This window comes from Panthera pardus, unplaced genomic scaffold, assembly GCF_024362965.1.
Source record: "Panthera pardus isolate Hobbes unplaced genomic scaffold, ASM2436296v1 HiC_scaffold_21, whole genome shotgun sequence".
Classification (NCBI taxonomy): Eukaryota; Metazoa; Chordata; class Mammalia; order Carnivora; family Felidae; genus Panthera; species Panthera pardus.
The window spans coordinates 22087445-22159533 of NW_026526777.1; positions in this window are offsets into that span (position 1 = coordinate 22087445).

The window sequence follows — 72089 nt, forward strand, 5'->3', positions numbered from 1 at the left end:
CCATGTAATTTCTTCGTACCTTTTGATTGCATTTGGTGTTTTTCTCACTTTTGGCTGTATCACCCATAACGTTGTTATTATTTTTTGGATATAATTTACATTTAAAAATGCATGATTTTATATTGCCAAACATACAGAATTATATCATACATGTACATTATACATATACATTCCTCAGCCCAATCAGCATATAGAACATGTTCACCAATGTACATTTTTATCATGACCTTTTTAATTAATGACCTTTTTCCCTGTTTTCTATCACAATGCATTAGTTTTGCATTTTCTACAAAGTCATCTAAATGATATCTTATGTTGTGTGCTCCTTTGCATCTGACTTACTTTACTCACTGTAATGTTTTTGGGATTCATTCATGTTCTTTTGTGCATCATCACTTTGTTCCTTGTATTGATAAGTAGTATTCCATTTTATGAAGACGGCAAAATTTGTTTATTCGTTCTCCTGCTGATAGAAGGTAAGCTCTAACCAGTTTTTGGCAATTAGGGATAAAGCTGTTTTTAGTATACTAATACAAGTTTTTTGTGGATATATATTTGAATTTCTTTGGGGCAAATACTTGGAAGCAATTGCTCAGTCATAGGGTATATATATGTTTAACTTTAGAATAAACTGTCAAATGATCTCACAAAATAGTTGTATCACTTTACACTCCCTCCAACAAGGTTCAGATGTCTAGTTGTTTCGTAGTTTCACCAACACTTAGTTTTGTCAGTCTTTGAATGTTTATCCATTAGAGTGACAACGGTGATATTTCCTGATAGTTTTAATTGGCAGTTTCTAATGATATGTTGAACATGTTGTGCCTAGGAATTTGTGTATCTTTCTAAGTGTTCATTCCAGTATTTTGGTCCATTTTTAATCAGATTGTCTACTTTATTATTGGATTGTAGGAATCATATATTTTAGATAGAAGTCCTTTGTCAGATATAGATATTTAAGCCCATTTATTCAAGTTTTAGCTTTGCACTTTCATTTTTTTCTTCCCCCAAGAATTAATGAAATTTTATTTGTTATTATTTGTTTTATTCAGATGGAATTGACAAAACTCTGTATAAATTTAAGGTGTACCACATAATGACTTGACATGCATATCTTATAAGAGATATGATTGGTTAACATTCATCTCTTCCTATAGTTACAAATATTTTTCATTTTCTTAATAATTTTTGGTGAGATGTCTTAAATTTTGAGTAAATAAATAATTTTGCAGAGCTAGACTTGTTCAGAGTGGAAAAGTTAGTTAGTAACCTAAGCTTCTTTGTGTAATTTTATAGTTTTAGCTTTTATGCTTAGATTTATGATATATCAGAATTAATTTTTGAGTATTCTGTAAGTCAGAGGTCAATTTTTTTTCTTCATTCAGTTGGTCCAGTAAAATCTGTTGAAATAAATATGTTTTGCCTATTAAATTGCCTTGATGTTTTTATCATAAATTAATGGGCAAGATTATATTATTATATTTTTTCTGATAAGATTATGTGTCTATTTATGGATCTTATTCTGTTTTATTGATCTGCTTATCTATATTATACCATCACCACACTGTCCTGTTTCATATAGGTTTACAGCAATTCTTGAAATCAAGCATGTGATCTTCAAAGCAACCATATAATTTTAATTTTTATTCTTTTACTATTACACCTACAGTTTTTTTAAAAGTTGAAATAACCTTACATTTATGGAAGAAACACCATTTTTTCATGATTTATGATACATTACTTTTTATATATGGCTGCATTTGATTTGCCAAAAGTCAATGAAAAATATTCACGTCTATACTCACGAAGGATGTGTGTGTGCGCATGCACGTGTGCATGCATGTATGTGGTGTCTTTGTCAGGTTTTGGCACAGACTTATGTTAGCCCTATAAGATGTTTTAGGAAATCTTCCCCTACAATTTTCTGAAAGAGTTCCATTAAGATTACAACTATTTCTTTATTACATGTTTGATAGAATTAATCAGTGAAACCATATGGGTCTGATGTTTTCTCTGTTAAAGTTGTGGTTATAAATGCAGTTTCTTTTACAGAAATAAGTCCATTTATGTATTCGTTTCTTTTTATTTTTAAGTTTCTTTATTATCATTTTAACAATGGTGGGATTTTTCATTAAAGTATGTTCTCTTATTCCTGAATTGTTTACTGTGATTATTTCCTCTTTTCCTCATCAGAGTTGCTATGTATTTATGAATCCAAAATTCAAGTTTTCTCTTCATTGATTTTTTTTTTTTTTTGGCTGTTGTTGATTTCCGATCAATATTATTTCCTTCCTTCTACTGACTTAAGGCTTAATTTGATCATCTCTTCTGACCTTTTTAATTTGATGTTTAGATTATTGAAATTATGTTTTTCTTTTCTGATATAGTCATTCTAAGGAAAAAAATCCCTTGAAGTGAAACATTAACTGCATCCCATATAGTTTTACATTGCAATATCATTATTATTTAGTTCAAAATATGTTCTAATTTCTCTTGTGATTTCTCCCTTGATCTATGGCTTACTTAGAAATGCTTATGTATTTTCAAATATTTGGGAATTTCAAGGTATCTGTTTATGATGTATCATTCTGTTAGTTGAGAAGTTATAGTAATACTTGGGAATTTATGTAATACTTTATTGCCCAGCATATAGTCTTTCCTATTGAATATTCTCTATGCCCTTAAAAATATTTAATGTTATGCAGTTTAGGAGTATAGAGTTTTATATATGTCAGTTCAATCAAATTGGTTCATGGTGTTCAAATTTCCCATGTTCTTAATAGTTTTTTCCTGTGCATTGTCTCACTCACTTGGGGGGAAGGTATTAAATTTTCTAAATATATTCATGATTTTATTTCACCCTTTTGTTCTGTTTTTACTTTATCTGTCTTGAACCTCTGCTTATTAGATTCATGTAAAGTTAAAATTTCTATGTCTTCAGGGTGCTTGGGTGGCTCAGTTGGTTAAGCATCAACTCTTGGTTTCAGGTCAGGTCATGATCTCACTGTTCTTGGGATTGAGCCCCACATCAGGCTCCATGCTGACAATGCAGAGCCTGCTTTGGATTCTCTCTCTCTCTGCCCCTCCCCTGCTCACACTATCTAAAAATAAACAAACTTTGGGGTGCCAGGGTGGCTCATTCGGTTGAGCGTCCGACTTTGGCTCAGGTCATGATCTTGCAGTTCGTGAGTTCAAGCCCTGCATTGGGCTCTGTGCTGACAGCTCAGAGCCTGGAGCCTGCTTCAGATTCTGTGTCTCCCTCCCTCTGCCCTTCCCTGCTCAAGCTCTGTTTCTCTCTGTCTCTCAAAAATGAATAAACGTTAAAAAAATTTTTTTAAATAAACTTTATACACACACACACACACACACACACACATATATAAGATTTTTGTGTCTTCATGGATTGATCTTTTATCATTATAAAAATCTGTCTCATGTCTCTAATTCTTCTTATATAGATTTTTTACAACAATTAATCCACTTTTCTTTCTTATGTTTAGTGTTTTCATTCTATATATTATTGTAAATTTTGTTTTATTTAATGTTTACATATGTACAGTGCATATTTTCTAATTGGTTTATTGTTGTATCTTGCTTTTCTATCCAGTCTGACAATCTTTGTTTTTTAATTGCGATGTTTAGTTCATTTACATTTAGTGTAATTATAGATATTTTGGGGTTTACATCTAGCATCTTGCTATTTGTTTCTTGTATTTCTTATTATTTTTGTTTTTATTTACTTTTCTCCTGTCTTATTTTGTTTTAATCAAAGTTATATTTTTTAGTGTTCAAATTCATATGCTGTGGACTTTGTAGACTCACAGCTGTCTTATTATTTTAGTGGTTGTTGTTAGGAACTGCAGTATATATACACTCTTAAGTTATACTCTTCCAGAAATAGATTAAACAAACAAAACAAACACCTACCACTGATATTACAATAAAAACTTGAAAATTTTATCAGAATAAGATATGTAATTGGGTTATATAATCACAGTAGGGTTTTTTTTATGATGAAAAAATAGCTTTAATCATATTCTCAAGAAATATGAAACCTGATTAAAATTTAAAAAAAATATAGGGCACATGGGCGGCTCAGTTGCTTAAGTATCCAACTCTGGTTTAGGTCATGTGATCTCATGGTTGATGGGTTCAAGCTCTGTGTTGAGCTCTGTGCTGACAGCCTGGAGCCTGGAACCTACTTTGGATTCTCTGTCTCCCTCTCTCTCTGCCCTCTCCCACTCCTGCCCACTCATTATTTTATGATATTAGAGAATAGCCAATAGTCGATTCCAGAAAGAAGAAAAACTCATTAGGGTAAGCACTACATTTTATGCTACTTTTCCATGCAGGAAATTTGCTAGTTTTTCAATGATAAAGTTTGTATACATAATGACCTAAGCTATGTGGCAGGCCTCCTAGACTGGAGAATAAAAAGTAGAGTTTGGAGCTTCCAGGGAAGCCAGGATTGGAAGAACCTATTATAAAGAAAGCAGTTAGTAAATTAGAAATTATTGAAATTTAAAAAAAAATTTTAATCAAATTCACTATTAAAAAAAGAAGCAAATCACAGTTTATGGCTAAATTTGTAATACATATATCTGAAAAAAAGGTTTAATATTAAGAATATATGATTTACTCCCACAAATAAGAAAAAGGAAGAGAATCAAATAGGAAAGTAATAGAGTGCATATCTCCTTACAAAAGATAATGCCAAATGTTCAGTGATGACTAGGAGAGATCTTTCAGGATGCTACAAATATCCAATATCATATGTTACTCTTGAGTAATCAGTATATACTTAAAAAATTACTAATCAATACAACCATGATTTGTGTCATTTTCTAAAGTTTTGTTAAATTTCAATAGAAATGCTATGAAAACATGAAGTATTTTCCAATTGCTTTGTCAGTGGAATGATCCTCATAACACAACCTTCAATTTTTTTTTTTTTTGTCTGCACAATCAGGTAATAATCTGTTGAATTGAATTTTTCTGTAGCATGATTCTGTTTTCTCTTTGATAACATTTGTGGACTCATTGCCTTTTCAGACTTCCATTGGTTCCAATTAACCATAACTATTTACTTTTTATTGTTTAAATTTTGAATATCAGCCATTAGTAGACTTCTCCCAGTTCTGACACATTTATTATTTATCATTAATTAACTCATAGCTAGATACTACTAAAACTGTTTTCACTTTATATCAACAAAAACAAAAATTTTCCTAGATATATCTTACGTTTTACTGCCACAAACATGAAAGTAAGTACTGTCCACACGTTTAGAAGAGAATAGTGAGAAAGGGCACACATTAATACTTGTGTATGCATACTGGTATAGTAGGCAAATATATGGGGAGTGCTGCCACTTTAGTCATGAAGCATAAAATTACATTTGGTTCTTAAAATGCCCTGAGTTCAGATAGATTTTCCAGTCTTTTCTGAGCTCATTGTCTTTTCTTGTTATAATGTATTATTTTAATTTTCCCTGTCTGATTCAGCAACATATCATCTTCAGTCATACAAACAATGTGTTTAATTTTGGTTATAGCCAAAAATTAATTTTATTTATTTCTTCCTTTGAGGAGTACTTTTGAAGAATCCTCTAACTCTAATTCCATAGTATAGAGATCCAAGTGAATTTCCAAGTGACTTTCAAAAAGTAAATGTTCAAAAAAACGAATTCCATTCTGCCTTTATGGAACAACAGAAAATTCACAGACATAAAATTTCTACTTTTGTAGATACATTTCCATACAGTTTGGAAGATAGCAGTGGAAGGGGGAAAAAAAGAAAGAGAAGATTGTGATATTCTGTGGACATGATGTATTTAATTATTTATTTTCTTTGGAGGAACTATAATTATTTAAAGATCTTTGAAAAAAAGAGACCTATAGCTATGTAGTTTACTAATAATCATACTATTATCCCTAAAAAAGGCAAGCATTCTCTACAGTATTATGGTTGATTTCTATGAAACTTTCAGATTAACAGATAATTTCTTCATTTATTTTCTTTCAATAATTCTGAAAGTCATCTTCCACGTAAGTAAAATCAATAGCACTTATCTAACTTTCTATTTACATTGCCTTAAAAATGCAGGAAATTTAGTTAATTGAGGATTACCCTTAAGATCATGAGCAACATTAAATCAATGCATTAACATTTTAATATTCATCTATTTTGCAAAGTCTTTAAATTTACTTTGGGTAGATTTTTAAATATGGAATTTTTATTGATTAAACATACTTTGAATACTTCCATAAGGGAGAGCTGATTCAAGAAGAAAAGTTACTTCTGATACTAAATTCCTGAATGCAGTTTTTAAAAATCAAATTTATTTGTAGAAATCATAGGATTTCAAGTCTTAGTTCGTTTTCGCAGTTGTTGCATAGACTGCTACTTGCCTACCCAATATGGTTTTTTGTTTTCTTAAAACAAAACAGATCTCATTCTGAACAGTTATGAACCTATGTAAAAAGCAAACTTTCGCAGCATCCTTTACAACTAGGAATGATCAATGGAGAAGCAAGTGGATGTTGTGCCTTAGAGCATCCTTAAATGGACTGGCTCACCTCAAATTTAGTTCAAATTTTCTATCTCCTTTTTTATCTGCATTCTACTTCTATAAATATATTAGTACATGATTTTATTTGTGTATTTTTAAAAGCACTGTCACGAACAAAATAAAGATGTTTGTTGCCATTGTTGTTGGAAATGTTGCATTATAGAATAAGAGAGTTCTTAGAAATAAAAGAAGAAATCTGTAATTATTTGCATTTAATTGGTTTTTCTATATCCAAATCAAGAAAAAAAAAATCAATTAGCAGAAGAAAACTCATTGAATTAAAAAAGAAATCTGAGTATATTGAAAGATTTACCTCTACAAACAATAATTAATTGAAAATATGTGATGGAAAATCCCATCCATAAAACTTATTTTTTTTAATTATGTGGGTTAGATCTTAATAAGAAACACACACACACAACACTACACTTGCCTCTATTGCATTACAACTATGTTTTAGCAACTGTGCTGAAGATACCAAATGTAGAGACAAGTGGCTCAATTGATTTGAAGGGCATGGTGGGAAATCACAGGGAGACCAGATGTCACCAGAGGCTGTGCCATCCTTATGAAAAGATCACAACAGCTCCGTTGGGGAATGAAGGACAAATTGCTTAGTGGCCTAAATCTACTTCTCCCTTGACCCCAAATTGTTTCTTACCTTGCAATGAAAATAAATAACAATACTAAATGGCCAGAGTTAAGATGTTCAGACTGTTTTGTGAATACTAGCATTTGAAGATTTCCAGAGAGTTTTGGAACAAGGAACCAGCACATAAGAAATATGAGGAAATTAAGTTGTTATAGTTTGATAAAAATTTTTATATTCTATTTCCTTAAAAAATTAACATATACTTCTAGATTCAATTTGTCCTTACCAAAAAATCTCACCTGATAAGTCACAAGACATTTATTTTCTATATGTTATATACCTGCTGATTCTGACTTTTATAATAGGAGTTGTCACATACATTTTGCTTTAGTTATTTATAAATATTTACATACCATCACAGGATAGTAAAGTGTTCAGAACTGTAAACAATGCCCTCACAGAATCTAGGTTAGTGCCTTATACATAGTAAGTATTCATTATATTATGATGGAGAATACTGTTTATTTATTTTGCAAAATTTAAACAAAAGTCATATTATCACCATTATCAGTAGCAGTGATACCTTTCTATCAAAATATGTTGTTAATCTTCTGTGATTCTAACTGGTTATGCAAAGTTTTGCAAAAACAGACTCATGAAAAAGGTAGAAAAGGTAGAAACTATTTGGGGAACTGTTTTTCTTTTATTAAATGATCTTCTTGAAAATGTGATTTGAAAATATAGATTATGGTTTTTTGACGAATGCATCAAATATTTAAAATAAGATGCTCATACGTGTAATATTTCCCAAATCATTTATGAACAATCAGGGAAAATTTTATGTAAAACTGTCCACTGTATTAAGTACTTATAATCTGAAAAATAAATGGAAGAATCTTATAAGAAGAAGGTAGATTTATTTGTCTAGAAAGAATTTTTATATCCAGAAGGGAAGATAAAGGAATCAGAGCCTTTCTTGGATAAAGGTGTTTTCGTCGTGTCTTTTGCTCTAGAGATGTTAGGCTGTATACCTGGCCTTCTGATAATTTTTCTGAGAGTGGATGGAAATCACAAGCAGCAGCCATTTCTAAAGAAATGAGAGACATGGTTCTGTGCTGATAGCTCAGAGCCTGGAGCCTGCTCTGGATTCTGTGTCTTTGTCTCTATCTGATCCTCACTCACTCAACTCTATCTGTCTCTCTCAAAAATAAGTGAACATTAAAAAAAATTTAAAAATAAAGAAATGAGAGACATGAACATATTGCCCTCCCTTGAAAAGATTCAAGGTGGGGAAGAATATAAAACTCGTCTAAATTCTTAGGAGTTAGGAGGAATCTGTAACTGCCTTCATGACCTTAGAAATCTTGGCAAACTATTTTGTCTCATTTCACACATGGGAAATTTGAGATCCAATTAGAGTACCTTATCAAAGTTTAATATTGATAGGGGGCAGGCAGAGTCATGATTGATATAAACCTCAGTTCTCTGATTGCCAATTCGGAGTACTTTGTGTTAAATGAAGTCCAGGGAATACTACTTCCACTGTTAATCAGAATTACACATGCTGAAAAAATATCACTCTCTTAAGTAGTTTACATAGCGTATTTCATTGGATTTTCAAAATAACCTTTGACTTGTATACTGATAGGCCATTATATAAATGATAAAGTTTCACTGAAAGAAATTTTAATTAAAAAATTCCAAGGTCACAGAAGTATCAAGTGAAAAAGTTGAGTTGCAGTCACAGAAAAAGTAAATAACTTATTTATTAAGAGTTTAAAATTTAAGTGTATTTGAATTTAGAAATGTAAATATTACTTATTTAATTTCCAAATTTCTATTACCTATATAAATAATGAAAGAGGTTCTAAAAATTCGCTATTTTGGGACAGTACTGCATTGCACACATAACTTTATCAGTCATGTGAGGGCTGCAGGAATGGAAAGTTGTACTGAGTTAATTCTGTGGGAATACCATTTCTAAATTTAAACATTCTGTAGCTGACTGATTATAAGCAAGCAAGCCACAGAATGACATGGTCTCCCTCATCAAAAGAACCCAACAAGCTTCTGGCGTATGGAAACATTTCTGCACTACAAGAAATAAAATATGCATTTCAAAATGCTAGTAATAAAATATACACTATAGGAAAAGGGCCCTTCCATCACTTTTTACAGTTACATTCTGATATAATGTATATACTCTGCAGGCAATCAGTTCAAGTTCAAATCTAGATGCACCATTCATGATCTGTGTGGTCTGAAGATTTCTATATAGTGTGGTTGTAAGGTTCAAATTAGATAGTATCTGTAAGGCAATTAGCTCATTGCCTGATAGCCAGTATTCAAAAGGGTTTAATTTCCATCTTTCTTTTTCTCCTCAAAGTCATTAAAATATTCCTCACGTATGTATATGGAAAGCCCATGCTGAAGAATATAAAGTCACTGTTTCTAGTTAATTTTCCTCTTTCTTTTTCTCCTCAAAGCCATTAAAAAATTTCCTCATGAATGTATATAGGAAAGCCCATGCTAAGGAATATAAAGTCACTGTTTCTACTTTATTCCGCTATTTATGAGCAGTATTAACAACACAAAAAATATAACCAACAGTCATACCTATCGGATTGGTACACATGTGAAAGATATTTGACAATATCTCTTTGGTGGGTTATGAGGAAAGAGGCACCTTCACAGAGTGTTGATGGGATGAAACTGGTAGACCTCTGTGGAGGGCAATGTGACACTTTCTAAAACATCTTAGAAATATGTATGTTCTTGGACTCAGTGATTCTATTTTAGATCTAACAAGAATTGATATAAAGCTTGCATGTCTATGAGGTAACATATACACATTTATTCAATGCAGCAGTAGTTGAGTAGCATTTTGGAAATAACCAAAATCATACTCCGTAATAAAGAACAGTTGCCTTGAAACTTTGATTCTGGAGAGCTTGGGAAGAGGCAGAGTTGGAGGACCTTGAACTCACCCCGTCCCACATTTACAACTAGGTATCATCCACATCCAACTCGTAAAGCAGAGAGTGATCCAAATCCTGGCAGAATGAACTCCACAACTAAATATATTGAAGAAGCAGTATCTGAAAGGTTAGGAAGGTCTGAAAGATGGAGGAGAGCTGCCCACAGGAGGGAGGGAGCTGTGCATGGAGAAGACAAGAAATAGGGACCCTCACACCAGGGAGTTTACACAGGTAAGACCAATTCCTATAACATTTGGCTTTAAAAACCAGAGGGGCTGAATTCCATGTGTTTGTAAAACCATCAGGCTTGGAGCCTGGAGCTTTAAAAATCAACGGACTCAGCACTATGCCAGCCAGGCAAACAAGTTGATAGCTGGGTCACTGTTCTTAAAAAGACAGCAGCCTGCACAGAGAGGCAACATAAAAATGGCAATTTACACAACACAAAGGCAAATGGGAGACATATCTGTTCATATGGATCTGAGCATATATTGGGGGACTTCTCCAAACATATGGAAGCAGACAGGTGCCATTTCCCTCCCCTGCATAAACACAGAGCCACCTGCAGGAGGTGGTGTTGCACAGACACTTGCTACCTAACCTGCTATCAGTACACCATGCCCAAGAGTTCTTCCGAGGACTTGCCCCAAATCTGTTAGCCTGGCCTTGGTCTCAGGGCAAATTTTGTTAAAGCCACGTGCTTGCCCAACCTAGCCACTGGGTATAAGTGCTGGAGAACAGGAGACACTTCACTGCAGGGCCCCCAGGAGATCTTCATAAAGTCACTACCTTCAAGAGCAGAAGACATAGCTGAATTTCTTAACAGACAGAAGAGACACAGACAAAATGAGAAGACAGAGAAATGTATTCCATATGAAAGATTAGGACAAAGTCACAGCTAGAGATCTAAGCAAAACATATATACGTAACATATCTGATAGAGAATTTAAAACAATAATCAAAAGGGTGCTCAACGGACTTGGGAAAAGAATGACGTAAGATCCTTGACACAGAGGTAAGGAATAGGAGCATAGATAAAGCTCTCAGTAAATGAGAACCATGCTTGATGGAATGAACAGCAAGATGGAAGAAGCAGAAAAATGAATTAGTGACTTCAAAAACAGAATAATGAAAAGTAATCAAGCTGAACAAAAGCAAGAAAAAATAATTGTGCAAAATGAGAATAGATTTAGGGAACTCAGTGACGTTATCCAATGTAATAACATTTATATTATGGGAGTCCCAGAAGAAGAGAAAAAAGGGCAGAAAATTATTTGAAGAAATAATACCTGAAAACTGCTAATTTGGGGAAGGAAACAGATATCCAGATCTAGGAAGTACAGAGAACACCCATCAAATCAACAAAAGCCGACCCATGCCAAGACAAATTGTAAGTAAATTGGCAAAATATAGTGATAAAAAAATTAAAGAAGTAAGACAAAAGTAGTCAGCAACTTACAAGGGAACATCCCTAAGGTGAGCAGGAGTTTTTTCAACAGAAACTTTGCAAGCCGGAAGGGAGTGGCATGATGTATTCAAAGTGTTGGATGAGGAAAGTATGCAACAAAGAACAGTCTATCCAGCAAGGCTATCATTCAGAAGAAGGAGAGAGAAAGAGTTCCCAGACAAAAACTAAAGGAATTCATGAGCACAAAACCAGGCTGCAAGAAATAATAAAGGGGACTCTGACTGAAATGGAGAGACCAAAAGTGGCAGTATAAAGGTAGTAAACACAAAAGCAGTAAAAATGAATATTTCTGCAAAAAATCAACTCACACAAAAATGATTTAAAATAAACTATATAAAATGTGGGGAGGAGAAGAGAAAAGAATGGTTTCAAAGTTGAACGACCATCAACTTAATTTAGACTGCTGTATGCAGTAGAGGTTATATGTAAACCTAGTGATAACCATGTATCAAATACGCAAAGATGCACTAATAAATGTGCACTAAGAAATATACAAAGAATAAAGAGAAATCCAAACATATAACTAAATAAAATCAGCAAATCATAAGAGACAAGAAAGGATCAAAGAAAATTTTCATCAACAACCACAAAATAAGTAATAAAATGGCAATAAATACATATCAGTCACTAATTACTTTGAATCTAAGTGGACTAAATGCTTCAATCAAAAGGTGTAGGATGACAAAATGGAAAAAAGATTAAATATATGCTGCCTACAAGAGACTCATTTCAGACCTGAAGAAACCTGCAGATTGAAAGTGAGGGGCTGGAGAAATATCTATCATGCAAATAGATGTGCAAAGAAAGCTAGAGTATCAATACTTATATTGGACAAAATAGACATTAAAACAAAAACTGTAACAAGAGAAAAAGGATTTTATATAATGAAGGGTACAATCCAACAAGACATAACAATTGTAAATATTTATGTAACCAACATGGAAGAACCCAAATACATAACAGAGTTAATAACAAACATAAAGGAACTAATCAGTAGTAATACAATAATAGAAGGAGACTTTAACACCCCATTTGCATCAATAGATCATCAAAATAGAAAATCAAGGAAATGGGTTTCAAATGACATACAGATAGATTTAACAAATATATTCAGAAAATTCCATCTAAAGCAGCAGAAAACATTTTTTTTCAAGCACACAGAGAACATTCTTCAGAGTTAATCACATATTAACCCACAAAACAAGCCTCAACAAATTCAAGAAGATAAAGTAATACTTGCATCTTTTCTGACAACACTATGAAACTAGAAGTCAACCACACACACACACACACACACACACACACACACACACACACACAATCTGGAAAGATGACACATACATGAAGGTTAAATAACATGCTTCTAAACAATTAATGAGTCAACCAGGGAATAAAAAAGGAAATAAAAAATACATAGAAACAAATGGAAAAAAAATGGTCCAAAATCTTTGGGATGCAGCAAAAGTGGTTCTAAGAGGGAAATATATAGCAATGCAGGCCTACATCAAAAACAAGAAAAATCTCCAATAAACAACCTAACTTTACACTTAAGGAGCTAGAAAAAGAACAACAAACAAAATCTAAAACCAGAGGAAGGAAGAAAATAACAAAAATTAAAGCAGAAAAAAATGATATAGAAACTGAAAAAAAGAAACAACAATAGAATAAATCAATGAAACCAGGAGCTAGTTTGTTAGAGTATTATAAAATTATAATACTATAGTATAAATTATATATGTATTATAATATGTATATTATAATATATAAATATAAAAAATGTATTACAATAAGTTAGGCAATGTGAAAGGAATGGGTAAATTCCTTGAAACCTATATCTAAGTTAAAACAGAAAGAAATGGAAGATTTGAACAGACTGATAATCAGCAAAGAAATTCAATCAGTAATCAAAACTTCACAACAAACGTCCAAGGACCAGATAGCTACACAGGCAAATTCTACCAAACATTTAAAGAACAGTTAATACCTATTCTCAAACTATTCCAAAACTAAAAGAGGAAGGTGAACTTCCAAATTCATTTTATAAGGCCATTATTATCCTGATACCAAAAACGGACAAAGACACCAATAAAATAGAGAACTACAGGCCAATACCCCTGTTGAACATAGATGTAGAAATGCTCAGTAAAATATTAACAAACTTAGTTCAACAATACATTTAAAAAAGTATACACCATTTATCAATAGGGATTTATTTCTGAGTTGCATGAGTGGCTCAATTTTCATATATCAATCAACATGATATATCACATCAGTAAGAGAAAGGATAAGAACCACATGATCATTTTAATAGACACAGAAAAAACGCTTGACAAAGTTCAGCATCCATTCATCATAAAAACCCTCAACAAGGTCGGTTTAAAGGGAACATACCTTAGCATAATAAAGCCCTTATATAAGAAACCCACAGTTAACTTCATCCCCAGTGGGGAAAACTGAGAGTTTTTCCCTAAATTCAGGAACAAGACAAGGATGTCATCCACTCTCACACTTTTATTCAACATATTACTGGAAGTTCTAGCCATAGCAATCAGACCAAAAAAAAAAAAAAAATGACATCCAAATCGATAAGGAAGAAGAATAGCCTTCACTATTTGAAGATGATATGATACTATATATAGAAAACCTGAAGGATTCCACCAAGACAATTGCTAGAACTGATAAATTCAGTAAAGTTGAAGGATACAAAAGCATTGAACAGAAATTGTTGCATTTCTGTACACCAATAATGAAGCAGCAGAAAATTAAGAAAACACTCGTGCGGTATTTAAAAGACAAAACAAATGAGGAAAGGGGAAGAGAGACAAACGAAGAAACAGTCTGTTAGTTATAGAGTACAAACTGATGGTTACCAGAGGGGAGGATGTAGGGGAATGGGTGAAATAAGTGATAAGGATTAAGGAGTGCTCTTTTCATAATGAATACTGGGTGGTGAAATGAATTATTGAATCACTATATTGCACACCTGAAACTAATAGTGTATGTTAACCAACTGAATTAAAATGAAAACTAATAAAAAGAATAGCTTCTCTCTCCCTGTATACACACACACACACATATATATATGTATATACATATGTATATATATATACATATATATACATATATATATACATATATATACACACACACATACACACACACATTCATACACATACATATATGTCTATATATATACACACATATATATATTTGTATATACATATTTATCGTAAGTAATAAGGGGTATATACACTTAGACCCATACATATAAGTTCTTTGGAACCAGTAAGATATATATATATATGGGGTGCACTAGGGAAAGGACCTGGAAAGCAGGGTGACTGTTTGTCACAAGGGCCCTTGGGGGAGTCATATCAAGAATTTGATTCCAAGAACCAAAGCATGTCCTTCACCACTTCATAATAAATATAAGGCAGAAATTGTATTTTGATAAACCTGAGTAAAAAAAAAAATTAAAAACCAAACAAATCTCCAAAAGTTGTTCATGCCTTTTTTCTCTTGGAATACAGTTATGATTTCTATTGCTTAAAAGAAGATGACTGTTAGCTTAGATTTAGGATATCTGACTGTTGTAAATTCTGCTTTGTACAACTTGTCACAACAATGGAAGGAGGAAATTAAGTATTTAATGAGGACCATTCTGTAACTAAAATTATGCTAAATATTTTTCACCCCTGTATCATTTAATTTTCACAACAATTATATTAGATGATATTTATTTTAATGAAGAGAAAATTGGGGGTGAAAGGATAATCTTTCATTATGACATGCAGAGTATAAAGGATAAAGCAGGGATTTTTCTCTTTTTTTTTTTAAAGTTTGTTTATTTTGTGGAGGAAAGGGGTTGAGAGAAAGAGAGAGGGAGAATCCCAAGTAGACTCCTGGCAGCCAGCAGGAGGCTTGATCCCACAAACCATGAGATCATGATCTGAGCTGAAATCAAGAGTCAGACGCTTAACTCACTGAGCTGCCTAGGCACTCCCAGGGATTCTTTTAAGGCCTTGTTCCCTTCCACTCTTCATGAGATCCTTCAGTATTTTTTCTTAAAAGTTTACTCCAATATAAAAGTGTATAATGTTATTTAGATGTCTTCATTTAAAATATTTATCATATTTTACCAAATAGGTAATTTTAGAGACCTACAATACAATATGTCGTCAACTAACAAGCACTAAAAATTCCAAACATACTTTTGTGGGAGTTGTTAGAAACTTGGAATAGTTTTTCCAGGGGGAATAATATTGTAACTCCTAATTAAGATTTCTGGTCAGCCCATAAGCACTGATAATGTAGCTGGGCAAATACAGTCATAGAACCATAAAGCCTAATGACCCTTTAGATAATTGTTTAGGTAGACAATATTTTTGCATATTCTAGTTGCAGTATCTGGGGACATGTCTTTTTACCTCAAGTGTAGGTTTGGGAGCCCACCTCTCTCCCATCCCCATTATGTTAGGGAACAAAATTCCTGTTTAGCACAGTATTAATGTGATCAGAGATTGAGCTTCCACAGGTAAATGGAAGAGAAGCCAAAGACAAAGGATTTCCTACCGATACTCATAATTTTAGGCATAATGTGTATTTCTAAAAATGTATCTGTCAAAATCTATGATTATAAAAATGTTAATATATTCCAGAGTGTAAGAGCTAAAGATTTCTAATAAAAATATTCCAGAAGCAGTGGTCCCAACCTTCCTTCAGAAAGGGGCAGGATGACTGGTAGGTGAAGTGTTATAAGAAGGGGTCTGCTTGGGGTAATTGAATCTATTTTAGGAGCTTCTATTTTATTATTACCCAGAGGTTGGGTCAAGTAAAGCAATTTTATTATAGGTAACTGAGTTTTGCTATTTTCTACTAAAGGAACATATTGAGGCAATTAAATAGATATATAAAATAGCTGAGAAACAATTCAAAATGAAAAAAAAAATACGCTGAAGACTAGGGAAAACAGCCTTCTTGGTTGCCAAATAGTTTTAAGTGTTATAGAAGAAAGGGCATTGAAAGCATTTCCTTTATAATGAACAGCTGCTAGCTGAAATCAAACTTTGTGTGTACACAGAAAGCATTTGCCATGGTCCTTGTGGGTAGAATAATAGTCAAAATGATTCTAATAATTGAAATGAAGTAGGCTGTACAGTTCCCAACTGCCACAACAAAAACATTTTGGAAAATTGGATCACTCACACAAGCTAAAACATGTAGCAATTTGTTTTTATGGAAATTACATTTATAAGCTTGGTAATAAACTGAAAGCAAGGTCCTAGCCTAGACCTCTCTTCAAGGTTTAACATATCCAAGTAAATTAACCTATTGAAAATTCTTCATTTGTTTAAATTGGTTCACTTAAGAAGTTGTAAAAGGCTTTATTAAAGAACATTCTGTAAGACTTAAGTTATTGGAGAGACTATATAATTCATTACCCTGTGGCCACATTTCCAAATTTAGTTAGTTAAGAAGGGGCAGATCCTACAATCACAATGTAATATGTATAATTAGAGAAAAGGGATATGTTCATACATATATGGAAGTACTAGCTAAGTATTCATCTAGGCAACTAGAATTATGAAATTAATTTTACAATATATGTAGTTTTTATATGATTTCTTATTCTGGATTTGTTGTTAAAAGATATTTCTTTTTTTCCCTTTTTATTCTGACTGATCCTATTACTACTTACTTGAAATCACAACTGAGGTTGTAAATAGTATTAATACTCAAAAATGATCTATTTATTCATAAGACGTAGGGCATTATGCTTGCTTGGCACAGATGATATTGTGATGAATAAGGCAGGTACAGTCCTCACTTCAGGGGCCTGTAGTTTAGTTCTGAAAATGATTGCAATTCTGTTATATAACTGAAAGAAATTTAGAGGGTTCAGGAAGGCCATATCAGGAACACCTACCTAATCAGGACAGTTTTTTTTTAAGTTTATTTATTTTGAGAGAGCACACATGAGCAAGTGGGGGAGAGGCAGAGAGAGAGAGAGAGAGAGAGAGAGAGAGAGAGGGATTGAGAGGGGGAGAAAGAGAATCCCAAGCAGACTTCATGCTCAGCCTGCCATGGGGATTGACCTCTTGTATCCTGAGGTGATTACACCCGAAATCAGCAATCAGTGATTTAACTGACTAAGACACCCAGGCACCCCTTAATACAATTTTTAGTGGTATTGGTCTTTAGGTAGTAAAATTAGCAGTGGCTATAAAAGAATATGAAATTTAAAAGCAAACAGAACAAACTCTTGGACAAGGAGTAAGAAGTCTTGAGTTCTCTTCCTACTCAGTTCATATTTGTGTTAAGATCATTACATTTAATCTCTCTTAGCTTCATTGTCCTATTTCTAGTACATGGGTTGGAATAGACGTCTATTAATTTTCTAGTATAATTTATAATTATCCAATATTAGAATTTTAAGAATCAAAATCTTGTGAAAGGGAGAGGATGGAGGTTCATAGATGTCTTCTTCCATCATGTTGTTCAGTGCTAAACATATTTTGCATAAAAAAAGACTACACTCAGAACAAAACTTACCTAAAATAATAGATCACAACTTTTTTCTAGTCCAACATAAATAAAAGATAGAAAGATTCTCAGAGTAATTGTGACCCACTTTTATTGTGATTCTTCCATTTCACTTCCCTAATCTTTAGAAAGGCGTTTTAGAAGTTGGTTTGAGAGGATATTTATAATTTGAAGAGACATTGTACACAACTCTTCTTCCTTTCTTCTCACTCTGATTTGAGAATTATTCTCTGGAAGTTACATGTGCTGGGTATCTCCTTTGGCCACCCCAAATCCACTCTTACCCATCTTCTCCTGCTTGTTCTCTACCCTGCAAGACTGACCTCTGAGGACAGAATCAACTGGGCTTTCTACCCTCTGTTTCCCTTGGGGCTTTGCCTATAGTCATTGAGAAAGAATCAGAGAACAGGTTGGTAAAGAGGTAGGGCACCATTTCCCCTAGCTTCATTCTTGCTGGGCTGGAGTTTGCCAGTGCCTCAGTCTTTCGTCTACCTGCAGGTTCCCTCAAGTGGCCGCCCTCCTATAGCTACAACCCTCTTTGGGTCTTGTACACATGCAGAGGACAGGTAATGAGAAGACACAAGAAGACGACCATCAGCAAGCTGAGGAAAGAGGCCCATAGCAGATCTCTCTTTCACTGCCCTCAGTTGGAACTAACTCTGCTTATACTTTGATCTGATTTCTGCCTTTCAGCCACTGTGAGAAAATAAATTTATTTTGTTTAAGCCATCCAGTCTGTGGTACTCAGTAAACTAACATAGATTCCTCTTCTCCTTGCCCCTTCAGATCTAGGAATGGTAACTGCTTTCTGTCACTGGTTCCCTTAATCTTGCATATGAATTTGTAATTATTATTCTCTTCATGCTTTCTTCAGTTATTCGTTTACAGTGTGTCATTTCATCCTGCTAGTACCTTGCCTGAAATGTAAAAATGGATTCTGAAACATACTTTATAGCACTTTTTTCCTTAGTCCCATCTTTCAATATCTCTTTTTATTCTCTTTATCTTTCCCACTAAGGAAAAAAAATGGCTTTTAGGAAATTACATAAAGCATATGACCCATAGTAGGCATTGTCATCAACGTAACGAATATTAACCAGTGACACAAATAACAAATAGTATTTCAGAATTCCAGTTAATCAGTGGGGGAAGATATTTTTGGATAATGCATCCTTCCACAACCTCCAGTTCTCTCAGTATTACTCATATATCTTTCTTGAGCCCAGAAGTACAATAAAGTCAACTCAAAAACAAATGAAAACAAATAACACAGGACTATAGAAAACAGATATATATAGGCTATCATCATGCATTAATGGTTAAGAGCAGAGTGTTAAATAAAAATAGTAAATATTCTGTGAGATTCTAACACTAGTTTTGAAGAGACAAAAAGATTTAAGTTGTAATTTAATGGAACTGCCATTTATAAACCCTTGACATGGATTGTCTTTGTTTTGAAATTGAGGAATGGATTCTGAAGCAGGATTATTAGGTTACGTGAAGACAACAAAATAAAATAGACAAATGGTTGAAATGCATTTAAGCAATATGAACAAATTTGCTAGAAGAATAGTTCTTACCTTTTGATCAGACAAAAATAGCCCTTTAACTCCCCAAATAATAAGATGTGGAGTTCTCCAAGGTTTATTTTTGAAAGATATTTATAAAGAAATAAAGGAGGTAAAATTCTATTATCTCTAAGGTCTTTCAGGGAAAAAATAGTGTCTTTTTTAAAAAACTAATCTAACAGCATATTGTTAAAACTGAAGTTGAGATAGGCTAATAAATATATCATGGGGATATTGAACAGCCACAATACACAATATATTCATGTTTGGATGTTCTTGGAGAATGTACGATGACCTAAGATTGCTTGAAGATTAAGTAGAAGGGTACAAAATATCTGAGTGTATTCATAATAAGAAAAAGTTTACTAAACCTTGTTATTTTCTCAGAGAAAAGCTTTGTGATATGTATAACCTACAATTCTCTCTTCGTCTTTTTCTAATTTTAATAAATCACATATTATTCAAAGCAAGAAGTCATAAATTTCTTATAATATTTCTTGGAATGATTTCTCATTCCATTCTACTGCAGAGAATGAATATAGGGTGTGACCTAGTTAAATGTTCAATTTGAGTGAGTAAATGACATTTCACAAAAACTGATTACAAATTGTGAATAAAAGGAAAAATGACCACATAGAAATTGCAATGTCAAACTTGCTACCTAATTTTTAGATTTTGGAAAGTTAAACACATTTTCTGGATGATTTATATATTTAAATTGTTTATTATAGTTAAAATAAAAGCTTGTAATCTGTATGTTAGATTTGATTCCCCACGAAAGTAGACTTCTATGGATATATGTAGTAAATAGGATTTTGCATACTGAAATTAATTTAGTTAAGTTTGAAGGAACATTTGTTAAAACATTGTATCAAACCTTTGCAGTGATATTTACTTAAGGTGGTATGAAGGCCTTCCTTGATTAACTTAAGGTTTTTCTCATTAAAGAGAAAAAAAAACTCTTGGGGAAATAAAAAAAGAATATTCTTTATAATATATTGTTAAACTTACAAAAGTAAGTTAAAAAACCCCAGGTGTTTATTACCTACCACTGTGAAAGCAAAAGATGAAACAGCAGAACAGGGATCAGTATACATCTCCACTCCCATTAGGTGACTGAGCCTTTGGACAGCAGTACCGTAAGGGAAGACTGACTTTGAGACTTGCATTAGTCCAGAGAGTCTCTAAGTGGTCTAAATATTTTACAGGGATGCAGCACACCTATTGCAAATTTTTCTGCATTGGAGAATCTTTCATTTAGACACTCAGTGTTCACACAGAATAAAATCAACATAACATAAGGACAATAGTATGCAGACTATAATATAACCATGTATGAACTATTAAATTAAAAAGGAGAAATGAAAAAAACATTCTAGAATCAAAAGGATATCAAATTTATCTGGAGATATTTTAAAATGAAACAAATCGAACTCATAGAAATATAAAATATTGAAGTGTTGAACATGAAAATATAATGGTGAATTGAAAAGCAGATTAAATAATACGGCTAAAAATAAAATACTTTTATCACAATATGAATCAGAAAGAATTACTCCTCCCAAAAAAAGAAAGAATTACCCAGAATAAAGCTAAAAGAAATGAGATGTAAAATGTGGAAACGGATAAAGAGATATGTAAAAATTTAACAATTTTGACTTGCTGTCTCTTATGAAAATTGAATCAAGAAAAAAAAATCCAAACGGTTCCAATTAAGGGAATTAAATTTGTAAAAAAAATAAAAGATTTCCAGGGTGGGAGTGGGAATAAACTCCAGAATAAGATGATTTCATTAGTACATTCTAACAAACATGTAAGAAATAAATAAAAACCAATATTGCATAAAATCTTTTAGAAGGTAGAAGAAGGAATGTTTTTCAGACTATTTGATTAAGCTAGCATAACTTCTGTAACAAAATTAGACACATATGGTGGAAATTAAAAAATAATACAGATCAATATTCCTTATTCATATAGAATGAACTATCTTCAAAATCTTAGCAAGTAAAATTAAGCAATAGGAGGGGCGCCTAGGTGGTTCAGTTGGTTAAGCGTTTGACTTTGGCTCAGGTCATGATCTCACAGTCTGTGAGTTCGAGCCCTGGGCTGGAGCTGACAGCTCGGATCCTGGAGCCTGCTTCAGATTCTGTGTCTCCCTCTCTCTGACCCTCCTTCTTTCATGCCTTGTCTCTCTCTGTCTCAAAATAAATAATAAACATTAAAAAAAAGAACAAAATATTTTTAAAAAATGCAGCAATAGGAATAAGAATAATACAACTTAATAAAATACTAGACTTTATTAGTGAATTTAGCAAGGACAATGACTAGAAGTCAATTTTAAAATAATGTTATTTCTATATATATAAAAAATCAATATAAATAATTAAAATATACCAGTAAAGTATTATAAACATCATAACTACTTTTTAAAAAATATTATTTCTGAGAGAGAGAGAGAGAGAGAGCACAAGTGGGGTAGGGGCAGAGAGAGAAGGGACTAGAGGATCCGAAGAGGCCTCCACACTGACAGCAGCGATCCCAGGCTCGAATTCATGAACCATGAGATCATGACCTGAGCCAAAGTTAGATCTCAGCCAGCTGAGCCTACCCAGGTGCCCAACATCATAATTACTTTGAAATAAATTTGGTAATGAGGTCCAAGATCTTTATCCAAAATAGTACAAACAACACAGAAAAGAAGCCTAAATAAATGGAGAACTACACCATGATTATTTATTTATTGTAAGACTCAATAATGTTAAGATTTCAGTCTTCTCCAAATTAACCTATAGATTCAATGCTATCTTCCTCCCTAAAAAATCTAGAAAACTTTTTTTTTTTTTGTAGGATTCATTAAATATATTCTAAAATTCCTATGGAAATTCAAGATTTCCTCAATACCCCAAACTTGGAAACAAATAAGATTGTAGAACTTAGTAAAACCTCATATATAGCTGTACCATAAGTCTATACAAAACAAGGTATTATGGCATTTGCATGAAGATAGATAGATAAAATACAGAAATTGACCCACATTTAACATGTTTAAGTAAAAGGCCAATATCATTATTTTATCAGGGATGTGCAAATTAGGGGCATAATTAGATATCACTTCACATCCACTAGAATGGATAGAAGACTAATAATATCAAGTGTTGACAGAAATGTAGAGCTACTGAAACATCTTGCTGTTGAGATTGTAAAGTGGTACAACCACTTTTGAAAATATGTTGACAATGTATTTATTAATTTAAATTTATACTTACCACATATTTCATTATAATATAGGTAAGTATCTCAGAGCAATGAAAATGTACGTCCACAAAAGGACGTCCACACAATGTTTATAACAACTTTATTCATAGCCCAGGAACTAGAAATGAACCACATGTGCATCAACAGGTGAACGTGGAAGCAAATCGTGGTATGTTTGCACAATGGAATACTAATTGGCAATAAATCAAATGAACATCTGATGACACAACAATGGCCGAGTAATGGGCACCAGAACAATGTGTACCTATTGAATTATTTTATTTGTATAAAGTTTTCAAATAGGTAGGCTAATTTCTAGTAATAGCAACATATCAGTGGTTCCTTGGGGCATGGGTTTAGGGGAATTGACTATAAAGGAATAAGAATATTTTATATTGATAGAAATGGTCTATATTTATGAAACTAGTGGTTCCATGTTTGTATCCATTTATCAGAACTCATCAGACTGTCTACTTAAAATGTATGTGTTGTCTTGTATACTAATTAAAACTCAATATTTATTTATTTGATTAAATAAAAACAACCAACAACTAGTAAGGATGGCAAGTCTTTGAGGTGACCTGCTCAAAGGCAGAAGTCTTTACTAGGGTGTACCTATATCCTCAGTATATTTAGCCAAGTTGTAATTTGGGTGCCTTATTGTGTGGTCTATCCCAACAACTTTTGGAAGCCACATGATCTTTCCATTACTGCTTCCTCACATGGGATATTAAGTAGGGGCATTTGGGCTCATGAGGCCCTTGAGACCAAAGAAGAGAGGCTGGGGGCGCCTGGGTGGCTCAGTGGGTTAAGTGTCTGACTTCATTCAGCTCAGGTCATGATCTCACAGTTCATCAGTTTGAGCCCCACATTGGGCTCTGTGCTGACAGCTCAGAGCCTGAAACCTGCTTCAGATTCTGTGTCTCCCTCTCTCTCTGCCCTCCGCTGCTCACTCTCTGTTGTTCTCTCTCTCAAAAATAAACATTAAAAAAAATAGAAAAGAACAAAGAAAAAAGGCTGAATTTTCTGGGTAAACAACTGGAAGGCAACAAAAGACTGGTGGTGATTTGCAGCTCTTCATAAGGCCCTGGCTGAGAGGTTATGGGAAGTCCAGGTCAATCACCACAGCACCTTTCAATGGCCTGACAGGAGTATCCTTTGGTACACCATGCATGTAAATGTCACCTCAGACAAAAAGGAACCAGAAACCTAACGGAAATGGTCAGCTGAGGAATTGTCAGGGAAAACAGGAGTCTGAATTAGTCTCCCTTTTGTGGAGAAACTTCTGTCACCTCTGTCAGAGAAACATAAACAGAGCTCAAAACTCTTGAGAGAGTTTAATGAAAGATAATTCTCTGTGAAACTTAGAAAACATGGATCCTATCAAAATTGGGGACCATGAGTTTTTCTGTTGACAATATGTTGGATGGTAATAAATATTATCAGGAAAAACTGAGAAGGGGAAGGAAATAAAGATGTTCTACAAAGGAAGGAAAAATATAGCAAATTTTCAGTAGCAAAAATTGAAACTAGGCAAAGTGGTAAATAGCTTTAAAATGCTCTGAGAAAGTAGTTGTCAACTAAAATTGTGTATTCAGCAAATATACATTTGGAGAACAAGGAAAATTGTCTCAATAGAGACATTTTCAGTTAAGTAAAAACTGAGACCACCCATATATCTTCACTAAAGGACTATTTTTTTTTTTAGCGCTTATTCGTTTTTGAGAGACACAGAGAGACAGAGTATGAGCCGGGAAGAGGCAGAGAGAGAGGGAGACACAGAATCTGAAGCAGTCTCCAGGCTCTGAGCTGTCAACACAGAGCCCAACGTGGGGCTTGAACTCACAAACTGCCGAGATCATGACCTGAGCCGAAGTCAGCAGTCGGACGCTCAACCTACTGAGACACCCAGGTACCCCTTCACTAAAGGAATTTCTAAAGGAAATTCTTTTTTACTTTTTTACTTTAGTAAAAAAGAAAAAAAAAAAAAGAAGGGAGGGAGGGTGGGAGGAAGAGTGGAAAGGAAGGAAAGAAAGGAAGGGAAGAAGGAAGAGAGGATACCAGAAAATAGATCTGAAATGCTTGAAGGATTTTTTTAGTATAATGTTACATTAGTTTCAGGTATACAATACAGTAATTTAATAATTCTGTATATTATGCTATGCTCCACAACTATAACTACCACCTGTTACCATATGACACAATTATAATGTCATTGACTATATTACCTATGCTGTACCTCTTATTCCCATGACTTATTTACTCCATAACTGGAAGCCTGTGTTTTGCACTCCCTTTTACCCATTTTTTAAAATTAGGAATTGGTAATTGTATGGTTCACATAACATGTTAGTGGTAAAAAATATGTTCATAATGTTTAAATTGAGGGAGTTGAAAAGATCATGATCAGTGGTCAAATTTTGTTCTTAGTGTATTCTAAGATTTTTTTTTTTTCATTTTGGGAGAAGACTGAGATAGTGATTAAATTTTACTTTTGGTAAATTAAGTTTGTAAGGTAAAATTTTAAGGGTAAATTTTAAGAAATAGGAATAGTATATAATTTCCCAAACTAGCAGAGTGAAAGAATGAAAAAAAAAACAACCTAACAAGTAGAATAATTCTATATCCAAAAATATCCATTAGAAAAACAGAAAAAATGTGGTATCAAAAGCAAAAAGTAAGATGGGACACAGAAGTTCATACATATCAGTAAGTAAAGTAAATATACTTAATTTCACATTTTAATAATAGAAAATTTCATATTAGAGTTTTGGACATTCTATATCCTGTTTGTGAGACCAGATAAAAATTCAGATCCAAAAATACAAAGTAAAATGATGGAAAAAGTTATAGTAGACATTTTAAAGAAAATAGTGCTAGGTTAGTTGTAGAAATATCAACAATATGAAGAAATTTATAATTTAAGGCAAAATGCTATGTTAATGATAGAAAAGTGATAAAATGTTCAGTGCTTCAAAAAAATTCAAAATTTGTATTCACATAATAAACATTAAATATATAAACTTACAGTATTGAATTGCATGGAGATATCATATTTCACTACTGAAATAGTAACCTTAATTACATAATTATTTACATGCAATTGTAAATAAATAGATATATAAAATCTCATTCTTTACATTGTTCATCACAGTAGCAGATATCAACCTAATTATTTTGATCGCTGATAAATGTAGTAGATCAAAAATTAAGATACAGTTTTATAAAACATAATAAACATTCATATTTAAATATGTATTTAATACATATGTACATAGTATAAATGTAAGTCCTATTCTTCTGAAATATATATAAAATGGATCATATGTTATTAAGAAAGAATAACTCTCATCAAATTTTATAAAAGTTTATATCATACCACATGCTCTTATTGAAGTTCAAATAAATAAAAAATCCTTTTGTTATTTTATTTTATTATTTTATTTTAATAAATATACTCATCTAAATATAAAAAAATGCTAATAGAAATTACAGGTGAATTATTCATCAACAGTAATGAAGAAAACATATGTCAAACACAGGTGCACCCCAGAGCAAATAATCCGCCAAAGAGTATTTTTACTAATACAAGGGGCAATTGTAGAAAAGAATAAAGACTGAAGGTTACTAATCTCGTCATCCCCACTGAAAATGTACAAAAAGAATAATGTTATATTCAATAAGTAATAAGTCTTGATAATAAGAACAGAAAAATAAAATAATGGTAGAGGAAGTGAAACCCAAAATAAGGAGGAGGAAGAGGAAAAGATGAGTGAAAGAAAGGCAGCCAAGGAGGTAGGAGGGAACCAGAATAAACTGGAAGAGGTAGAGAAGGTGAAAAGGAAGTGGTGGGATTCAGGAGACAGACTGTATGCAGGGTACAGGTTAGGCAAAAAGAGAGAATACAGAAGTGTTACATGGGTACTTTAAAGGATTTATTCGTTTCTATTCATAAATTAGGAAGTAGGTATTATGATTCTTATCTTAATATTATGATACATATATTATTTGGTTATTTAATTACACAGTAATATATATATTAAATGTAGGAAGGCTTCCAGTTCCTGCCACAACAGATCAATGAATATCTCCCATGGTAAACAGATATGAAGTACAACGAAATATATGAAGAAATGTGTTTTAGCCGTTGGGCAATAGGGCTCACAGTACTGGATCAGTGAGAGAAGGAAAACTTCACACTCTGCATATGTTATCTATTCATCTTGTGTTCCTACCTAAATGCACCAGGGGGATAGAGTCCAGAGAACAGTGACCCTACTGAGCAGAAGGAAAAAAAAAGAAAGAGAGAGAGAGAGAAAACTACAGAGGAAGAGCCCAGAAGTCTGCACAGGGCTCTCTTGATTTTTGGTCAACTATTAGGCTCTATATGTGCACAGAGAGACTTTTGTATATCTATTTACAAATACATATGTGTGAATAAAAACGACTTTAAAAAAGAAACACAAAAATATTTATTAAAAAATTTGTACAATATTGAACAAAAATATAATGATACAATTAAAGTATACACAAATATTGAGTTATTGGAGGGAAGCATTCAGTATTTGCAGATATAATTCTTCATATTAATCCATAAACCTAACTCAATATTCATTAAAACTTTAGAGATACTTTTAAAAATTTGACAAAAGGACTCTACATTTCATTCATAAGGGTAAATACATCCAAAAGTCAAGAACATTTTTGGATCAAAATAATGTTGGTGGCATTTGTACTATCACAGTATCAGAATTTATTATAGTTGCCATAATTAAAATGTTGTGGTATTGTACTCATAAATTGGTGAAATGCAGACTAGAAATGGAATCATGCATGTATGAAAATTTAATATTTTAGTAGAGGGGATTTCAATACTGTGATGGAAGAACAGACTATTAAATGGTATTTAAATAATTCATTATGCATTGAAGAGAAGACACCTGTCTTATAATAAAACTCATACTCTACAAATGTAGTGAACTGTTTATAATCCAGAGAAAATAATATGTAATGTGAAAAATTAAAATTATAGTGGAAAATACAAAACATTAAAGTATACAATACTTGACCCTACAATTTCAATCCTACAAATTTATCTTAAAGGAATATATATATATATATATATATATATATATATATATATATATACACATGTATACATGTATATATATGTATATATATATATGTATACATGTGTATATATATGTATATATATGAATATATATGTATATGTACATATGATTTTTTATATATGACACCAAAAACACAAGCAACAAAAGCAAAAATCAAAAAGTGGGACTATATCAAACTAAAAAGCTCTACACAGCAAAAGAAACAATCAACAAAATAAAAAGTCAATCTACGAATGTGAAAAAAAAATTTGCAAACCATGTATCGTTAAGTGGTTAATATCCAAAATGTATAAAGAACTCATACAACTCAGTAACAAAAGAAACAACATAATTAAAAAATGGGCAGAGGATACATAAAAATAAATTCAAAATGGATGAAAGACCTAAATGTGAGACAGGAAACCATCAAAATCCTATAGGAGAAAACAGGCTGCAACCTCTTTGACCTTGGCCACTGCAACTTCTTACTTGACATGTCTCTAAAGGCAAGGGAAATAAAAGCAAAAATGAACGATTGGGACCTCATCAAGATAAAAACCTTTTGCACAACAAAGGAAACAATCAACAAAACTAAAAAGCAACCTGTGGAATGGGAGAAGATATTTGCAAATGATGGATCAGATAAAGAGTTAGTATCCAAAATCTATTAAGAACTTACCAAACTCAACACCCAAAAAAGAATCCAGTGAAGAAATGGGTAGAACACCTGAATAGACACTTTTCCAAAGAAGACATCCAGATGGCAAACATACACATGAAAAGATGCTCAACATCACTCATCATCAGGGAAATACAAACCAAAACCATAATGAGATACCACCTCACACCAGTCAGGGTAGCTAAAATTCACAACTCTGGAAACAACAGATGTTGGTGAGGATGTGGAGAAAGGGGAACTCCACTTGCACTGTTGGTGGGAATGCAAACTGTTGCAGCCACTCTGGAAAACAGGGCGGACTTTCCACAAAAAATTAAAAATGGAACTACCCTATGATACAGCAGTTTCACTATGAGGAATTTATCCAGAGGATACAAAGATGCTGATTCGAAGGGACATATGCACCCTAATATTTATAGCAGTGCTATCAACAATAGCCAAATTATGGAAAGAGCCCAAAAGTCCAACTGATGAATGGTTTAAAAACATGTGGTATGTATATATATATATACATACATATACAATGGAATACTACTCAGTGATGAAAAAGAATGAAATCTTGCCATTTGCAACAACGTGGATGGAACTGGAAGTTATTTTGCTAACTGAAATAAGTCAATCAGAGAAAGATAGATATCACATGATTACACTCATATGTGGAATTTGAGAAACTTGAACGGAAGATCATAGAGAAAGGGAAGGAAACATAAGATAAAAACAGAGAGGGAGGCAAACCATAAGAGACTCTTAAATACAGACTGAGGGTTGATGGCATTAAGGAAGGCACTTGTTGGGATGAGCACCGGGTGTTATATGTAAGTGATGATACACTGGATTCTACTCCTGAAGCCAAGACTGTATGTTAACTAACCTGAGAATAAAAATTTAAAAAAAAATTGAGCAGAGGAATTGAATAGATTTTTTTTTCTAGAGAAGACATTCATATGGCCCACTATCACTGCAATTATTTAATAGTTTACTGTTCAATTTAGCCAATGCAGTTGAGCAAGATTAAGTAACTAGACTTAAAGGAAAAAAAAATAAAGAAGACCTCAAATTTCTTTAGTTGCAAATTAGATGTCTGGATGTCCAGGAAATCAAAGAGTGTGGTAGAATGAATTAATGATCCCTGTATGCTCCCATGTCCTAATCACTGGAATATCTCAGTGACCTTCCTGGCAAAGGGACTTTGCAGATGTGATTAAGAACCTTGAGGTGGGAAGATAATCCTGGGTAATCTAGGTAGGTCTAATATAATCACAAGGCTCCTTATTAGAGGGACATAGGAAATATCAGAGTCAGATAGAAGGTGAGAGGACAGTGGGAGCAGAAGTACCAAGAGGAAGGGATTTGAAGATGCTCCACTGCTGGCTTGAATATAGAGGAATGAGGTTGTGAGCCAAAGAATGCAGGCAGCCTCTGTAAGCCAAAATAGGCAAGGAAACAGATTCTCCTCGAGAGCCTCCAGGAGGAACCGGTCCTGTCAACACCCAGATAGGGCTTCTCTAGTCCAGTAAAACCGATTTCAGACTCTTGACCTTCAGAACTGTAAAGAAAGTGGATTTGTGTTATAGTAAGATACTAAGTTTATGGTAGTTTATTACAGCATCAATAGGAAACTAGTATAAAGGGAATCTATCAAGAAAATACAACAATATAATTTTTTAAGTAACAGGATATGGAACTAATCTCTGAAATAGGTAGTTATCACATATGCAAATTATATTCAGATGGAAGTCATTTTTAAGAATAAAAGCGCTATTTTCCATAATAAAAAAAGAGAAAATACGTAGTAAATACTGTAAAAGCTGTGCAAAACTTCTATCATAAAATCTTTAAAACACTCCTGGAGAGTCCCAAAGTGGACCTGAATGAATCAAAGAGGAGAGGCATCCCTTTATGAGTTAAGGTTGCGTGTATTGGTTCTTTGAAACACATTCTGATGATCTTATTAATTTTCTGTGCTTTCTGTAGTATCCACTTAACTAGTATGGAAATCCATATATCTCTATTAGTGGCAACATAGAATGCCAACCTGGGACTGTCTTTCTGCTCCAATATCTCTTTGCTGCCAGATTCTCCATGTTTTAGCAGTTCAGGACACCTGAATGTCCACATCCATTGACTCAGGAAATTTAATACCAGAAATTATCATAATACCATGATTTGGAGTGGATGTAGGGGTATGAGTGTTATTGTGTTAGTTCTGCTGAAATGATACACCTCAACAAATTATGTAGAGTAGGGGTTTGTTCCCAAGGCTAATAAATCACTACACATAGAATACATTACTTTATGCCTTTTGTTTTCAGGTGTGAACTCTAGTTATTAAGCTCAGGAAAGAGAAATACCACTTTTGCCTTAAACCATTATGAAAGACAGACAGACACACACGCGCGCGCACACACACACACACACACCCCTTAATTACAACTTATCTAAATTTTACATCTGGAAACTGAAGCTTGGATAAGATTATGTAAGTTTTCTAAGGTAAAATATTTAGTGAATGACAGGATTAGAATTTACCTCAGGTCCAACAGGGGCATAAGCTCATGTTGCAACCCCAAACCACAATACTTCCATTTACTATGTTCTTCCCAAACAACATCTATATGAAATATTATTTTTTTCATATACTCCGCTATTATACCTGGGTTTCAAATTCATATTTTCTCCCACTTCCATTGTGGTTTTATTCTTTTTCCATCTACTAGTCTACTTTTGTTATACTCTTACAACCACCTGCTCAAAAAGAGAGCTCAAAAGATCATGTATCAGAAATAGAGATGGAAAAAGATGGAGAGACAAAGAGCCCTCTCAAAAGTTTCAAGATTGGGAAACTTTAATTTTCATGATTTCAAGAGATAAAATGGATGAAAATACCAGACATAACAAAAGAAATATGGAGGTAAATGCAGTATAAGAGAAAAGGTAGTATGAGATTACAGAGCCAAGAGAAGAAAGTTTAGGCAGGGTGAAGGTAGCTGATCGATGCTGTCAAAAGAAGCATTAATGTCAAACAGATGAAGACAAAAATATCTTCATAAGGACAATGTGAGGTATCTTTAGCCAGTAATATTATTTACATTATCTCTATTGATTGTAGAATACCTTCCAAGTCCACTTTCCAACTACCTTCCATATATTTAATGCACTTTTGTCAGTAAGATTTCCTGCAAAATCATTTAAAGTCTTCTCTAGGCTGACCTCACCTTCAATTGTGTTTGTGATGGAGACACTAAAAGGAACATGAAACTGGTTACAGTCTCATTACGGAGTTAAATTATCACCAATGACTGAGTTTTATGATGCCTAATATTCCAAAATATTCATATCATCCTTATGCTCATAATATTTTGTTGGCTATAGATACATCAAATCACAAAGAGCTAATCTGCTAATCTTTATAACTTGGTGAAGAAACGAATGTATTTTGGAAGTTTTACTTCTTAAGATTATGTCGTATCTTCATGGGATTCTACCAGTATTTTGAAGAAGAAATGGAGAGAGACTGACCAATCCACACTCTTTGGGGTATCTGAAGGTCATTATTTTATGGAAAGTGAAAGTACTACATTTTAGGTATTAACTCATGAGTGATATATGCTGACATTAAGGCTGTTGAGGTCTAAGTGATAAGACATGAGTATATGAGCTGCTGAGTTGGTTGAGAGGACAAGATATAAATTCAGGTTCACTAAAACTTGTTAGAGCAGCAAAAGTGCTGGCTTTAGTGAAAAACTCAATGGGATTTCTTTTAGATAAACTGATAAGCTGCTCTTTTTGTTGGTAGTAAGGCATATTCTTATTTGAACCAGATGGCACACTTTCTGCTAAGTATGTTCTAAGGTTTTGCCTAAGTTGCTGACCAAAAGAGGACAAATTGCAGAGAGATTTGAATTAGTAAAAAAAAAAAAAAAAAAAAAAGTAGTTTTGCTGTTGTTGTTTTGTTTAGTAAAAATAAAATGTTAAGATATGGAATGATTTTACTTTAGGGAAAAATGCATTTCTTTTTTTAAACACCTTTATAGAGATATATTTCAGATATAAAATTCACTCATTTAAATTGTATAGTTCAGTCATTTTTGGTATACTCACAAAATTGAGCCACTATCCCCACTAAGTTCAGAATGTTTTAATGACATTGAAAAAAAAAAAAAAAACTGTGTCTGTTAACAATCGTACCCTATTACTGACATTTCTTCCATTCATAGACAGTCACAAATCTACTTTCCTAGCTATAGATTTACTTATTCTCGACATTTCTTGTAAATGGAATCATGTAATATGTGGTCTTTAGTGACCTGCTTTTTCAGTTAGCATGTTTTTAAAGATTCTTCATGTTTTAGTGTATGTCAGCACTTCAATCCTTCCTTCCTTCATAAATTATTGTTTATAGAGATCTGATTGACATATAACATAGTCGTTTCAGATGTATAACATGACAGTTCAGTGTTTGTGTATATTGTAAAATGTTCACAACACTAAGTCTAGTTACCATCCATCATTCCTTTTATTGCTGAATAATATTCCATTGTATGGTATATCAACCGCATTTTGTTTATCCATCAGTTGATGGACATTTGGACTGCATCTACTTTTTGTACTATTATGAATAATGCTTCTATGAACAGTTGTAAAGTTGTATACAAGTTTTTGTTGAACATATGTTTTTATTTCTCTTGGATATATGACTAAGAGTGGACTGGCTGCGTTATGTGGTTACTCTATGTTTAACAATCTGAGTAACTGCCAGACTTTTTCAGTGTGGCTACATGAAAAGAAGGCACTTCTGATAGTTTAAAAATAATTCTGCAGTCTGCAAGATAAGTCAGCCGAGTGTAGTGGAAATTAAATGGAATGGGAAAAATCTGGATCTGGTCCCAGCTCTGCCACTAATTAGTTGTTTGACCTTAAGCAATTCATTTATATTCTGTAAACCCAGGTTTCTTCATTTGTAAAATAAGTGTGTTTCTTCAAACAAGCACAACTCTTGAATGTAATTATAGCTACTTTATTTTTTGTTTTTTATTGTTTCTTTAAATTTGCTCCGAGGCCTAATTTTTTCCTTGGCCCTGAATGAAAAACTTGACCAGGACCTGTGACATCTCTGACTATTATTAGGTATTATAAAGACTTATGGTCACTTTTGGTCACAAAACATGATCTCTATTCAGTAGTCAAATTGTCCATCTTTATATAATAGCCCCAAATCTGAATCTGATGTGAATTAGAGGCTTCTTCCAGTTTCAGTTTAAACAGGGAATGCTGTTGTTACTGATTCCTTATGGGTTGGAGGGTGAAAGGGAGTATTAGGAAACAGGAGCGGGAAAGTCCTTTTTTGCTATGATCTATAGTTCATGATCTGGTTTGGGTCCTTTCTGAACTTGGCAGATGTTTAAAACTACCATTTTGTTCTGGTGATTTGCTGGCAGTCTTTGCCATTCTGTGGCTTATAGATGCTTCACCCTGACCTCTGGCAGAGAGAATCTTCATCTTCACGTGACATTCACCCTGTGCCTGTATCTCTATGTCCCCATTTTTTAAAATAAGAACACCAGTTATATTGGATTAGGACATTCGCTAATGACCTCATTTTAACTTGATTGCCTCTGTGAAGAGTCCCTGTCCCAATAAGAGTACATTCTGAGGTACTAGGGCTTAGGACTCCAACATACATTTTTTAGCAGGACACATTTAAACCCATAATAATTCCCCAATAGATGTCCCCTCCTTGTGATAGGATTATTCTTCTGTGCTGTTTGCCATGTGACTTCATAGTACTTCCCAACAGGCCCTTCATCCTGATGACTTTGGGCTTGGCCAGAATGCTGACTTTGACTATTGGCAGGGGCAGATGTGACCATGTCAAGAGTTCCAAATAGGGGCTATACAGAGCAAGTGTGTTTCATCTCATCCCCTGGAGATCTGTCGGCCATGAGAACAGCACACCCTTCATATTACTTCTCTTCCAATTTAGATTTCTGAACCATAAGACACATGGATAGAAGAACTTCTGAGCTCATATTGTCCATCCAAGCTGCAGCTGTCATGTGACCAGAATGAGAAATATGTTTTGTTCTTATAAGCTATTAAGATTTTAGGGCTATTAGTTGCCACAGAAAAAATGTGATTTGTATAGACCTTTTATTTCTTTTTGGAAATACCTCATCCCTGGGATATCTCACCTGTACTTCACTGATTCAAGTGATGCATCTCTGGGTTGTTGTTGATTCCTTCCTCAGCCCCTGTTCACTGATCATACCACTAGTCTCTATCCTAAGTCTATGTTAGGCAGTCATCTTTGATTGATAGTATTTAAGATCAACCTACACTGCCATCATTCTTTTTCTGGCCCATCTGTGTTATGGAAAATGCACACACATCCTTTGCCAGAACAAACTCTGGAAATGAAAGACATCCAAAACATTCAGTTCTTTTATGACTCACTCACTAGCCAGCCCACTTCTAGCCCTCTGGGTGTTTTAGGCAAGTAAGAGTCAGGCATCAGCCCTGTAGGTGTTTCTAGTCTTTAGGAAATGCCTAGTAAGTGGTCCAAGTTTTTTTGTGTGTGTGTGTGTGTTGTCTAATGAGTCTGTGCAGATATGCATTTATGCAATGCAAATTTCCTTCAAGATAGTTTACTGTGAGCATCATAGATGGCTGGAAGCTCTAGCTATTCCCTCTTTCAGTCAGTAATGATGCTTGTATCAAGGCCCTACTTCCCACTCAGTGACTAAACACAGTGGGGGTACTAGTGCCACTCAAGGGAATTCCTATAATTAGGTTTGCTGGGTAAAAGATGGGACACCAATTAAATTTGAATATCAGATCAATTATTAGTAATTTTTTACTATAGGTATTCATGCAATATTTGGGGAATAAATATACTAAAAAATATTTTTTGTTGGTCTGAAATGTAAGTTTAGCTGTAGGGCGCCTGGGTGGCTCAATCAGTTAAGTGTCTGACTCTTGATTGTGGCTCGGGTCACGGTCCCATGGTTCATGAGTTCGAGCCCAGTGTCTGGCTCTGTGCTGACAGTGTGGAGCCTGCTTTAGATTCTCTCTCTCCCTCTCTGTGCCCGTCCCCACATCACAATAAAAAACAACAACAACAACAACAACAACAAAACTTAGCTGTGTGTTCTGTATATTTATTTTCTAAATCTACTTAGTACGACAGTAGTTGCTTGAGCACACCTCACCATGGTGGCTGAAAATTACTTAAAATGCATGAACTCTTTCTATTCATTGTTTCTTTAACTCTCTCCTTTCATAAGTGTCAGACCTGAATCACAGTTTGAATGTTGCCCTGCCCATTCCTGCCTGTCTCCTTTTATCCTTGACAGACATCTCCCATAAAAGCTCTGGCATGTCTAATTTCATCTTGCACCTCTCAGACGACCTGAACTGACACAGCATTTGATGAAACTTGTATCTTCATCTCTGCTGAAAATTCTGTCCTGTGGATATTGAACTAGATGATTGCTAACATTCTTCCAGCTACATCTTATGTTTCTAAGTTTCTTCTTGGGTAGAGAGATCACAGTGTAAAAAAAAAAAAAAATTTCAACTCTACTGTATGAAAATGAAAGTGAGACTTTAAGTTGTTTAAGGCTGATTTCTTATTCCTCTAGTCTTCCTCTGAAATTCTATAGAAATTAGCTATAGTGGAATGCTGTAAATGGTAGACAAATGAAGTGAAGAATCAGGTCACCTTTCTTCCACATCATAAAAGCTAAAACCTACAGACCATGTTCTAGCTGGTGCTCTCCTGACTGTGAATGCTCAGGTGATAGAACTAAGGTACTGAGTTTCTGTTATGTTGAACAGCTGCAGTCTCTGGGCTTGAACTTCAGCCTGCTGATCAAGCTAGAGGAGGAACTGGCTCCTCTTCAAACATATGACTCAAAAATCCCTTCTGTGCAAGGGGCAGGTTCCTCTCTTGGAATCTACATGCAGTCCTACTGAATACTAGTGCACTGGACATATTGGAAGTGGATGATGGGGGACAGACACACTATTTTTTAAATTTCCATTGATTTTCTCCAGTAAAATATTTTCAGCAGGCTGAAAATGTGTTCTGTCTGGCCATTGTCTTTGTGTTATTGAAACTGGCAGTATGACCTGAGTATTTGTCTTAGCATCTGAAATAGGCTGCTAGAAACAAATCAAGGGACCAGAGTCAAAGTCTACCTCAGGAGTGGGAAAGGTTTACCTTAGTTGGTATGGTATTCTTGAGATGGTGTGAGATTTCTATGGTGGTGTATAGTTCAGGAGATGGGAATCATGAGGAAGGGTCACTAAACCCCATGGGCCATGTGACCTCCATCATCTTTACCTCCTGATAAAGGAAACAACCTCAATGTAGAACAAGTGAGCCAACAGAACTACCACGTGGGCTTCCCTGCCAAATCGTCATCATCATTGCAACAGTAACAACAGTCACTATTATTATTTTATGAAACAATTGGGGTCCATATGCTATTGTCCCCAATCCCACCTAAATACTTTGACCATTTAGTACATAAGATATCAAGAATATTGGGGGAGGATATGAACAATCTGAGGGGTGGGGATGAAGAGACTCCAAAACTATGCCCCTTACATATCAGATTAGGATATTAAAGCATCCTAATGTTGGTTGGTACAATGTTGGTACAATGGAGTGACTTCTAAGGTCTAAGGAGTTGTCTCCTGGGACCCCATTATCAGGCAACACTATTACTGTCTCTCTCAGATCTCTTTTACCAAACAGTGCCTCCAGTTTCTTACTGCTTGAGTGTTGGCTATAAATAGTTCACAGTTCTATTCTTCTGAGAATTGTCCTTGACCAGGGGGAATAAATCACCCAGAAATGCTGGAGAGGTAAATATCTCTTTCAGAGGAAGCTCATGGCCAGTTACTAATAGACACCGGCTATACAGGGTCACCTCCATTGCCTCAAGCAATTCTGTGTTGTTCATAGTGGTTATTCATGCTCCATAATGCCCCATTAGATGAGGCTAAAGTTAGACTTCAACTGAACCTACCTCTTTGACCAGCATCTTTCTCAGTTAGATCTAATTTCCCATTCCTATAGTAGGTTCAGCTGAGAGCAGTCTCTCCATAAATCACTTGCTCAAGAATACTTGCCTCAGGCTTTGCTTCTAGAGAACCTGACCTAAGACGGAGAGGCTTATACTCTCACAGCAGATAAATGATGATATAGTGGAACAAGGCAGGTCAGCTGTTTCTCAATTCATACTGCTATTGGATCTCAGCCCCTCTTATCACCAGGATTGAAGTTGGTATTTCCCCACTCATAAAACTTAAACGTCTCCATTAATTCAAGAGTCAGCATTCCTCTCCAGAAATCTGATGTCTGATAAACTCTGCCAAATTTCTTTGTGCTGCTTCGGAAAGTAATAGGTAATGGGTTAACACATATCTGATACTGCTTCTGGGTCTATGATTTTCCCTTAATAAATACTGAGCCAATAAGTCCAATGAGAGTCATATGTGCACTTGTTTGATCAACAGAAAAATCTCTCCTTTAGCCACCAAGAAAAGGATAAAAACTGGAAGGAAAATAATGTGGAACTTCCAGACACTTTGCTTCTTTAAGAGTAGATGGAAAGCTTTTGTGGAGCTTACATTTATGAATGAAAATTCTTTTTTTGTCATTTTTTTTCATTCTGCATTATCAGTTTGTCACATGCTGCTTAGAAATAATATTCAGTGCTATTACTCTCAGTAAACAAGTGAGAAAATGAAGTGGAATTTAAATCATGATTTCCATCGAGTGGAAAACATGGGCCTAGTTTTAGAAGTATAAGTTCAGAGACAGTAATCGTGACCTATACTTTTAGTTTGAGCTTCACTAATCTGTGGACTTGTGTGTGGTAGAGTTGCTTTAGTAAGCTTTGTCAAAGGACGACTTGTCATGTGTATACCAAATAGAACCTGGCACATCTTAGGTTGTCATTGTGTACTGTTGGTCTATCGGTGGGAAAGGAAAGAAGAGAAAGGAAAATGGAACACATTTTACAGACCCGAGAGTAGAGGTACAAGGTAATCGTCTTGGAATAAGAAAGGGAAAAGCACCTCTACAGTTTGAAGAAAAATCTGAAGCTTAATGTACTTCAAGGTGTATTTCATTGCTATATTTGGTTATTGATGTGTGTGTAATCTCTTCTTATGATGTTAAACTTGTCAGTAAAAGGAAGATGGCCTCTTAACAATATGAACCTCATGGGAGATGCATCTTTTCTCCTTCGAGTATACATTCTTGCTCAACCATTTACTAGTGTGTAGGGAATTGACTACATTTCTTTGTGTCAGAAGTTGCCTCATCTGTAATATGGGGATAATAGTTTTTACCTTAAAGCATTATCCATATTGAATTAAATAATAAAACTACTGGCACATAGTAATGGATTGATAAGTTATACCTATTTTTATGTTTCCATTTGCTTTTTATTGTTTTCATTTACCTAAATTTTTGGCTTGGTTAAACAATTCAAAACCCACATGGCTGCTTCAAAATATTTTGATATAATAATGATGAATGTTTAATGTTTAATACTGCTTTTCTTATTTTTATCATGTTTTCAAATATTAAAAAAATTAGTCATTTTTAACACCTTAAATATTATATCTTAGCCAGTAATTTTAACTCCTCTTTGTGTAGGAAAGAGAACTAACATTTTTTGAATAGCTATTAGGAACTGATGCCAAAGTGACATGACTTTTTTTCATAGCTTTCCAATTAAAAACATACCATATCTGTAGAAAATTTTGGCAAATACAAACAAATGTGAAGGAAAAATACTAGTTTCCCATAACTCCACCAGTCAATGCAACCATTTTTAGACTGTATATATACTTTTTAATTTTTAAAATTAACATCATCTAGGGGTGCCTGGGTGGCTCAGTCAGTTAAGCTTCCAGCTTCAGCTAGGGTCATGATCTGATGGTTCAGTCCCTGAGTTCGAGCCCCACAATGTGCTGACAGCACAGAGCCTGCTTCTGATCCTTTGTCTCCCTCTCTCTGCCTTGCTCATGCAATCTCTCTCTCAAAAATAAACATTTTTAAAAAATAAATATAATCTAATTATGAGACTAATTCATGTTCTATCGTGTTTACTGGTCTTTTTAAGGCTGTTTAAATTTACTTTGTAACTGCTGATTCATTTTTGGCTGGGTCTATCACTGTAACTATCTCATGTCTTAGATGCGCTCTTATAAACAGAATGTAGCTGGGTTTGTTTTGTTACATAATGTTCTAATTGAAGAATTGCATCTGTTTGTACTGTTTGTAATTACTGCATATTTGGGCCTAGTTTTGCTAAGGCGTGTTGTACTGTCCTTTTGACTTTCCATCTCTTCCTTTCTCCTACCTTCTCCCTTTTCTTACTCTTTTCTCTCTGTTCTCTTCTTTTGGATTGGGTTGGGTTTCTCTTTCATGTAATTTTTTTAACTACTAGTGTGAAAGTACACTTAGTTTTTGGTATTTTATTTCATTCTGTTTTATTTTTTAATGTTTATTTATTTATTTTTTTGAAGGAGTGGGGAAGGGCAGAGAGAGAGGGAGAGAATGAAATCCCAAGCAGGCTCTCTGCTGATAGCACAGAGCCAGACACAGGTCTTACACTCACAAACTGTGAGATCATGACCTGAGCTGAAATCAATAATTGGACACTTAACCAGTGGAGCTACCCAGGCACCCCAGTTTCTGGTATTTTAAATGTTACTCAAGTGATTTAAATGTGTATATCTTAGATAACACTATACAAATGTAATCAGTAATTTTACTCCTTCATGAATAATTTTATTTACTAACTTTATTATATATGATATCATTTCTCAGAATGTTTTTTTATTCATCCTCCAAATTAAATATTATTTTTACTCTGTGATACAGCTGGCATTTTAAACATTCATATTTACCATTTCCTTTCTTGGTTGTTTGTTCTTTCGTGACAGACCTTCTACTTGGAGTCACTTTTCTTCTCTATAAAATACATATATATTTTTATAAATAATTCCTTTAGGGTGGATCTAAGGTACTAAGTTCCTTCAGATATTATTTTTTTTTGGCAGTGTCCTTATTTAGGTTTTATGTTTGAAAGACAGTTTTTCTCAGTGTAGAATTTGAGGTTGATAGTATGTTTTGTTGGTTCATTGAAAATATTACTTGTTTTATATACATATATATGTATATATGTATTTATAAGTTTTTATATAATGATTTTTTAGAAATCATCCTGAATAAATAGAAGCTTTTTATTTGTAACTTTCCTAGTTTATTTTATTATTTTTAAATATAATAACTGTATTACATTTATTTTCTATTCTATATCTGGTAATTCCAAGATCTGTAGTCCATAGTTTTGATTCCATAGACCACCCATTTACTGCTCTCCTCCTTATGGAATCTTGCACATGACAGTTCCATTCAACTACTTAATGTGAGATTGTGAATTCATGCTTCTTGGACTTTAATTTTGGGGAATTCTTTGAGTTTTGAGTTTAGAGTGAGTTCATTCAGTAAGAATATGGGTTTGCTTTTATTAGGCTCCTAGGGACCAACGCCAACCCAAGACCAATTTCCAGAGTATTTCCTCAAGGTTTTACTGGTCACATAAGTAGGGTAAATTCTAGCCACCACCTTTTGTATTGGGGTTTCTTCTTAAAATTTCTCAGGGACACCATTATTTTATTATTCACTCTCCTTAGAGCCCAGGCTGCGAAAAGAATATTTTTGTATTCTTCCTTCTCAGAAGATGATAGGTAGATAGATAGATAGATAGATAGTTTTATCTTTATTTTTTATCTTTATCATCCTTTGGGTTTTGATCATTATTTCGGAAAACTTTCAGATTACTTTGGTTTTATACAGAAGTCTCTCATCAAATCTCCCAATATATATGGTACTAAGGTTTTAACACTTTTACCACCAACCCCATTTATGGCTTCATAAGACCAAGGATCTAGGACTGCTACAAATCTACTAAATTTTCTATTACTGAAATCTATTGAAAAGGATGGATTGTTCCCATTTATCTTCATTTTCTTGTCCACATTTGTTCCTTGCCCTTCTTTACCCTTTGATTTTCTTTAGACAGCAGACATCTAGGAACTACATCATCCATGTTTTTTGTACATTGTTTCCTTCTTGGGTTCAGACAATGGATAGATTGGCAATGGTTCAGAAGATTGGACAGCAGGATTCTTTCTTTTTGCTTATTCATTGCAGATCTGGGAATAATTTTTCATTCTACATTTAAAACACCTGATGGGTGGTCCTTCTTCCATGGCTCTAAACTGCTTGTAGTATTCTCTAACACCATCACCTTTTTTGCCTCTTCAGGCCCCAGGATGGAAATAGTGTGCCACTGTTGTCAGTCTCTAGATTCTTCATTACCCTTTTTGTACCCCAAGCAAGAATCACACCCCTAGATCAACAATCCACTTCATAGCCAATTTTGATTCCCTAAATCTTACCCAACTTTGGTAACTAGTATCTCCACTACATCCCCTACCTTCAAGTAGTTCATCTGTTTCCTGCTGGGATCCCAACTACTACAGTATTAATATTCCAATTGTGTTGCTGAGGGAAATGTAGTTTGCATTATTTGGTAAGCTGGGATCTGTTTCCCAGAGATCCCTTCCCAGAATATATTTTCTAAGTATATTTATTTATTTTGAGAGGTAGGGTTAGAGAGAGAGAGATTGAATCCCAAGCAGGCTCCGCCTGTCAGTGCAGAGCCCCACGCTGGGCGTAATCTCGAACTGTGAGATAACAACATGAGCCAAAATCAAGTTGGATGCTTAACCAACTGAGCCACCCAGGTGCCCCTTCCCAGAATATTTTTAGGTTAGAGTTGGCCAAATAAAAACTTGGAAAGCATGAGGAGACATTACTCCTTACTGTCTACTGTGTCATGCTTTACTTTTTTTTCTGACTACTGACTCCTTTGACAAATTGTGGTTTCAGACCAACTGGGAGATGCTTTACCTCAATCTCACAGACTAGTTGCTACACAAAAGCAAAAACTTCCATTTTCACTGTGAAGATGCCTGGAATAAAAGACTGTAAGAAGAGAGAGACCCAGACATCACAGCCATTCCAACCATACCAGATGAGGCCTCAGACTTGTGAGTGAGGCCACTAGGTACCCATCAGCCCCCATCAAGGCATCCAGATAACTGGAGCCTGGAGCCACATCAGTGATCCCAGGAAAGCCCAAACAGAGAAACACACAATCAAATCCCGTGAAAAATCAATGTTGTTATTTTAAGCCACTAAGTGTTGGGATTTTTAAAAAACTCTAGACTGTGGAAATCGTTATGTAAAAGTGATGTGTTATTGTAATAATATTAAAAAAAAACAAAAACAAAAATATGTGACATAGACTTTGGGACTTGGCTAAGGGAAGAATTTAGAAGGATGGCAAACAAACTGCTACTGGAGACCAGAAAGGTCCTGAGAAAACCATCAGAGGCTGGAGAAAAGGCAGTCTTTGTTATTTAAGTGGCAGAAAAGTTGGCCAAAACGTTGCCTGATAATTTGGAAGATCGAAACTAGTATGAACTGTTGGATCTGACTAAGGAGGCTTCCAGGGAGGATGTTGAAATGCCAGCTGGCTTCCTTCAGTATCATATGATCAGATATAGGAAGAAAGAGATGATACAAAAATAGAACTATACATTCCAGAGAGAGTTGATGAAATAAGGACCAATATTTTTGGTGCTGGAAAATAAAATCTCATTTCTAGTCTCCCAGCCAGAAAAACATCATTAAAGTAAAATGAAACCTAGGGCCACAAATGAAATAAAGGTATGCTTATAAGACCTTCTGTTGATATTTACAGAATATGTGAGGCAGTGTCAGGTAAACGCCATCAGCTAGGACGGTAGCATCCCCCAAATTGTTAAGTATTTTCAAGGGGGGCCTGAGTGGCTCAGTTGGTTAAGCATCTGAGTCTTGATTTCGGCTCCAGTTATGATTTCATGGTTCATGAGATCAAGCCCAGCATCGGGTTCTGTGCTGACAGCATGGAGCCTGGTTGGGATTTTTCCTCTTCCTCTCTACCCCACCCCTGCTCATGCTTCCTCTCTCAAAATAAATAAATAAACATGAAAAAAAAAGTGTTTGTTGTCAAACAGCTTCTTATGTTCCCCAAATATAGTGAGGTTATCTTGGACCCTTGAGCCCCACTTAAACTGTTAAATGTAATCCCGGTGATAGGAAGAATCCCAAGTGACCCCAGTAGAATAACGACCCACATTTCCAGCACTGCCCAATAGGTAGTGTGGTTTGTTATACAGTAATTAGTTACCAATACAAGCTACTCCTCATTATTTATAACTGGATGTGTGATTTAATCGTAATTCAATAATCTTTTTTTGTTTATCTATGAAATGCTAAATAACAACAGCTTACATTGTTAGCCCACTATGGAAAAAATATGTAACACCTGAGCATCTTGTATTTTCTTTTTAACATTGGCAGATGAAGTATACCTGGGGAGAATTTAGAATTACACGAAGAGATGTATTATTCCGTGTAAGGGAGAGCTAGATTGAATTTAGCTGAAAGCTCTCTGTTGCTTTATTTCTATTGAATATTCTATTAAAGCTCTCTATTGTTTATCTTCATTTTACTACTTTATCCTTTCTTTTTAAATCCCCTCTTCAAAAAGTATGTGTGTTTAATAGTCTTTTAGAATAATAAAGCTAATCTGACCTCCAAACTCCATCTTAGAATTACAAAATCATCTTTCTCTTATACTTAAGGTTAGTCTCTCTGGTACATTCTTACTCTTCAAAGGACTTACAATGTTGGCATCAGTTATTTTTCCTCAGCATTGTAGTATGAACCCCAGTTCAGAGAGAGAGATTCATAATCACTGCCAGATGCCAGGGACCTGGGATAAGTACATATACTACAGATGCTACTCCAGATATGGAAGAGGCATATTTTGACCCAAACAATATATTCATATACTCTACATGTAGTTGCTAGAACCATCACCAAACAGCTGACCCTGTGTCACTGCTGGGTCTCTGATTCAGGCAAGTCCCACACCTTTCGTCCCACCTGAATTAAGGCCTCCTTGCCCTCTATGGGGTACCATGCAATGCTGGCCATCCTTAGAGTCACACATGACTGGCAGGTCACCATCTTGGAAACATTCCCTGCTCAGTGCTGCCAGTCTCCATGTTATCTCTGCCAGTGCTCTGAAACTGAGGATTTCTGCTGAAGGCAGTCAGCCTGTTTCTTGTCATCCCTGCCCACAGCTGTGGTGATGACATTCCTGGTTTAGCAGTGGTTTCTCATGGTGCAGAAGAGAAAAAACAGTGTTTTTTTTTTTTTTTTTAACAGTGTTAGTTAGGAATTGTTGCCTTCTACCAAGCCATGCTATTTAGAATCTAAATATCAGAGTTAGTTGTTTACCTTCACTAACACAACTGTTATTTATGAAGCAGATTTGGAGTAAAAGGTAGATTAAGTCTAGAGAGATGTCCAGCCTTAGTAGGAATCTGTTTCCTGAACCTTCCCCTCTAATTAGCATTGAGCATGTACAGATTTCTTCGACCACATGATGAGTCTTGGGGACCCTTAGTATCTACTTCTGCTGCTAAACATAAGCTATGCCATTTCCACTTGGCATATATAATCAAAAACTATTGAAACTTCAAAGGGAAGAAATTAGACTCTTGTATTTGTTGTTGTTGTTCTCAGATGGTATGTTGGTCTATATGAAAATTTGTTCTTCCTAAGCAATACTTGTGTTTCACATCTAAGGAGAACAGAAATAATGTGGTCAGTGTGAAGGATATAAAAAAAAATGTTAAAAAAATTATTCCTGGTAGATAGGCTGTCAAGTATCAAAATTGATTCATTTTCTCACAAATACCGGGAGGGATAGAGCCCACTTTAAGTGTTTTATGCTTTTTATGGGCTTACGATTTTTCTATCTATATCTAAAATACAAGAGAAAGAGATTCTTCACTTCTCTTTTGAAGGCAGAAGAGATGCTGTAAGGAATTCCTGTCATAAAACCTAGAGAGGACTGCTCTGTTTCTGAACTGTCAGTCTCACTTTTACTAAAACATTTTGGCAGTCATTTCCCTCAGCATTGTCAAATGTGTCATTGATAATAGTTTTGCATCATAAAGGGGAGGGGGGATATTAAGAACTTAATTCTCAACACTTGTCAGTTAGTGGTGTCATTGAGAGTTTAACACAGGAGGTAGTCTGATTCCTCTGAACGTGTAACCCAAAGTCTTACAGAGTGATAGAGTATGTGATGGGGGCAAGGGAGTGGGTATTTATTGAGGGTCTATAATGTGTTTCGTGCTTCCATATTTCAAATTCTCCACAACCCTATGGGGACCAAATTAATTATCTTCCAGTTCCACAAGAATGAACTGAGGCCCAAATAGGTCAAGTAAAATCTGAAGGTCCCAAATCAATCAGTGTCTCCTGGGATCGGTGTTCAAGTCAAGCTAACTCTAGAAGTAAGTGCTCTTCTCACTGAAGCATGTTGCTTAGTGCACGTCTGGGGAATGTGTCAGATGGGGGGCAGAAGTCCGTCATCTCTCTTCAAAAAAACGTTAAGTAAATAACAAGTATGGTAATTAAGATTATCGGAAAATGGAGTGGTAGTTGAAATCCCTTAATGACAATATTATCATGTTATAAACTATTGCATACTATAATAGTTTTGGACTGTTGTGGGTAGGACTGCCGCTGCCAGCAAGACTATCATTTTATCCCCAACAGAAAATTATTTTTAAAAATGTGATGTGTTTACTGTAAAGCCCCTGGGCATATGTACAAGAACACAAACAGCATTTACATATCTATTATCTATTAACTGACACTGCATTTGCCAGGCATTTGACACAATTAAGCAAATGCTTGACTGAACAGATGGGTCTTATAAGGATCCCTAAGGGCATGTCTGCATTAACTATGCCAAGGGGGGTTAATGCACCCATTTGGCATCTGCGTGCATTTTCCCATCAGCATATACACTACTGCTTTGCATGGTTGCAAATGGGTCCATTTTTGTCCCAGAGGACTAAGTGTAAATGAATTGAGCTATTTCCAGTTTGTTCCATTTTTGTCTTCTGTTTGAAATGTATCCCCAACAATAGCAGATTACACCCTGTGATTGTTTCTTGTATTCATTTACTTGAAAATGGCCTAATGTTTTTATTTGGTTTACTAGTGGTGTCAAGGAAATTGAACACTTTTCTAAGGCAAAGTACGTAGCCTTTGAATCGTATATTTTTGGTTTGTGTAGTCTCTAATGCCAAGTTATAATAGCTAGAGGAGGAAAAAAAAAACACAACTCAGATCTTTATAGTAATAATAAAGAATTGAACATTACTATACCTGACAAAGGAAGTATTTGTCTTTCACTAAACTATTTCATGGCCTCTGAAATGAAAACACAACCCCAGACATTATACACTTAAATCAGTAATGTTAGTTAGTCTCCCTTTGTTGTCTTTTGGATGTATATCCATCTCTCTGGGAAATGACCCTAACATATCAATTAAACTTTTTTTTTTTTTTTTTTTAATTCTTGGCCGACTTTTCGTGGCCTTTTTCCAAAGCTCTCTTAAAAGGACCACAGTTCAGGACTTGCTGTGTGGTCAGTGGATGCTTCAGCATTTTGTATGTCACCCAAAGATTAAGCTATTCCATGAATCAAAACAAAGATAGGGTAAGTATTAAGGTTAATTATATATGAGGAAACATAGACTGTATTCTTTGAATTCTGCGTTGGTCTATAGCCATAGCAGAAATGTTTGGCAAAATGGATTTTGTGTCATCCTTCATAGCTAATGGAGCTCAACATTAAAAGCCAAGCAGCCCTGAAAAAGTATGTTGCACACTGGAGATCATTATGTAGGAGTATAAAATTAAACAAAACCCAAAAATGATGAAAAACTCAACATCATTTTAGCATTGTAAGACAGGCAAATATTTAAGAAATGAAATTAGCTAACAGTCTCGTCAAATCAGGCACTGGGAATGGAAATTAGGTTATTTTTACTGTTTTTCTCTTTAAAATGATTCCTTCAGCAGTGTTTTGTCAAAATATATATTTGACTAATTAAATGGGTGATAATCTCACACTGGGCAAATTCCTTGTAACATTTCTTTACACAGCCCATTGCTTTTGTTTTCTTTATTTCTATATTTATTTATTTCTTTATTTTCTTTATTTATTTCTTTATTTGCTTTTGTTATTTCTTTATTTATTTCTTTATTTCTTTATTTACTAAAAAGAAAAGAAAGAAAAGAAAAAAATAATTTTTTCTTAGATCCAGGTATAGTGAAGTAACCATAAAATCTATTTCATTTAAAAAGTACATTCTGTTGTATGTAAGTTATGAATCACTAAATTCTACTCCTGAAACTAATATTGCACTATATGTTAACTAACTGGAATTTAAATAAAAACTTGAAAAAAAGTACATTAAAAAAATTATAGTGTGTGTATTTTATTTATTTACTTACTTACCTATAGCTTTTTTCTTTGTTTTTAATTGAAGTATAGTTGGCATACAATATTGTATTAATTTCATATGTACAATGTAGTGATTTGATAATTATGTGCCTTATGAAATGCTCACCCCTGTAGCCATAGCTACTCCCTGTCACCATATAAACTTACTACAATATTATTGACTATATTCCCTATGGTATACTTTTCATCCCTGTGGCATATTTATAACTTGAAATTTGTACCTCTTTTTTTTATTCAAGTATAATTAACATAGAGTGTTATATTACTTTCAGGTGTACAATGTAATGATTCAACAATTCTGTCCATTTCTCAGTACTCATCAAGATAAGTGTACTCTTAATCTCCATTATCTGTTTCACCCATCCCCTCACTCACCTCTTCTCTGGCAACCACCAATTTGTTCTCTGTATTTAAGAGTCTGTTTTTTGCTTGTTTGTATTTTTCTATTTGCTTTGTTTCTTGAATTCCACATACGTGAAATCATATGGTGTTTGTCTTTCTCTGTCTTATTTCACTTAGTATTGTACCTTCTAGAATCATCTGTGTTGTTGCAAATGACAAGATTCCATTCTTTTCTATGTCTGGGTAATATTTTAAATTTAAGAGTGTTACCTGCTGAAATAGGAACAGTATTCATCTGGGATTTTCATTTTTTTCTACTTATTGTCCACATTACAAGATATTTCCTAGTGTTTGAATATGGTAGGCTAGACATTAGGAATTGTTGGTTCTAGAGTGAAAAGAGACCTCCAATTTTTTCTACTGTAGCACAATTCGTTGAATAATCTGAAGCTTCTACAGTTTGTGAGTCACTCAAATAACAGGTTAGTGGTAAACTTAGAATTAACTTGACTATTTTTTTTTTTTTTGGCCTAGTACAGTGCTACCCAGAGTCCTAGATGAATTTGGATTTTATTTTCTTTTTTAAAAGTTTATTTATTTATTTTGAGAGAGAGAAAGAGTAGGGAGAGGCAGAGTGAGAGAGAGAGGATCCCAAGCAGTTTCTGCACTGTCAGTGTAGAGCCCAACATAGGGCTGCAACTCACAAACGTGAGATCATGACCTGAGCAAAACCAAGTCAGATGCTTAACTGAGTGAGCCACTCAGGTGGCCTTGGATTTTATTTTTTTTAATTAGTTAATACATACAGCACGATATAGGTAAGAAAAAGAAATAATGTGTTTATATGAGCACCTAACTTAACAGAACTTAAGCAATACATTTAAATATGACTTTATACTTCTCTCCATCATATGAACTACAGTGTAGTACAAGTCAAAGTATACATCATTTCTCTAGAGGTATCCAGTATTAATGTCATATATATCCATCTAAGCCTTTGTGTCTATGTTTGCATATTTAATTTTACAAAAGCAGTATCTTACAGTAGATGCTATTTTGCATTTTGCTTTTTTTACTTGACAATATATAGTGGATATAACGTCTGTATATTTATCTTAAAATAAAAACCTCTTCTTGTCTATATTTCTTTGTCCACTTATGCTAAGTACTTTTATGGGATGGACTCCTAGAAGGGACCTAATGCTGATATTACTACATTAGACTCTGCATCACAGAGTTAGTTGGCCTGGAACAGACATATGAACATCTCTTGAAGATTAAATAAAATCCATAGTGGCTTGGTTTACTCTGACAAAGGTAGTAAAAGTCGGACTATTGTTCTGCCAATACAGTCATCTCAGTTCTAGGGTAGGCTTTGTATTGAAATTTAAGACCTATTTAACAAAATACTGAAAATCAAACTAACATGTCTTAAAAATATCTCACTTGATCTCTGGATGCTAAGGCCAGAACTGTATGAAAATTAATCCATAGGGCTTTAGAAGCAGGTCCAAGGAGAGCTGTCAATGCAGATGCCTAGCACAGCCTGGCACTGGGCTCTGAAGACTGCGCAGAGAGCAGAGGTTTTCAGTTATCTGACCTGCTTCCTTCCCTGAAAATACATAAGTGTCAGTCATGGCCCTGGAGAAGACAGAGCATCCCAGAACTCAATCTAGCAAATCACACTCAATAGAATGCTGATTTGCCTTGCAGGAATTGGATGGGAAATTTGCATTTTCTCCTTTCTCTTATATTCTGTTTCTGTTTTCTAATTTACTCAATTACACACTTCTTATTTAATAAACCCTTGGCAGAGAAGTTACAGTACACAAAAACATGCATTTCTCTCTCTTACTGGTTATATTATTATAAGCTAATAATATAATATTATTATAAGTTAATAATATAACATAGTACCAAACCAGAACTATTTTTATCGACTTGTTTTCTTGTTCCACGGGTAACATGGACTGAAGCCTGATCCTCAGCACCCAGTTACCCCTGCAGTATATCACCTGCAATGCTTTTAACTGGAGAAGCTCAACTATAGTTTATACTCTGTGTTTGAACTATCACAGAGAAACTAAGTGGCTTTTTTGGTCAAGGCAAAATATTTATTATGAGTCATCAATATATACTGCATAGTAAGGCATTATTTGTCACAGATAGGCAGTGGTTATATGAGTATCTTGGGAGTACTGCCAGTAGGCTTAGACCAGCTTCTCAAAGAAATCCAGACACAGTCCTGTAAAGTTGAACTATGAGTAGTTTTGATGAGGGTTTGGGGTGATGGTGGGGGGTCTGGAGCCGAGGACCAAGAAGGAATCTTAAACATGTCTTTCGTGCGTAAAGGTGATTTTATTAAAGCAGGTACCGGGACCTTGGGCAGAAAGAGCTGCACTGGGGTTGTGACAAATGGCTATTTTATACTAGGGAGACAGAGAAGTAAAGTCAAAATGGAGGGCTACAGAGGGACTTCGATATGCCAAGGAGGATTCAAGACCTCCTGAGGTCTTACTATTGTGAAGCTAAGGTTGTTTTCCCTCTAGTAAGGCATTAACATTAGGACAACAGGAGGTTCCTAGAGAAATGTTATCTCTGTATTTGCCTCAAATACTTGTCAATGAGCTCCAGGTTATGAGGAAATTTAATTTTACTTGTCATTTCCTTCTTGCCTTTGTTTTCATATCACTATTGAGGGGTGATGTTGGGGCTTCAGGAAAATGAGTCTATAGGGTTCTGGAGATTAGGCTATTGCTAAGATTGCCTTTTTCTTGTAATTTACTAAGATATTTGTAAACTAATATACGTGTAAACCCATATCCTGTAGGACTGTGATCTCTATCACTTGGCCATTTGTTTCCTTTCCTTTGTCCTTGGGTAGCCTGGTGCCTGAGGAATATCACATACATCCTACCTGGGGGTTGGTGGGGAGGGGGCTGCACTAACTTGCACTTTGTCCTCAGCTTGCCTCAAGCTCCTTCATGTGTTTCTTGGGTAATCAGCCACATAACTGCTTCCCTTCCTCCCCAGTCTGTCATCTACACACACACACACACACACACATCTACGCGCACACACACACACACACCCACCCACACACACACACACCCACCCACACACACACACTCAACACACACACATAGAAGGTAGTAGTTATTTAAGAGTTCATGGGAATCTTCTTGATTAACTTTTAGGATAGTTGCACCCTGAAACCTTCTTAAAAAAAAATTCCAAAAAAGAAAAACAAAAACAAAACCAGAAAAATCCCAGTTCTTTGTTTTATTCTAATTCCAATAAATCTTTTGCTTTTTCTAAGACAAAATTTGGGGGTAATCACTGTATTATGGAAACTATGCTTAAATTTGCAATGGAAATGAATGTCCAATTAAAGGGAATTTGCAGTTTTATTTTCAGGTTTTGTTTTAGAGACATTTTATGGTTCTGCCCTGGTTAAATTCTAGTTGTATAAGAATTGCATAGAATGTCTCAGAATTGATGTGGTACAGAGGACAGCCATTGTATGCTAGATTTCCCTCCCATAAGAATTCTGAAGGATTTGTGTACTGAAACAAGGCAAAAATTTGGTCTCATTATGGAGCTTTTTGCACCTTGATCAAAGATATGTCTTGCCCCTTTATCACAAAGTGAGAAATTGTATATTTTGAGAATATCATAAAATACCATAGCCATCTTATTTTTGTCATCTAGTCCTTAGTCTTTAGTTTTCAGAGTAATAATTTGACCTTAATATTTTACAAGCACGTAAGTAGCACATTACATAAAATGAAATAAGAAAATCAAATTGTTTCATTTGTTTGACTTTTCTTAGATCAGCAGAATGAAATAGGATTATGGAGGCCTAAATAAAATCTACTTATTCTTAAGACTAAATCCTATCTTACAGAAAGAATCTGTGCCACTGCAGTGACACACATTCTCTCCATAGACATTCTTTCTGCTTCCCCCCAAAAGTTTAAGCTAAAACTACTCAGTGAGAAATTTTGTCCAAATAAAATAGCAGGTGGATGGGTTAGAGCATTGTTAAAGGTAACATACAGAGATGTGATTTGTTCTCTTTCCAAAATATGATAATTTCTAATCTGTAGGTTTTTTTTCTAGTCTTTAAAAAAATGTCTATACTTGAGCTTTGCGGAAAAATTGATACATTTGCTTTTAAAATAGTTGCTGTTTTTACCTCAGTACATGATATTTAAGAGACTACTAAGTTTAATGTGTTTTAATGTCGCTCCTCAAAAAGATGTGTGGTATTTTCTCCTAAGTGTTTAATATCTTTATTAATATCCTAAATGCCAAAATGAGATTTCTGGAACAGAACAGAATAGGTTACTGTTTACTTAGAGCAAATAATAAGTGTGTTAACTTCCTTTTGCCCAAATTCTTATCCCTGTGGTGGTACAATGAGAACCAGATGTGATGCTCTACATGGTGGGGTCTACTGCATGTGAGGAACTCCAAACATGAACCCGGGCACTTACATAGGGAAGAGAAGCAGCTGTTCTCCCTCCACTTCTGAGTCTCCTTGGAGACATGATGGGGAACTGGTTCTTCTCTTGGGGGAATGTAAACAAGTTTCTCCTGGAGGGAAATTAGATTAATGTCTCCCAACTTCACAATGCACAGAATGTCTTCATGGCTCCAGGTCTTATCACCCTTCAAACATAAACATATACCTCATGGGAGGTAAATCTGGAGTTCCCACTATCTCTTCAGTCATAACTTAATGTCCAGGCTTGTTTTTTAGCCCAGATCCCAAGTTCCAGTAAAATTTTCTTAGAAAGCTCTAGTTATGTAGAAATACACAAAAAAATAATATTTTTTTCTAAAGCACCTTTTCTTTTGGAGAGTAACTTTCTGTGTCTGCGTGGCTAGCAAATTTGTGGAGCAGCTTTTAAAGTCTTTTTTTTTCTTTTACTTACATGATTAGGGCAGATCAGTTACCATTATAGACATGACTATCAAATGTGTGGAATAATTGCATAGTTAGCTAAAAATCAAGCATGTTGAAGTGAGAGGCTAAGAGAAAAATTACCAGGTGTACTCACAACTGCAAAGAAAAGATCCCCCCCCCCCCCCCCCCCCCCCCCCCCCCCCCCCCCCCCGCCGTTCCTGAAACCAGCCAGGGCGTGCCCGGGTTATAGTCTGACATAAAGGCGGGAACCAATCAAGTTCTGCTGAGCGTTCAAATTTAAATGTTAACCAACAACAGCTCTGTAACCTCTAAAGAAGGTCCCTAACTTGTTTGTGCTGGGCTATAAAAGAAGTTGTAAGATCCTTACTCGGGGCCTCTTAGCGTCACCAGCGAGTGCGCAGAGGACCGGGTTCGAACCTGCAATAAACGACCCTTGCCGCTTGGCTTTGATTCTGGACTCTGGTGGTTTGTTTTCGGGGGGTCTCTCAAATCGGGGCATATCAGAAGAACAATGTCCATGGGGCACTGGTTGATGGCAAGGGCCATTAGGTTTTAGCACTTGGTCCCATCGGGTTTCAAGGCTTGGTCTCAGCATTTTTGTCATCCAAGTAGCAAATGGTTTCAGTCAGCACAGCCATCTTGAGAGTGATTGAAGAGAGGTAGAAGGAGAGCTAGGAGCACAGTCCTGGTTTGAAAGACCTTTTTGGATAATAGTAGTAGATGTCTTTAAGAGTTATCTATTGTCATTGCTGTCATTGTACATCATGGGTAAATGGGTAAGATGAAAATAGACATTAAATGCTGTGGGAACATTTATCCTATTGACATATGACCCACAGTGAGGTCAACTATTGACCAGAAGGTAAGTTCCATGAGATTAAGGACTTCTTTTTTGTTTTCTAATTGCTGTATTCTCAACACCCACAGAATGAGTGAACAAGAGTAGGAGGAATTAGAAAAAGTGAGAAAAGCTCTAGAATTAGTTGAAAGATGCTAGTGTTTTGATATCACCTGATTTTGATTACTCTTGGTGCTTAACACTTTTGTCATTTCTTTCTTTATTAAAATTATATCCTTCCTTTGTTTCTTTTCACATATTTAAAAATAAATACTTATTCTATCTCTATAGACAGTTTCTTGCTTTAATGAATTGCACCTACTGAGCTCAGTTCTTAAATTTGGGCACTATTTTTTTCCTTTACCTCTTCCCTGGACTATGTCATCCCAATCCTCAGCTTTAACTACTCACTAAATACACACACTTTCTGAACTCTAGCTTTTATACAGAAGTTTCTGCTAAGTTGTCCCTTGATTCTTTGTACTCAGTGTGCATAAAGCTGAATTATCATCTTTCCTGACAATATGCTTCATGTCCTATATTTCTTCCTTTTGTGACTAGAACCAAAACCTTCCTTAGTGCAGAAGCCTGAAACAAATTCCCCTCCTTTCTCTTTCTTCCATTAGAGTGTATTACTCAAAATCACTTATTCTCTACTTTTCATTGCCAGAGATACTTTCTTCTTTGGTCTGTATCAACCTTGTTTTATTTTCTAGTTTTCCTTGGTTCCCTACTATCCTGTATACTTCTGCCAAAAGAATAATCTAAAAGATAAATATCACATATCTTATTAAATTTTTAATTAATAAATTTAATTAATAAAATTAGCTTTCAAGATACTTCTCAGATACTCATAGTCTGAACTCGTCTTTCTCGAAGGCAGATTTTACACTTTATCTCCTTACACATATTTTGTCTCTATCAGTAATTCCTTTATCCTTTTACTCAATAGTCAAATGTTCATTTTTTTTTCTCATTTAACAATCATTAAAGGAGGACCTATTATGACCCAAGGGATTTATCTGGGAGCTGGAGATATAGCAGAGAACAAAACAGTTGTAGTCTCTTTCTTTAAGGAATTTGCAGTACAGTTAGGAAGACTATAGATAAACAAGACAAATAATTACAAATGTAATAAATGATACACAGAAGAATTACAAACTACCTACAATAGGAATGCTTGACTATGAAGTAAGGAATGACATCCCTGTGGAAACAAAAAGTATTCTGAGCTATAAATAATGAGGAAGAGTATACTAGGTGTTCAGGGGGAAACATCCTACCAGGAAGGGTAAAAAGATGACAAAAAGACCCTGAATCAGGGAAAAATATGTATACCTGGAGTGATTCAAAAAACCAAGTCCATAGAGGAGAGAACAAAGAGAATGTGGCAATGGTCCACCCATGCCATGCTATTCTGTATCTTCCTTTCTCTCCTGTGTTGGACATTTAATATTTCAAAACAGCTAAAGTGTCACCATCTCCTCTAAGAGCACTCAATTTGATTTTTGTTTGTTTGTTTGTTTGTTTGTTTGTTTTTAGTGCTCCAAAGTCACCCTGTAAAGACTTCCATTGTAAGCTTATTTTATATTTCTCCCTACTATGATGATGAACTCCTTGTTGGGAAGCACCATATGCATTCTTCAGGCTCTACGCAGCCCTGGGCACATAGTGAAAAGCCCATGACTCTGTTTCATAATAGAATGAATAAATGAAACCTGAACAGAAAACTACAAGGAGGGGAGCATGGGCACTGTGGACACTTGATTGTGAAGTACTATACCTACTATTAAAAACATTCTTCTAACAGTTCCTCCTACATCTTGAAATGAGTGACAGGATATGTTGCAAAAATTAATTGGTATTAGAATCATACTTGCCCATAGTTTAAACAATGCATCAGGCTGTCAATCTCTTTGTCACATTTATAAACATTTAAGCTCCCCAAATATTCAGAATCTCGGAAAATCAACTTGCACAGAAGCACAATTCTTTGTCCTTCAAGGAACTCTATAGCAACTAGAGAAACTCCTTTATATGGATCTGCAGGGATTATATTATTTCAAATACAGTTTTACTCGGAACCTTAGAGGGCAACTGCTGAGAAAGAAAGTGCCCTGTAAAGAAGAAACCTGTCTTCTATTCAGGTTGCTCCAGCTATCATTATTAACTTTGCAGGTAGATCTTATATGTATCAAATCAAACAAACAAATGAACTTCATTTATTCAGAAATTACGTTCTGTATCTCACACTGAGTTGCCCCACCTTTTGAACTCATTAATTTTAGAATTCCCTTAGCATCTATAGTGGCTTATTTCATATATTTTAATAAAATCCTATTGGTAGTCTGCATGCATTCTTTACATGAATTTCTTCTACATTAATAGGACTTTGATTTATATTTAGGGCTCACTGACCATTTGCTCTTTTTAAGCAGGGGTATGTATTGTAATCAATCATGGACCACTCTAAAAACATTTTATAAAAGCACTACAAGGTCCCAGCATAGCAGAAACTCAGGAATAAAACAAAAAACAAAAAACAAAAAATCCCACAACAAACATTCAATTTATACTGTCCAGACTTTACAAGTGAAATTTTAAGGTGTTATTTAAAGATGTATATTTCAATTGTAAGTGCATTTATCTCCTTTATACTATATGTGTGGTTTTTCAATATAAATAATCATGTACAAGAGAATTCTCTTAGACTTAAGAGTTTTGTTGAATGGCTTGCATCTCTAAGGACAATACTGACCATTAACAAAGTCTGCACAGCTACAGCCGATTCATACTACAAATAAAAGTTTTATTGGGCACAATTTTGGAGTATTTGTGTCAGTAGGATCCCAGTGACTGGAATAGTGGTATGAATTCCCAGTTGGGAAGGGTAGGATTTTAATAGATTGTGGAGGCAGTACTTTTATATCCCATGCATTGAATTTGATTCATTTCAAGTACTTAGAGTTACTTTTATATTTTTCATATTTAAATATCTTAAATACATACATACATATATGTGTAAAATATATGCACAGACATACATATATCTTTTACAATTAACTAAAATTAGTCATTTTTCTAGACTAGTGAGGAATGCACACAGATCTACCTATTCCCTTATACAAAACTTACTTTCATTTCCATTTTTATTTAAAAATGTTTTATTATTATTTACTTTTGAGAGAGAGAACAGGGAGGGGGGCAGAGAGAGAGGGGGACAGAGGATCCAAAGCAGGCTCTGAGCTGCCAGCAGTGAGCCTGATGTGGGGCTTGATCTCATGAATCCTGAGATCATGACCTGAGCCGACTTTGGATGCTAAACCAACTGAGCCACCCAGGCACCCCGTTTCTACTTTTGTTTTTATTCCTGTTAATGGTAGATAACATTTATTGAGCATCTGGTGTACTCAATTACACTTCCCATTTACTATTAACATTACTTATTATGACAATTGTATGAGATAGATAATTCCATGCTCATTTATAAATGTATAAATTGGGATTTGAGATGCATTTTGGCAAATGGCCCTAAGTTGTATAGTTATGTAGCAGGAAGTAGGCATAGGTTTTAGACATAGTTTTTCATCAACCACACAACCAGAAATCTTGCTACTCTTTATAATTGTTATTTTTTCTGTAGTAGGCACTTTTTCACATGTTACCTGAAGTATTATCATTGGCATTTAAGATGAAGATTGTTATTTATTTATTTATTTATTTATTTATTTATTTATAGATGAGAAAACTGAAGTTATGTCAGGTATTTATTTATTTGTAGATGAAAAAATTGAAGTTATGTCAGGTCAAGCAAATTTCTCGCATAGATTCTAGGTGACATTGTTGGGATTCAGACTGGGTTTATCCAGTTATAAATATTGGGCTCTTCCAGCTGTACCATACTCAGTAGATGGTTATCAAGTGTTTCCTGTATTTCTAGAAACATACTGATCACTGGGAAAATGTAGTACACTAGCTATACACATTTCTGTTTTATTGAAAGTAATCTAGTGGTTGTCACTATCTAAATAGATTGTCACTACTAAGTAGATCTTTTGATACTAATGCCCTAAATCATACCTAATTTGAATCTCAGGATGTCATTGCAGAATAAAGGAAAGGGGGGTTGTTGTTTATAAGGCATGAGAAGCTTTCTCTGATGAAGTTGAAATTAATAAAAATTCTGATGGATGTCTTTAGTCTATAGAAAGGAGGAAAGGTATGCCCATTTTGGGATTTTAAATATTTATAGAATAGCTAGCTAATTCGTGTAGTAAGGGAAGAGTGGCACACGTTAACTACAGAGGAAAAATTGGAGACCAGTCATGCAGGGTGTTTGTAGGCTATTCTCACAATCTGAATTTTAGTTTAAGAGAAGTAGAAATGAATAAATATTCATGTTTGCACTTTAAAACTATCTGCCAAAAATTTGAAGAAAAGATTGGAGACGGATAAAGTTAGTGATTGGAATTACAATGAGGCTAATGATTTATTCCAGAATTCCAGAAGAAAGAGAATGATTTCCTAAATTAGTATGGTAGCAGTAGAAATGACTATAAATGGATAGATTAAATTCCTTTCTTAATTCAAAAAACATTTGTAGAGAGTCGACTATATACCAGACATTATTCTGGTTGCTTGGAATACAACAATAAATAGAAAGAGTCAATGGCCTTGTTTTTATGACTTTTATTCTGGATTATTTAGGAGGCCATTAGTTTTATGCAGAGGGATGATAGGATGATATGTGACATGTATTTACTTGAGTTTTGTGCAAAGGGGTGATGTGAGCAGATAGGTATTTAGTGGCACCATATCTTTTTTAAAATTAATTAATTTATTTTGAGAGAGAAAGTGCACATGCATGCACAAGTGGAGGAGGTGCAGAGAGAGAGAGGGAGAGAGAGAATCCAAAGCAGGCTCCACACTATCAGCACAGAGCCCAACTCTGGGCTCGATCCCATGAACTGTGAGATCATGACCTGAGCTGAAATCAGGAGTTGGGCGATCAACTGACTGAGCCACCTAGACACCCCTAGAGGCATAATTTCCTAAATAAAATATAGAACATTATAAAAGGTACGCTTCAGGTAGGAAAACAATGAATTCTCTTAATCTGAAATTCCGGCATGATGTCCAAGAATATATTCACAGGAAGTACTTGATTTCATAGGTGAGAGCTTTTCAGAAGAGAGCTTTGGACTAGCAGTATCATTTAGGGGTATGTTAACATTGGGCTATAATTAAAATCACTAGATAACTGTTGAGGGAATGTACCAAACTGTGAAATAAGGATAAAGCCAAGACTGATTCCTAAAATGCCTATGTTTGAGGATCAGGTATATGAGGTAGAGCCAGCCAAAGTACATTCACTCTTGGTTTTGTGCATTCTGTGGGTTTGGACAAATATATAATGACATGTATCCATCATAAGACATCATAGATAGTATTTTCATAGTTACAGAAATCATCTGTGCTCTGCCTATTCATCCTTCTCTCTGTGCCAGAAACCACTAGTTTTTATTGTCTCCATAGTTTTTTTTTTTTTTTTTTTTTTTTTTTTACCTTTTCCAGAATGTCATATATTTGGAATCATACAATGTGCAGTCTTTTCAGATAGGGTTCTTTCACTTAAGTAATACACACTTACGTTTCCTGAATGTCTTCTTATGGCTTGATAGCTCATTTCGTTTTAGCATGGAGTAACATTAAATTATCTGCATGTGCCACAGTTCATTGATCCATTCACCTAATGAAGGGCATCTTGGTTGCTTCTAAATTTTGGCTATCATGAAAAAAGCTGCTATAAGCATTGTAAACAGATTGTTGGGTGGACATACATTGTCAACTCCTTTGGTTAAATACCAATGTGCATGATTGCTAATTCCATGGTAACAGTATGTTTAGTTTTATAAGAAACTGTCAAACTGTCTTTCAAAGTGGCTGTGCCATTTTGCATCCCCACCAGTAAAAGCTGAGAATTTCTGTTGCTCCACACCTTTGCCAGCATCGGTGTTGTCAGTGTTCTGGATTTGGGCCCTTCTACGTGTGTAGTGCTATCTCATTGTTGTTTTCATTTGCCTTTCTCTAAAAATATATATTAATGAGCATCTTTTCATATGCTTATTTGCCATCTGTGTATCTTTGGTGAGGTGTCTTTTAAGGTACTTGACTCATAAATAGGGTATTTGTTTTCTTAGTGTTGAGTTGTATGAGTTCTTTGTATATTTTGGATCAGAGTTCTGTAACAGATGTGTCTTTTGCAAATATTTTCTCCCATTCTGTGGCATGTCTTCTAATTCTCTTGACACTATCTTTCACAGAGCACAAGTTTTTAATTTTAATGAAATCTGGTTTATCAATTATTTCTTTCAAGGATCATGCATTGGTGTTGTATCTAAAAAAAAATCATTGCCATACCCAAAGTCATGTAGGTTTTTCCTTATATTCCAGAAGTTTTACAATTTTAGTTTTGTATTTTATACTTAGATCAGTAATCCATTTTGAGTTAATTTTTGTGAAGGATGCAACATCTGTGTCTATTTTCTTATTTTCTTTCTTTCTTTTTTTCTTTCTTTCTCTTCCTTCCTTCCTTCCTTCCTTCCTTCCTTCCTTCCTTCCTTTCTTGCATGTGGATGTACAGTGTTCATCATTTGATGAAAAGACTATCTTTTCTCCATTGTATTTCCTTTACTACTTTATCTAAGATCAGTTGACTATACTTATGTGGGTCTATTTCTGAGCTTTCCATTCTGTTCTATTGATCTATTTTCTTCTTTCACCAATACCACAGTGCCTTGAAGACAATAGCTTTATACTAAGTCTTGGAGTCAGGTGGTATTAGGCCTCCAACTTTGTTCTTCCCTTTTTGATATTATGTTGGCTATTTTGGATCTTTTGCCTCTCCATATAACCTTTAGAATTAGTTTTTCCATGTCTACATACTTGCTGGGATGGGAAGATTGTTTTTCAAATAGGTTGAATACTGTTTTATTAAATAATAAGGACAGAAAATAATAGATCGTTTTAGAAATATCTAGATGATTCATTATATTAACAAGGATAATTACATTTGAGTATTGGAGCTATAAGGCAGATTAACTTGTTAGGGAAATATAAAGGGGATGAGAAAGTGTGAAAGGAGAGTATAGACAACTCTCTGACATTGCGAAGAGTAAGTAGTCAGGGAGACATGAAATAGTTACTAGACTATGTTGTGGGATCCAGGATCTAGATTGAGGTCTGTCAAAACTACAGTGTGCTTAGTACGCCACCTCTAAAGTACACAATAGAAAATAATTGAGTTTTCCTCTTAAAGTCTAGGTAACTGACAGTCTTAAGTGACAACACAGTGTAAAACAGGAGCATTAGCTATACCTGTGTTTGAATCCTTGGTCTACCTTGTGATCTTAGGAAGTTTTCCGTTTTCTTTGAGCTTTGTTTCCCTTACTTGTAAATTTGGGAAAATAATACTACTTTATGGGGTTTCTGAATGGGTTTATGTATAAGTATACTTAGAAAAATGCCTGGCTTTTGGTAAATGCATAGTAAATGGTAGCTTTCATTTACTATACTGTAGTATGCCATCTTAAAGGAGTATCACACATGTGTGATGCTATCTTGCCAATGACTTTACTATGACGACTAACCAGGACCCATCTCACCTTGCAGCTGTGGCTACTCCATATTTACCTTTGGTTTGTGCACTTATCCTTGATGAAGTGCCCTGGATAGGGAGTAGATTGGTTTTCTTTAATGTAGGATACAGAAAGTATGGAACATAAGTAGTTGAGATCATTTTTTTAACAGCTTTATTTAGATACACAGTTTCTATAGATTTGCATATTCTAGACATATTGTATACATAGTGTATACCTAGAAATACACATATTCTTTCACTTAGAATAATGTTTTCAAGGATCATTCATGTTATAGTGTGCACTATATTTCATTCCTTTTCATTGCTAGAAAATATACCATTGTATGGATACACTACATATTTTATCCGCTCATCAGTTGATGGACATTTGTATTGTTTCCACTTTTTGTCTTTAGGAATAAGCTACCATAACATTTGCGGAAAACTTTTTTTCAAAAACATATGTCTTTATTTACCTTGGATATATACCTAGGAATTGAATTGCTGGATCAATGATAATCCTTTATTTCACTGAGCAACTACTTGACTATTTTCCAAAGTGGCTGTACCATTTTAATTTCCAAAATCAATGCATGAGAGTTCCAGTTTCTCCATATCTTCACAAGCTCTTGTTATTATCAGTCATTTTTATTATAACCATCTTAATGAGTGTGAATTAGTATATTATTATTGTTTTGATGTGCATTTACTTGATGGCCAATGAATTGAGCATCTTTTCATATGCTCACTAGCCATTTGCATACCTTCTCTGGAGAAATGTCTATTCAGGTTTTTTGCCTATTTTTTTTTTTTTAATTTTTATTTTTTTTTCAACGTTTTTTTTTTTTTTTTTTTTTTTTATTTTTGGGACAGAGAGAGACAGAGCATGAACGGGGGAGGCGCAGAGAGAGAGGGAGACACAGAATCGGAAACAGGCTCCAGGCTCCGAGCCATCAGCCCAGAGCCTGACGTGGGGCTCGAACTCACGGACCGTGAGATCGTGACCTGGCTGAAGTCCGACGCTTAACCGACTGCGCCACCCAGGCACCCCTTGCCTATTTTTAGTTATTTTTTATTATTTTTAAAATGTTTTTTGTTTTATTTTTGAGAGACAGAGCATGAGTGGGAGAGGGACAGAGAGAGAGAAAGACACAGAATCTGAAGCAGGCTCCAGGCTCTGAGCTGTCAGCACAGAGCCCAATGTGGGGCTCAAACTGACAAATCATGAGATCATTACCAGATCCCAATCTGGCACTCAACTGACAGAGCCACCCATGCACCCCTTTTACACATTTTTCAAAATTGAGATTTTTGTCTTTGTATTATTGAGTTGTATAAGTTCTTTATGTATTATGTTTGTATATTCTAGATGAAAATCCATTGTCAGATATGTGATTTGCAAAACTTCTCTCCCATTTTGTGCATGATCTTTTCATTTTCTTGATGGTATCTTTTCCTCTGATGATTTTTAAAAAGGATCTGTGAGTAGGACAGACAAGTAAAAGTTTATGGACTACTCTTAAGCTGGTCCAGTGTAACTCAATGGTATTAACGTTTTTTTCATGATGTGCATACAAATGAGGTTGCATTTATGAAATACACAGATTTAGTCAGGACTGGAATGATTGCAGTGCCTTTCTCCTTCCTCTGATTTCTCACAGTGGCTTTGTAGGGGTCACACATGGGTATTTTATAGGAGCTCTGGAGTAAGCCCTTTTATGCCCTTTATCCTTATTCTCCTCATAGTTATGTACTGAACAAAATTCTGTGGAGGGAGCACAGAATTTATCACCGTCACTAATGCCAATATTCTCTATGAAAAATAGCTTCCCTGCTTAGAGTGCTGTCTCCTAATTTCTTCTTTACTATTTAATGTAGAAAATGAGGAAAGTACCCTGGATATCTTGATCACTGTGTCAAGCTCGGTTTTGAGTAGAACTACAACTGCTACACTAAATCAAATAGTCAAGGTGATTGAAGAAAAAAAATAGCAATATAACAAGGCATCCTATTCTAAACAAGAATATCACAAGAAATAACGATAGCCTTCATCTGAGGCTCCATCTCTTGCTCTGTTGGTCACAGTCTGAGAAACCAGATCATGAAAGTCATCACTAGTATGAATGTGCTCAGGAGAAAGCCCCGAAGTCAATCAAGAAATATCAGTTTTGGAGCACTTGGGTGGCTCAGTAAGTTAAGCTTTTGACTTCAGCTCAGGTCATGATCTCACAGTTTGTAGGTTTGAGCCCCACATTGGGCTCTATGCTGACAGCTTGGAGCCTAGAGCCTGCTTTGGATTCTGTGTCTCCCTCTCTTTCTCTGCCCCTCCCCAGCTTGTACTCTGTCTCTCTCTCTCTCAAAAATAAATATAAACATTAACAAATTTATAAAAAGAGATAATCAGTTTGGGTTTGGCTTGCCACTGACTTGCTTTAGAAATGTATGGATGCTTGTAGCAGGTGGTTCACACGTGTGTCTCAGTTTGTTCTTCTCTAAAGGAGTAAGAATGATCTGTCTAGAGGGCGGTGTTTATCTCTGGCACAATTAACTGGTAAGCCAAAGGTTTGGGCAATGAAATGACTTGTTTTTGAAGGTAGCCATAGCCTTCTCAGTATGGATTAATTTCTTTTAAGTTCTTAGCTCAGTATCTGAAAGGGAATATGCCCTTTATGCTTAATAGATGCTATTGATATTACTGTTACTAAGGTCTAGAATTATTGGAATGTGCTGTTTAAGTCATGATTTTTTCATTTTAAATTTTGGATTAATTAAACTTGTTCACAATGTGTCTCCAAATGCATTAATGTGAGTCCACTCTAAATCTTTAAAATACTACCCAAACATCAGGTTAGCAAAAATATAAATGCACTATAACCAGCAGCCATCAAACATCTATCACTTCTTGCCCTACCTCCTGCCTCGTTCCACTCAAATTTATTCTACTTCCTCTAAGTATGATCTCTTTGAAATAGAAATCTGATCATATCAGATTATAATAGCACCCAACTATATATACATAGTTTAGATAATAAAAGTTTATTCATATAATCTTAGGCTTAAATTTAGACTCATCAAGGAAAGTGCCTGTGTTATTTACATGTCCTAGTCAGATTTACAATGGTATTATTTTGAAATGTCATAGAATTTTTGGATGATGAAATGAAAATTTGTTGACATTTGAATTAGTATTCCCTCTGCAAAGTTTAGGCTGCTTCTTCCAAGCAAAACTCTAGAGAGTTTTAAATATCAAAGAGTACTTCAGTTATAAGTTGTTTAGCTAAGAGTTAAACATTTTAAAATTAAATATGATTTGAATTCAAAGTAATTGATAAATTGTTGACACTTTTTAAAAAAAATTAAATGTTTTTATTTATTTTGAGAGAGAGAGAGACAAAGAGACAGAGTGAGAGTGGGGGAGGGAGAGAGAGAGAGAGAGAGGGAGACACAGAATCTGAATCAGGCTCCAGGCTCTGAGCTAACAGCACAAAGCCTGATGTGGGGCTTGAACTCAAGAATTGCAGGATCATGACCTGAGCCAAAGTCAGATGCTTAACCAACTGAGCCATCCATTTGCCCTAAATTGTTGACACTTTTGAAACAAGACAACTCAAATATGAATGTAGTTTTCAAGGTCAGCAATGAATAGGCTAACTCGATTGTCATAATTCTGCATAAAAATGTCACACTCTGATATTTTGTGAAGGGTTTATTTTACTTGCGTTTGCACATTAACAAGTGTTACGCTAAGCAGTTCTAGATCTAATAGCAATCTTGACTCTTAGAGGAGATGTACTCACAAATCAGACCACTGTAGTGTATATCACTTACTCTAACACAAGGCTGATTTGTTACAACAGAGCGGAACCAAAGCAGTAGGTGTCTGGGAGTCTTGAAGACTCTGCAGAAAGTCTCCAGGAAGTTTAAGACCAACCAAGCAAAGCATACTGGTGAAAATATAGGCTCAACACTTTTCTGCCTTCTTACAAATTTGTCTTGTGAAGTTCATTACCCTTTGTTACTCATAAGTCCAGACATCTCCCTCTCTTCCACTTTCCAGAATGTATACTTTCCAATTCCAAGGTAAACAATTTATAAATGAAATTGCAAGATATGTATGCACTCTTAGCACATGACTATGAGGTCAAAGGGAATCCCAGTGCTTACATGAGGACTCAGAGGTAACTGTGAGTTACTTCTTATGAAAGGGATAACAGAAAAGGATCAAATCTGGGTTTTTTTTCTTTAAATTACTGAATCATATTGTTCAAAATGAAAACTTTGATGTCAGCAGGAATAAAATTTAAATGTCTAATATTCTGGTAAAGAGCTAGAGCTTTCTCTTCATCCCATCTCTATGTCTATAACACAAGAAATACTTGTGTTTTGTTGATAACATGTTAATATTTTATAGAATCCTTGTGTGAAATATAAGTTTAGGGGCCCCTGGGTGACAGTCAGTTAAGCATCTGACTCTTGATTTCAGCCCCATTCATGATCTCATGGTCCTGAGATCGAGTGCCTCATTGGGCTCTGAACTGGGTGTGGAGCCTGCTTAAGAGTCTCTCACTCTCTTTCCCTCTGCACCTCCCCTCCCTTTGCACATACATACACACACACACACACACACACACACACACACACACACACACACATGCTATTTCTCTTGAAAAAAAAAAAAAAAGAAAGAAAAAGAAGTTTAACTGAACCATCTAGGGAAAAGTCTACCCATTTGTGCCAAAAGACTATTGTCAGAATTAAATTAAATATGATACAGAAAATACCTAACAGCATTTTTGCCTCAGTGAATATTTATAAATGAAATTGCAAAGAAATACTGATTAGTAAGAAAGTTCTCTTAACCGGAAATCTTTCTCCCCTGTCCTCTTTATAAGAGAAACTACATTTCTGAATCTGAATTACAATTTTTTTTTTATTTACTATGTTATCTTTGGCATGATAACGTACACAAAGAGCTGTTTTGAGGATTTAGTTAGAAAGTGTAAGTACTTCCCACGTTGTTCTGCCCAAGAAATGATAACTATATGGGACTTATTTTAATAATTATGATTATTTTCTGCATATAAATTCCTTACACCAAATAACAAGCTTAGAGAAAATGTGAACTTAGGAAGTGTTATTGGAAAAACCCTAGTTCAATACACAGATGATTGAATATTAAATCACAAATTTTCTTTTTACCTCTGACGTACTAATAAGGTTCAGAGATTGTCCTCAATTTATACCTTATTTCTGGTACCTGGTTACTTGCTATACATGCCTGTCTTTACAACCGTTTTCCCCGTGTTGCTCACTGACGGCCATCTTACTCAGAATCATACATCCCATTTCGGGGCGCCTGCTCTTCACCTGCAGCCCTGGATTGCTGCATAATTCTGGCTGCTAGATTTTCTGTTGTCTGATTTAAACTGCCTGTGTGAACAGGCCTATTATTCTGAATTTCTCTCTTTGATTTTGACACTTTTTTCTTTACCAGATGTGCCATTCTTGCCTGCCTGAACTGATTTCTCTTCACGATTTTCAGGGGCATGTGTAACTCCAGTCAGTCTGCCTTTGGGAATGCACACATGCATGCGTGTGTGTGTGTGTGGGTGTGCAAACACCTTTCCTACACACACACAAATCTGCCTGCTTTCTCATACTAGACTGACCACCAAAACTTCTTGGGTTCTGTGCTGACAGCTCGGAGACTGGAGCCTGCTTTGGATTCTGTGTCTCTCTCTCTCTGCTCCTCCCCTGTTTATGCACTTTCTCTCTCTCTCTCTCTGTCTCTCTCTCTCTCTCTCTCGCTCTCTCTCTCAAAAATAAATAAGCATGAAAAAATTTAAGAAAAAAGGAAAGGAAAGGTTTTCCTTTTATCTTTAAAGGTTTAATTTATCTAAGATTGATTTTTGTAAGAATGAGAGATAGGAATCTAATTCCAATGGTTTCAGACCATTTATGGAAAAATCCACAAGTTACCAAAGTACAATAATGCAAACTAGGTTATAAGTCAGGTTTCCCTCAATGTGTGGATTTCATTATGGTCTTTCTATTCTCTTCTAGTAGGTTTTGCTTTTACATTTCTGCATAACATTAATCTCACCCCGACTTTGGGTAAATCTTGTTTGTGATAAGGCACATTACCTCTCATAGGTCTTCTGTCTTTGATGTTCTTGGCTCTTTGTTACTTCATATAAATTTTAGTTTCATGTAGTTTGTCATGTTCTATCAAATAAACACATAACTTTTATATATTAATTGACGTATTGAATCTATAGATCAGTTTGGGAAGAGTTGGTATGTTTAAAATGTTGATAGTCATTTTTTACAAATATATGTTTAATACGTATTTTCTTTTTGTATGGTAATGGTATAAACAAATGCAATTGAATTTGTAAGAAACCAGCTAAATCTATAAATTCTAATTTTCCTTTCCTATATACACAATGTTATAATAATGATAGTTTGAGTCATTCTTTCTAATCCTTTTAGTTATTTTTTCTTACCATTGAGAATATGTAGAGCAAGGTTCAATAAAGTTTCTTATTCAAAGGAGTATCTATAATATTCCACCATTAAATTCTGTATTTACATATGTGTGTGTGTATATATATATATATCTGTATCTATGTATATATATATTTGTATCTTACATGTACATTCATACATATATGTACATATATACATGCATATATACATGCATGCAGTTACTGAATTTCCTGTTCATTTTTAGCTTTTCTTTTAGTTTTTGAAAAATCTGTGGTTATTACCAATTATACCTACTGTGTGATCTTTGTGCTTTAATTTTTTTTTATCTGCCAATGTAATTGTAAGGACTAAATGCATGTCTAATGATAAATTTAGGTAAACCTAATGATGAATTGGCCATTATAACTACGGATGAATCTAGCCTGTATTTTATTTTGCATTTTTCCATGTATCAGTGTAAGAAAGTGTTAGTTTTAATTTCTTAATCTATACTTGACTAGCATTAGTTTCAAAGTAATATTGGCAGGACACCTGGGTGGCTCAGTTCATTGAGCATCTGACTCTGGATTTTGGCTCAGGTCATGATCCCAAGGTCATGGGATCAAGCCCCACATTGAGCTCTGTGCTGAGCACGGAGCCTGCTTCAGGTTTGTTCTCTTTCTCTGTCTCTGCCTCTTTCTCTCTCTTTCTCTCTCTCTCCCTCTGCCCCTCTCCCCTGCTCATGTAATCTCCTTCTCTCCCCACCCAAAAAATTATATGGGCTCCACAAAATGAATTCTGGGAATGTTTCCTCCTTTTCTATTCCATGAAAGAATTTTTGTAAGGTTGGAATTATTTCTTCCTTGAATGCTTAGTAGAAAGTCACCAGAGAAAATATTTTGGCCTGAGATTTTAATTGTGAGAATAATTTTGACAAATAATTCAGTTTCTTTAAATGTAATGTGAATATCCAGACTTTCTAATTTTTTGTGCTCTATTTGGTGCATTATATTGTCAAATTGTCTTTTCTCATCTGTTTTCAAATATATTTTTTGTAATACCCTCTTATTATGTCTGCAGTGCCCTCTTATTTTTTTTAAATCTCTTCAACCTCTGTATTTGTAGCTGTCATTCTGCATATTATATAATACTGCTTTAAATTTTTTTCTCGAGAAACTTGTGAAACTATCTGTGTACTTTCCTTTATATGAGTATTTTATTTTCCTTTTCCTTTCTTTATCACTTTCTTCCTTCACCTTATTTTGGGGGAAGGTGAGAGGGGCCAATTTACACATTTTTGCCTTGTCAACTTCTAAGCTTGTATGTTTAGTTTATTAATTTTAATCACTATTTTAGTTCATCAATCCCTCATAAAGCCCAAACCTTCTATCTGAAATTACATTTATTCTATCTGAAGTGTACCCTCTAAAATTACCTTTAATGAAATATGTTCATGGAAGATTGCAACATAATTTTGCTGGCACTAAATGCTAGCAGTATTAAAGTTAGTATTCTGCTGTGTTTGGGCTTCATTTCTTGCCAGGTGTCTGGTTAATTTTTATTTTTCTGGATGCTTTTATGAAATTCTATTTGCTTTTTTGTTTTGTACCTTCTTCATAATGATTGTACTTTTTTTCCCCTAGAAATTTTACTTGGTACCTTTAAAATCTGCTAGGTTATTTGTTAGTTTCTGCTCCTGACTCATATTTAAAAATTTTAATTTTCACTTCTTTATGCACATTGTAGTATCTTTCATTCTCTGTCTGAAAATGTCATCTAAAGTATTTACACACCTGATTCTGCCAATGCTTTAAAATTTAACCAATTTTTAAATTGAAGTACTACATACCTATAGAAAAATGCAAATATTATAAGTGCACAGAAGGCTGGTTTTTTTAAACAAGATTAGCACATATAACAGAACCTACATCAAGAAATAAGACATTATTGGCACCAGAAAAACTCCTTCAGTACTTTCTTGGCATAATCCAGTTTCTCTTCCAGAGTGCTCCTTTTCTCATCACTACACCACAGGTCAGTATTGCCTATTTTTATTCAGTAATGACTGATGTGTCTGTATGCTTTTACCTTTTCATTCTTTTGTGAGATTTTTCCGTGTTTTTTTCTGCAGTTGTGGTCCATTCATTTCTGTGGCTGAAGAATATTCTGTTATGTGTAGAGAGTCTTTTATAGTGCTGATGAAAACTTGCATACTTTCTATTTTGTGGCTATTACGAATAGTGCTGTAATCTGTACATGTTTTTTGGTAAACTTACGTATGTATGTTTTTTGGGTATACACTAGGAGGCAAATTAATGAGACATAGATCATGTATATGTTCAGCTTACTACATACTTCCAGTTTCCCAAAGAGGCTAAACCAATTGTCAAAAGCAACCCATACTCCCAACAGTTTCATATGAGTTCCATTTGCTCCACAGCCTTACCAGTACTTACTCTTTTCTATCTTTTTAATTTTATTATTCATTTTTTAAATAAACTTTTGTTTTAGAATAGCTTTAGATTTAAAGAAAATTGGGAACATGTTCTGGTTCAAGATGGTGATGTAGGAAGACTCTGAACTCATCTCCTCTACAGAGCACACCAAATTACACCTATTAATAGAACAATTCCTCCTAAAGAAGAATTGAGGGCTGACCGAGAAGATACTGAACAATCAAATATAGAGACTGGCAAGAGGACAGCAAGAAGGATGGAGACACACCATGGTTTAAAAGAGTAAATAGCATATACAGCCACAGCTCCAGCTAACCAGCAAAAGTCACCAGTCACAGTCTGCATAGTGGTCACCATACACAATACCACTTCTTCAACTTTAAAATTAGCTAATCCATATATAAACAATCCATATAAACAAACACAGAAAGTCAAACAAAATGGTGAGATAGAGGAAAATGCTTCAAAAGAAAGAATAAGGGAAAAAAAACAGTAAAAGAATGAAATGAAACAGAGATAAGCAATATGACTGATAAAGAATTTAAAGTGATGATCATAAAGATAGTCACAGGACTGGAGAAAAGAATGGAAGAACTCAGTAAGACCTTCAATAATGAGATAAAAAATAATGAAGAGAACCGATCAGAAGTGAAGGATACAATAACTGAAATTAAAAAAAAATACACTAGAGAGAATCAACAGTAGATTAGAGGATGCAGAAGAACATATCAGTGATCTGGAAGACAGGATAATGGAAAGCACATAAGCTAAACAGCAAAGAGAGAAAATAATTTTTTTTAAATGAAGATAGATTGGGGTATGGGTGGCTCAGTTAAGTGTCCAACTCTTGATTTTGGCTCAGGTCATGTGTTCAGGGTCATGAGATCCAGCCCTGTGTGAAGCTCCATGCACAGCTTAAGATTTTTTCTCTCCCTCTCTCTCTTTGCCCCTCTCTCACTCACTCTCTCTCTCTCTATCCAATTAATAAATTTAAAAAATAGATTAAGAAATCTCTTGGACAATGTCAGGCAAACAAACATTTGCATTATAGGGGTCTCTGGAGAAGAAGAGAGAGAGAAAGGTGTAGGTAACTTATCTGAAAGGGAT